Source organism: Marmota monax, unplaced genomic scaffold (genome assembly GCF_021218885.2).
Source record: "Marmota monax isolate L192 unplaced genomic scaffold, Marmota_monax_Labrador192_F-V1.1 WCK01_AAM20220418_F8-fsc00161, whole genome shotgun sequence".
Lineage (NCBI taxonomy): Eukaryota > Metazoa > Chordata > Mammalia > Rodentia > Sciuridae > Marmota > Marmota monax.
This window is the reverse complement of record NW_026693511.1, coordinates 2,348,669-2,420,133: the sequence shown is the minus strand read 5'-3', so window position 1 is coordinate 2,420,133 and position 71,465 is coordinate 2,348,669. Positions and strand designations below refer to the sequence as shown.

The window sequence follows — 71,465 nt, the reverse complement described above, 5'->3', positions numbered from 1 at the left end:
GAAAGCCTTAGTCAATGGACAAACTTCTTGATGAAGGCACAGGGGATTAGTTTCAGGGAAGGCCTGGGAGAAGAATGAGGGGGCAGGAGTAGGGGTGGGAGATAACCCGAGGGATCCAAGACCCCCACATTCTAAGAAGACCCATGTACATCAGGGCTTCAGAAAATGTTGAGGGAAAAATTAATGATATGGTCTTTTTCTTTCCTTTAGAGAACTTGAAGATGGTGGAAGTCCCTTCCAAGTCTCAGATCCATTGGTTCTTATCCAGAATGTGAACTCTTGGAGAGAACATCATCCAGATGCAGGAAAGCAGGCCCCTTTTCTCTCCGCCCTCACCCTATGGTTAACCTGCCCAGTACTTGGCTACAGCCTGCTCCTACCCTGACGTCCCAGGTTGCACTGAGTCCTGTGACCAGCCACAGGTCAGTTCCCAATCTAAGAAGGGTTGGGAGCCACAGAGAGATCCCCAGGTGCTAACCAAAAATCTCTCATGTGCCCAGCAATGTGCTAGTCCTCACAGGAAGCAAGGGCATCCCCGGCACCCACATTCCTGGGCCCTTGGCTCTTAACACACATGGCTCAGAGGTGGGTACCACCTTAGGACAGGTGAGGTAGAAGCCAGGTGACCCACACTAAGCAATACAAGGACAGAATGAGAACCCATGTGCTGCCATTCTCCATCATGCTTGTGTATGAACAGCATCCACACCCCTCACACCTTTTCTTCCCTTGTTAAGATCCAGAAGACATCAACTCAGGGAGTTCTGTCATTAGCACAGGCATCACAGGTGTTTGATAAACACTAAGACACCCTCACACACAACATCCTGGCTTGTAGGGACTAGCCAGGTTCTCCCAAGGAAGGTGAGATCTAGGGCCCTCTGGGGTGGGCAGCCCAAGCATATGCCATGAATCCCTCTCCACACGCCCTTGATCAGAACATCTGATGACATCACCTCATGCCAGCCCCACTGTTACTCACAGAATGACAGCTTAACAGGCAGCTTGACAAGATTTGAAAAATGCCCCAGGCATGACGAAACTTCTTTTTTAGTGGGTCATTTCCTGAAGGAGATTCCAGGGACAACTTAATGCATAGATCGGAGAGTCCTGGCATTGCAGACAGTGGGAACTGAGGAGGCTTGCAGTATGTTTGTTTCCTGGTGTCTATGCTTAGGGGTCTCCAAGGTCAGAGAGGACACCCATGTGTTTGTGGGTGACTTGTGCTCACTACAATGCAATGAGGGGACTTTTTGGACTTTGTCTCCAACTCCTGGAGTTAATCACATTTGCTACCTACTCCCTGACCCAGACTCCCTGAGGTGATCTCTAGCCCATGATGTGGCAGATCACATTTTCCAAAGATGACCACAGCAATATTTCTGCTCTTCTAGGATCCTGCCCGCCCTCCTTGAGAAACACTCTAGTTTCCCTTTCCTTGAAGCTGGGCAGGCCTTTTGATCAACATAATGAATGGTAGAAAGTGATGGGGTAACTTCTGAGTCAAGGCCCCAGAAAGTTACCTGCCTTGTCCACCATGTTGTAAGAAACCTAGAACCAACTGGACAGCACTGTGCCTGTGTTCCAACTGAGAGCTACAGTGAAGACATCAGCTGACCATCAGCTCTAGCCACTAACACATATATAAGAACAAGGAGTCAAGATCATTGTACTGTCATGTGTAACTAATTAAAACAAATTAAAAAATGGAAAAAAAAAGAACAAGGAGGCTGGGCGATTGCCCAGCAATAACTATGAAGCTCCAGAGTGAGTAAGAGCCTGATGGTGATGATGATTCCACTTCTGGGCAAGTTCTGATTGATAAGAGAGCAGCTAAACCACAAAATTACAACTATCTTGTATTTGATAAAGGGGCTAAAAGCATGCAATGGAGGAAGGATAGCATCTTCAACAAATGGTGCTGGGAAAACTGGAAATCCATATGCAACATAATGAAACTGAATCCCTTTCTCTCACCATGCACAAAAGTTAACTCAAAATGGATCGAGGAGCTTGATATCAAATCAGAGACTCTGCATCTGATAGAAGAAAAAGTTGGCTCCGATCTACATATTGTGGGGTCGGGCTCCAAATTCCTCAATAGGACACCCATAGCACAAGAGTTAATAACAAGAATCAACAAATGGGACTTACTCAAACTAAAAAGTTTTTTCTCAGAAAGAGAAACAATAAGAGAGGTAAATAGGGAGCCTACACCCTGGGAACAAATCTTTACTCCTCACACTTCAGATAGAGCCCTAATATCCAGAGTATACAAAGAACTCAAAAAATTAAACAATAAGAAAACAAATAACCCAATCAACAAATGGGCCAAGGACCTGAACAGACACTTCTCAGAGGAGGACATACAGTCAATCAACAAGTACATGAAAAAATGCTCACCATCTCTAGCAGTCAGAGAAATGCAAATCAAAACCACCCTAAGATACCATCTCACTCCAGTAAGATTGGCAGCCATTATGAAGTCAAACAACAACAAGTGCTGGCGACGATGTGGGGGAAAGGGTACACTTGTACATTGCTGGTGGGACTGCAAATTGGTGCGGCCAATTTGGAAAGCAGTATGGAGATTCCTTGGAAAGCTGGGAATGGAACCACCATTTGACCCAGCTATTCCCCTTCTCAGTCTATTCCCTAAAGACCTAAAAAGAGCATACTACAGGGATACTGCTACATCGATGTTCATAGCAGCACAATTCACAATAGCAAGACTGTGGAACCAACCTAGATGCCCTTCAATAGATGAATGGATTAAAAAAATGTGGCATTTATACACAATGGAGTATTACTCTGCACTAAAAAATGACAAAATCATGGAATTTGCAGTGAAATGGATGGCATTAGAGCAGATTATGCTAAGTGAAGCTAGCCAATCCCTAAAAAACAAATGCCAAATGTCTTCTTTGATATAAGGAGAACAACTAAGAACAGAGCAGGGAGGAAGAGCAAGAGAAGAAGATTAACATTAAACAGGGACGAGAGGTGGGAGGGAAAGGGAGAGAGAAGGGAAAATGCATGGAAATGGAAGGAGACCCTCATTATTATACAAAATTACAAATAAGAGGAAGTGAGGGGAAAAGGGGAAAAAAACAAGGAGGAGAAATGAATTACAGTAGATGGGGTAGAGAGAGAAGATGGGAGGAGAGGGGAGGGGAGGGGGGATAGTAGAGGATAGGAAAGGCATCAGAACACATCAGACACTAGTATGGCAGTATGTAAAAAAGTGGATGTGTAACCCATGTGATTCTGCAATCTGTATACGGGGTAAAAATGGGAGTTCATAACCCACTTGAATCAAATGTATGAAATATGATATGTTAAGAACTATGTAATGTTTTGAACAACCAATAATAAAAATTAAAAAAAAAAAAAAACGAGAGAGAGAGCAGCTCCTCAGGAGCTGAGGGACTCAGAGGGCCACCACATTCGCAGCATTAAGAGCCATGTGGCCATGGTCTTCAAGGTCTTCGAAGGAGAAGTGCCACAGGTAGGAAGCATTGTATGGAGATTTCTATTTAATGGGAAATGTTTTCTTAGGTATCAGCCTTCAGAATTAGAAATTTGGTAGTTTTTCCAAGGGTCGTCTCTGAATCCCACCTCTAGATCTGAAGCAAGCAGCATTCTATTGGGTAGAAAAATTGTATGTTCAACCTCCATTCTAAAAACAACAGTAATGGGATAATGTTAAGTGAAGTTAGCCAATCCCCAAAAAACAAATGGTGAATGTTTTGTCTGATATAAGGTGACTGACTCATAGTTGGGTAGGGAAAGGGAGCATGAGAGGAATTGACGAACTCTAGATAGGGCAGAGGGGTGGGAGGGGAAGGGACAGGGCAGGGGGTTGGCAATGATGGAGGAATGTGCTGGACATCATTATCCAAAGTACATGTATGAAGACATGAATTGGTGTGAACATACTTTATACACAGAGATATGAAAAATTGTTCTATATGTGTAATAAGAATTGTGATGCATTCCTCTGTCATATATTTAAAAAATAAAACCATTTTAAAAAAAAACAGCAGTAATGGGGATGTTGTAAGACCAAAATCTGGTTCAAAAGCTGGTGGGTCTTTGGAGTATTAGGCAATATGCTGAAATTCTCTGGGACACATTTCACCAGGTAAGTGGTCTTTGACTCATTTACAATGCATAATTACTCTTAAACCAGTAAAGTCTGCAAAATCCTTTTTATCAAAATAGCACTGATCTGTTATTAGATGAAGGACAGATAAGCCCTCACTGCCCACTGCCCTTACTTCTCTGACTGGCACTGCTATCCCAGTTGGGCTTCCATGGAGCTTCCTCATTAGTGTTGCTGCCACTGATGGGCACAGGAAATCTCACTGAGATGGTGACATGTCAGGGGCAGCAATGTGGTTCCCACCATGCCATGGTCCTTGCAGGAGAGAAAGGCTGCAACTCCCTTTCGTGCTCCATGCCTCCGATGGCCCACACACCTCTATCCCAGCAACTGCTTCAACCAACCTCCTCCAAGGCAGTGAGCAGCTTCTTTAAACCTCTGATTATTAATAAATAAACATCAATTTGTGAAGTCACAAGAATAAGACAAAATAAAAGCACCAAAAACTATCTAAGATACCAAACTCCATAAAGAATGAAAAACAAAACCAAGTTCATCATAACAAATTCCTTTGCAATGTGTTTGCATTTTCTCAGGCTGCCCTAACAAAATACACCAGACTTGTGGCTTAAATAGCAGAAATTTGTCATCTCATGGTTGTGAAGGCTGGAAGTCTGAGATCAAGGTGTCAGCAAAGCCATACTCCCTAAGAAGGTGCTAGAGAAGGATTTGTACCCAGCCTCTCTCTTCGGCTTGTAGAAAATCCACCACTTGTGGGTTTTCTACAAGACACTACAGATGGGGTGGGACCTATCTTGCCTCTGTATGTCTGTCTTGGTACCCAAATTTTCCTTTTACAAAGCCAGCAATCTCATTTTAACTTAATTATCTCTTTAATAACCCTTTCTTGAATGATAGTCACATTCAAAGGTACTGAGGATTAGGATCTTAGCATTTGAATGGGGAGGGGGCTCAATCCAGCCCACAACAATGTAAATAATAATAATTGGGTTTATGTTTATCTTCTTAGTAAGATTCAGGATGCCTCTGTCACAACCCATCCCAACATCATGGGTGACCCAGCAGCCAAGGAGAGGGCAGGAGGGAGCAGAGAACAAACACTTCCTTGGGAGCCCAGAGACCTGCCTTGCTCAATGGACTTGGCTGGACTCTGGGTCCTCTGTTTCTCCAGCAGTACAATGAGGTTTGGATAGAAGGACACCTCAGGAGTTTTCTATCCCTGAATCACTTTAAGTCACTTTGTCACTGGTCATGAATGATAGGGGTTGCTCTCCCTGGCAGCTTAGGGCAGGACACACAAAGGAAGTAAATTCTGCCACCAAGAACAAAAGACTGGATTCCCCATGCAGTCTAGCCCTATTGGAATTGTGCTTGGGGTCTTTGTGGTCAGAGGCCAGCTGAAACAGAGGGCATACCAGTGGAGAAATGACTAGGATTTAATGTAGGAGCAGAGTTGCAGGAGGATATCAGAAACCCACAGGGCATGGTGAGAGGCTGGCACAGAAGAAACTGTGATCCCCATTCTGTCTGAAGATTCAGGGGCAGTGAGCTGCTGGATCTTGAGACCTGGTAGAGTCATGGTTGTTGGTGGTGGGGGGACCCAAGGGAATCTGAGGGCATAAGTTTCTTGTCCTCCCAGTCTGGTTCTCTCAGGCTTTCCAGGTCCAGCGACAGGTATCAATGTGCTCTTCTGCCCCCAAGAGCAGATCTGAAAAGAAAAAGAAAGGAGCACCTGGGAGCAGGCACTATCTCACCTATTGCATTATCCTCCACCTCTACCCCAATATGACCCTCACCACAGAGGAGTGCAGGAGACGCACCACTTGTCAAGTTCTGCAAGACAGCTAACTCTGCAGATGGGGTGGAGCCCATTGACTTCTATGCAAGAGCCCAGCTTGAGCTTCCAGCAAGTGAAGACAGAGAAGCAGCCCTCTGACAGGCTAGGGACAGGGCAGGGATGGGCCAAGAAGGGCATCTGGCTCACATCACCTTGAAGAGAACAGCAGATCCTAGGCGGTGGGTGGTAGAAATGAGCAGTTGCTCAGGTAAACCTTACCAAAGCCAAAATGTTTAAGGTGATGGCTACATTAACTATCCTGATTTGACCATTACACAATATCCTGTAACCCTGTATACATTAAAACATCACACTGTACCTTGGAGATATTTACAATTAGGTGTTAATAAAATAATTTAAAAGTAAAAATATCAATTAATTAATAAATGCATGTAGACTCAATATCAGGAGGTTCCCAGAGCCCAGGTCCTGGCATAGGGCTTCCTGCACAGGCCTCAGGTAGGTCCTAGCCCGGCACCCCCGCCCTCCCTATCTGGCCTTTTCCACAGCTCCCGGAGAGGCCTAGTGAGAGAGATCATAAGCCAGAAAATCAGCGAGTTTCAGAAAGAGGACTGGGAGGGCCCAGACTGGACGCCCCAAAACTCCCAGCAGACTCCGGGCAGCCCATGCACTCCCCTCCACCCCACCCCAGGCAGCAGGCCCAGCTGGCCCCATTTCTCATTCCTATCGATTATGGTGGCAGAGACCACGGCACAGAATGTAAATCAGTGTCCCTGGGGTATTTAACCCGAGGAGGGTTAGTTGAAAGTGGCATCCCTTATAAGTTCTGTATCTGATGTTTTTATATTAATTCCTATAGTAGCTAGATTAATTTTTATCCCACTGACTGTTATCTCTTCTTCATTGACTAGGAGACATTTCTGAGAAGTGCATATCTTGGTGAGTATCAGTCATTTAGTGGGGTGCTTCCCCTGGCTGCAAGGTTTTTATTAAAGAACAAAAATTCCTTGGATCCAAAAATTCAGTCTCTGGAAAATATAATGCTCAGTCTGGCTTGAGTCACTGTCAACGTTGACACCATCTGTTTGTGGCACTACCTGGGAGCCCCAAACCATGAATACCAGGTTCCCTGACCTCTCTCATCCCTTCAGCTTTCCCAAGCCCAGAGCTGGCCATAAACAAAATAGGAGTCAGCCTTTACCAAGTGACTGTGATTGACAGAGGAACCCCAGAGATAAGCACATCATCCCTTGCTCTATGCTAGGTGCCCACCTCACATCTCATTGAGTCAGTGCCCACCTTCTTGAAGACAAGATGGAACTGTCACTGTAGCCATGTTGTAAGCAAAGGAAATGCAATAACCAGAAATTCCCTGAAGCTCAGTACTGTATAAGGCATTGACCTCAGGTGAAATCTTGCCCCAGGCCATAGAAATGACCAGCCTCTTTGCTAATGAGGCAAAGGTACTGAAAAATAGATTCCCAGGGGCCTGGGTCTGTCAAGAGGATTCCAAATAGGAATTGGGAGGAGCCCAGAACTGTCTGCAGATGCAAGTGCCTGCAGTTGGCAAGGCAGGTATGTTTTGGGTCCCAAGTGAATGCCAGGGCTATGGGCATAAATCAGGAGGATTGAGACTGAGAGCCTGAAGGAGCTGCATGGAGGAGAAGCAGGTTGGCACTGCTGGGAGCAGCTGGCCAGGCTGACATAGGGGAGCCTCCACCCTGAGACTCACTGCCTCTTTCCCATCCCACCTTGCTCTAGAGCAGTGGATCCCAAATGTGAGCCTAAAACCAACAGCATCCACATACTCCAGGAACCTGTGACAAGTGCACACATACACCCATACTGTGGGGCTGTGAGAACCACAAGTGATGTGGAGCAAGGGCTCCAGAGGAAGAATACCTGGACTTGCCTCTCAGTGACCGCACCTTCAAAAGGAGGACCCTACCACTACCAGGAGAGTGTGGTGGTCCTGGATGAGTTAGAGGTTCCATACAGTTTGTAGGTTCTCACCCATGCCTCACTGGGCTGGCCTCTGTTTCTAAAGGAGATTATTCAGGCCCCAGAACCACCCTCATTTGGCATTTCTTCCAGGAATCAGACATATATCATTAAACCCCAAACCTTTAGGATTTAGAAATTACTGATAAATAACAAATGCAAATGGATAACCAGGCAACCCACCACAATTCACTGAAGCTGGGTATCAGCCCTGGGAAATAAAGCAGAGATCATTTCCTCTCATCCTGCACACAGGTCATAAGAGCCCCAATGATAATATGTCATTTTATGGACCTGTTTTTAATTTATAGAAAACTGCTTCCAAGACACAAATGTTTAAAAAATAAAAAAACTAAAAAAGTTGTCATGAGTGGTAGCTAGGAAATCAGCTGCATGCAGAGGTTTGGATTCCCAAATGATGAGATGGGAGCGATCCTTTAGATGACACTGGGTATTTCCTCCAAATTTTTCCTATACATTTGTTAGGTGGTCTCCTGATGAGGTTTCTTGGCAAGTCCCAGAGACTGAGGAGGTGAATTTAGGCACCCAAGAGGAGAGAAAGTGAGGAGTTGACACTGGAGGAGAAGCCAGTGTCAATTCCAGCTACTCAGCATCCACAGCCTTGTTTCGCTCGTGAGACATCAATCCTGCACAATCTCTGGAGATCCTCAATTACGAGTGAGGCTTTAGCATGGTGAGGGTCTAAGCCCTGGAGGCTAGGTTGGGAGGGCAAAATATCCATACAAATGGAAAACCTGAGACACACTTTCTCTGGTCAACTCTCTTGGTTCCAGCACTAGAGCTGCCGAAAATGTGACTCTAGGTATGCATAGAACTCACCCAAGCAGAACATGAGTTTCATGGGACCCCTTCCTGCAATCAACATAGTCTCAAATGTTTCTGCTGCCCTGGAAAAGATAATAGAGATACCTGTCCCTTCTTTCTTAATAGCCCTTCTAGGAGCCCCCAGCATTACAAACCCACCTGGGATTCTCCTCTTTCATTCCCACCTGCTTGTTTTCTGACAGCCAGGTCCTGGGTGTGCCCTCTCCTGCCTAGGCTCCACATACCTACACCATGATATCCATGGCCCAGCAAAGACAAGCTTTCAATGGGCCCAGCCTGGCCCAAGGTGACCCAGAGCTGCAGTAAATTTGACCAGGTATGTAGCTTTTTAGTGCTGACTTCATTCAAAGATGAGTTGCAATTTGGGTTGCAATTTGAGGTAGTACTTACCCCCTTACACACAGTCCTGTCAAAGAGGGGGGTTCTGAGAGCAGAGAAGCACATGAGGGGTACACCCAATCTCATGTGTGGCCCCTGGGTTTGGCAGAGGGCAGCTGTGGGACCTGGCAGAGCTCAGGATGGGCAAGTGGGGGCCCATCTCTAAGCCGGAAGGGAGAAGATTCCAGACATGATTGCATCTGACCTTCTCCTTGAGTCTCCTGTCTCTGGCACAGGGCCTGCAGTGAGCTCAGCTCCTTCACACTCCTGGGCTTCATTGTGGGGAACTTTGTAAAGTTTCCAATCCACAGAAAATTACTAACCTCTGGGAGCCTCAGGAGGACCCACATTCTCTACACAGAGCCCTTCTCATCCCTGAGGACCACCTGTCCAGTCTCGTCTCCTGCAACAGTGGTAAGTTGAGAAAGGGAGCTGCTCTGAATAAGCAGGATGCTTCCAAGCTTCCTAATCAGATTACAAGAGTACTTCCACCCCAGCCCCACTGACTTGGAGCTGAGGTCTTTAGAACCTTCCTGAGCATACCTCAGCTGAGCAATCCCAGCTCAGGCCAAATCCCAAGGGAACCTGGAGAAGGCAGCTCCTCCCTCTTGCTGTGATCCAGCTATCCTTATGTTTAAAGGGCCAGAGGGAAAAGAATGTTCCTGAGCTTTTTAGAGAGAATCTCCACAAAACACTTCCTGATGCTTGTCTGACACTAAAAACCTATTAAAGTCATAAACTTCTCCTGCAGAACGCTTCTCAAAAATGTATTTATCTAAAGGGCATCTGTGTTTGGTCTCCAACGCAAACGCTTCAAATGTCGGGCCCCAGGTGATTTATTTGGGGCTCCTTGTTCTCTCTCTACTTGATCTGCTGATTTCAGCTCAAGTCCCTGGCTGCATTGTTCCTTCCACTGATGTTTATAGATGGCTTCTATTCACACTGAGGAGCAGCCCAAAGGGACACAGAGGAGCCTGTGAATGTGCAATGGCAGGAGGGGAGGCTAGAGGAGCGAGGACTGATACTCATGGAAGACACCCACCCCTCCTGTCATCCTGAGCATATGCCTGTGCCTGTCTACCTGGAACACCATTCGTGTGGCAGACATGTGACCAGCAGCTGTCCCCTGCTGCACAAGATGCTAGGCGTTCAGCAGCCAGTGACCCACTGTCCCCACTGCAGAAAAAAAAACAGACCAGAGAATATGGACAACAATGATGAATGTGACACATGGTGACACTGAGGGCTAGGAGGCCACAGTCATTCCAAGGCCACTTGCTGGGGCTCCAGACAAACCCAACACAGTTACACTGGGAGGCACACTAGACCTGGAGCTGTATGTCCACACAGCATATGAGCAGCCGCTGAGAAGAGTGTTAACTTCTGAGTGATAAGGAGTTGGGCAGCAAAGGGACTCTGAAGGAGGCAGTTAGGGGCAGGGGCAGCAGCCAGAAAGTCTGGGAGTCTATGCAATTACAGATTGGGGGAACAGGGGACTTTCAGGAGCAGAGGGCAGAGGTACTGAGAGCCTAACCATAGCGAGTAGGCCCTTGGGCCTCAGGCTGCAGCACAGAGTCCCCTGACAGCCCTTCATCACTGCATCTTAATATGCACGAGCTCATCAGCCCCTTTCCAAAGAGGCCCCAGAGAGCAGGGCCCTGCCCAGGCTAGGCTGTGCTGTGCTCACTCCAGCTGCAGTGGGAAGAGATTACAGGACTGGGGAGGCCAGGGACTGAGCATGGAGAGAAATATAATATTTCCCAGATGGGCGGGTGCCCAGGGTGTACCCCTGAAATGCCACCCTTCTCCTCTGGGCTATGACATTTTCAAGCGACCAGAAAGTCAGATCAATGAAGGAAAACTACTAAAGCACTCTGCTGGTACCTCATGGGCACTCCCAGCACTGGGCTGGGGGCTCTCAGTGGGCTGTTTCTCTATTTTCACTCCACTGGATTCGGGGGTGTTATGCCAGGAGTCCTCCCTTTCCCTCAAGCACCCAGGGAGCTGTTTATCAGAGCCATGCTGCCTGATAAGTATGCTTGCCATGTGTGGCTATTTAATTTTATGTTATTTTAAACTCAACAAAATTAAAAATTCAATTCTTCTGTCATACTAGCCACACTGAGCACTATCCATAGCCAATTTACACCCCCCTGTTCCTGCCCTCCAGTTCATGACAGCTTCCCCGTGTGCAGCAGGGCAGGCAGACACCACTTCAGCACCCTCAGGCCTGCTGTGAAAGACACTCACCATTCCTAGGGTTACAGCCCACCAAGATCCTGAACAAGGACAGCTTGCAGAAGCCATTAGAGGGCATTAAGTCAATGGACTTCCTATTTGTCAGCATTCCAAAAACAGAGCAGTTTTTTTTTTTTAACCCCTAGATAGGCCAGAGTTGGAACTCTGCAGATTACAGAGGCATAAACCCTTTGAGAGACCAAAGGAATGCTGGGACCCCCTGGAAGAGGAGACAGAGGCTTGTCGAGGGTACTCTCTTCTGGGAAGATGAACGATGGCTCCTGCCCCTGCTGGGGCAGTGCAGGGAATTCCAAGGCCCGTTGGCCTTCCCATTTCCTGGTGTTTACAAGGCAACACTTTCCTCCATCTCCATCTTCTTTACCCAAAGTTGGCTCCCCACCACCCACCAAATGCCTAAGCCTGTGTCCTTCCCTAATCTCATATGCACTGAATGTATATTTTGTGTTTTGGTGACTGTCCATGGGAAACACCATGAAAGGAGAATCTTTGTTTCTTTCACTGCAGTGTCTCCATTTCTAAAATTGGCACCTGGAATATAATAAATACCCAATAAATAAATGAAATTTTCAAGAAGATCATATGGGAAGTGTATAGATTGCATGAAATGTGTGTTCGCATATGAGTTTTTGAGCAAAAACAAGTCACAACTTTATTCTAAGTTGATCATTTTAGGTTCCATAACTGGGAAGAAGAAACACTGAGGTCATCAGGAACCTGGACTGGTGGCATGACCCCCTTCTATGTGCCCCCATTGAATGGCTTCTCCCCTTTGACTCAGCATCCTCTTCACAAAACTGGTTCTCTACAGCCCTCCAGCTCAGAACTCTGATTGTGCCTTTCCACAGCACACTGCTATCTGATCACTTCCCCACCCCCACCCCCCACTGAGCTAGAGACCAAATCCAGAAGCATCATCCATCTTACCTGAAGGCTTTGCCATTTTAGCCTGGAAACCTGAGGAGAAGTCATAAATAGATTTTGCGATGGTAAAGGTAAGCTTAATTTTTCATTTATCTCCAGCTAATAACAGATGGGTAGGTCCTCCTTCACTTCTAGAAGCCAAAAGGAAAAGAAAGGGCTTCCTAGTGGCAGGATAATTTGTCAGAAAGTTATGAGTGAGTCAAGCAGGGCTATATAGGAAGTGTATATTGAACAATATGACACACTGGCTTCTAATTGCTGCTGCCTTTCTGATCAATAATACATGTTTTCAAAAAGCCTTCTGTTTGCATTTACACAATGGACTGTAACTACTGCAAAGGATCCATTAAGACCTATTTTAAAAAGTGCATTCGTAAAAAGTTGTCTAAATCTGCATTACAAGGCAGATTATGAAACTGCCTTGGGAGATGTTTTTTCTAAAAGGCATTCAGGCCATATCTGCTGGACTTGCCAACTGACTCCCCGGCTCTCTCATGGTTTGCTTGCAAACCAAGAAGGTTCTTTCCATGGCTCCAGATGATGATGACTTAGGCACTGTCAGGCTTGAGGTCCCATTTCACTCTACGTAGGTCAGCTGTGCCTCTGGGTTGGGACCCTGTGTGAGCAGTCTCCAGGAGCCTGGGTGGTGCAGGCATGAATCAACCTACCACTTCTGACTGTATAATTACAAAGTTAGCTAAGTAACCCCTGCAGCAAAGTGGGCTCTTGGATTCTGAAGCTGTCTCTCCTTCCAGTCCTGAGAAGACCATGGGCTAAATGGGGAGGGCTGGAAGCCTGTGACCAAGCCTTTGGTTTGGGCAGGCCAGGCTTATGTTTGGCATAGAGGTATAAGTTGTTACATGTGCAGGTGGGAAGGCCAGAGGAGAGGAAAGCAGTTTGGGTTTAGAAGCCACCTGATTTTCTGTGCTGCCTTAACAATATACACTGACTTCTGTGGCCTGATGATTTCAGCTTCTATAGCTGGTAGAAATAAATTATAATAAAAGTATGGCTTATATGCCAAGGGGCCCTGTCTGAGGGTTCTGTGCAGATGGAAAGGCTTGATCCTTGGACAACCTGGGAAGAAGGAATTGTACTTTCCCACTGAGGCCCTGAGACCCTATGGCTGGACTAGCCAACTGAGCCCTGCCAAGGTCACAATTCAGAGCCACCTGCAAGTTTCACACCATACTCCTGCCCCAAGCCTACCCCCGCAGTTTCCTAGATATGAGAAAATCCTGGGAGAGGAATGATAAAAAAAAAATTCTCAATGTGCTCACACATGCAGTGTCTATGAGTCCATCCATACATCATTGGATTTTATCCTCAAAACAATACTACTTGGCAATTACCGCATTGTTATTCCCATGTTACAGATGAAGAAACTGCAGCCCAGAAAGTCCTATAGAAGCTGCTGAATGACGTAGCCAGCCTGGTTCTTGTGCTGGGTGAAAGAAATGAAACAATATTCTTTTAGGAGAAGCAGGAAGGAGGAAAGGAAAGAAGGAGAAGGGAAAGTAGAAGAAATTTAAAAGAGTAACCCCAGTACAGAAGGGGTTCATGGAAGGGTAAACCAGGCAAAGAGATAAGGACAGATCAGCTGGATGGAGGTGGACTCTGTCTAGACCCACAGGCCCACTGATGGACAGGAACACCCTGTTGCCTTTGTTCAGGACCCAGAGCCTAAGGCCTCGGGCATCCAACCCATGTCAGGCCCCAGAAAGGGTGCAAGGAAGGTTTTTTTTTTTATAGGCCAGGCTCAGGCCCTGTCTGCAAATGCTCCCCATGGGCACCTGAGACAGGAAGGCTGGTGGAACCTCCACAGAGTCAGTCACACCGGTAAGCCCAAACCTAGTGTACTGTCTGTTTGTTAATGGGGATAGATTATGTGAAAAGGAGGGTGGCTTAGCCAAGGACCCCCTGCTGGGGTAAACTCAAAGCCAAATTACAGGCAATGGCTTTCTTCTTGCTGCTGTCCTTGAAGGGCATCAATAGCAGGGCCAGGAAGGCAAACCATGGGGGAGCAATAGACTTGCCCCCTACCTTGACACCCCATGAGATTGTAGAGTGCAGTGGTAGGCAAAAGTGGGGGACTGGGTTAATCAGCAATTCATTAACAGTGTTCATGGTCAGCCTCAGAGTCTGTGCTTCTAACCACTATGTCACACTGCCTGCAGGAGACTTAGACCCCTGCCTATGCCCACTCTGAGAGGGCTTGGTCAGAAGTTCTAGGAATACCCCTAGCATTCCAGTGCCTCCATGGCTGCGTCAACTCTTGGATTTGTTTCCTCCCCTTTATAAGATCACTAGGGTTGGCATTTTCTGTCACTGTGCTTGGCCTTCTTTATGCCTCTGGAACCCCCTATGCCTACCTGGTCCATGGTCCCATAACATCCTGCTCTGTCTCCCACCCCAGCAGCAGCTCCTCCCCATCAGGGCATCTTTGTCCACACTAAGCCTGACTTCCTGCTCCCTGGCCAGTGCTGTTTGGGAGTCAGGCCTGCGAGCTCCAGATGCACCTCACCTGCTCAAAAGCCATGAATGAACCTCACATTCCCTCTGGCTGTGGGAAGACCATGTGAACTGCCCACCCACTGACTCATCGGAGCCACCAGAGGGGAAATACTAGCTTAGCCCCCATTAGGAAATTGATAAAACTGAGGCTCAGAGAGGTTAAGCAACTTGTGCAAAGTTACCCATTTTAAGGGCAAGTCCAAATAGGTCTGATCACACCAAAGCAAAAATCTGCATCAGAACCTCTTAAGAAACTTTTTTAAAAAAATGTAGATTTGGGGCTGGAGTATATGGCTGGGAGGTGGCCACTTCCTAGAATGTGTGAAGCCCTGAGTTCAATTCCTAACAGCATGCACAAATTTAAAAAAATGGATTTTTATGGAGGCGTATACATAGGAATCTACGTACTTATAAAAGTTGCCCTGTGGGTAGAGCCTAGTACCTACCACATTGTGGTGTGCCTTCGTCTAGCTCCTAGAACAGAGGGTTGGGGCAAGGACGCCAAGGCCAAGTACCAGGGAGGCCTGGGCAAAACAATGGCTATGATCTTCTGAGCATTTACCGTGTGCTAGCATAGGGCTTCACCCTCACATGGACTCCCCCTTTTTATCTTCACTCCTCCCTCTGACAGAGATATGTTTACTAGAGGAAACTGAGACTCAGAGAAAGTTGATTACAAGGCATCAAGAAAGGGAATTGAAGCCTCTTGCAGACCTCTCTTTCCCCCAAGATGAAAGGGAGCAAGAGATGGGGCTTCCTAGATAATCACAGGTTGGGACCTTTGGATTCTACATTAGCACAGCCTCTACCTCCCATCATTGGACCACAGGGCATTGCATCCATTTCTTCTCTGTTAAGCAGCTCCCTCCTGCTGCCCTGAGTTTCTAGACCTTGAATGAATGCCCTAGGTCCAGTGAGGACTGAGTCACCCTCTCCCTAAGGTCTCTAAGATCAGGAGACCCAGAGTTTCCTGTCTGCCCTCTACTGGATGATTCCCTCTCTGGTTAAGGCCCCTGGACAAGCCTGTGGGGAAAGGTATGCCCCAAATGCATATGTGCCCAAGGGCTCATATGGAAGTCTCTCCCCTTCCCAGATCTTTTTAAAGGAGCGGGCAACAGTCCCACTATGATGTCATGTGTTCATTCAGGACCCCCAAGAGTGAGGGTAGGGAGAGGGTGAAGACCTGAGGGAGGCCAGGCAAGTCCTTGAGACAGTCACAGAACCAACTAACCAACCTCTGGGGAGGTGTGGAAGTGAGGCTATAAGCAGGTGGGTCAAGCCACCCACTTCACTCTGCATTCTCCTAGGAGGCAGCCACAGAAAGCCAGTTGTAGAGAGCACCCCAGCACTTTCCTGGTCACAGGCCTCAGTGTACAGCCCTGGTAGCCAATAGCTTCAGAGATGAGAACTGTCGGCATCCTAGAGAACTTCCTGTGTACAACTCTAGCTCCATAAGTCTAAAGGCCTAGAGCCCTAGAGGTATATGGCAAATAGAATAAGGTCCAGTGTCTGCAAGGTAGCTCTCCTGGGCTGGCAGACCTGTGAAGTGGTAGCCCACCCATCAGCAGGCAGACTGTGGATATCTTGGCCCAGCCCCAAGTCAGCCTCTGTCTTGGCAGCTCCTCCTTCTGCCTGCCAGAGTGACTTCACTTTGACTTCATATCTGCAGAGTGATATGCAGATCGCTTATTCAGCCCTGAGCTCAGCCAGGGATGAGGGTGGGGCTCTGCATACAGCAGAAGACAGCTTGTTCAGGGGCACCCTTGGCCCAGGGTTCTGGACTTGCACACCGCAAGGCCCCATTGGCTTCCATTCCTCTATCCCTCTGCACCTAGGTGGAGGCCAGACCTCAAAAAGAAGGTGCAGGTTGGGTGAGAATGATGGACCTTCCCCAGAGGCCCCAAATCCACATACAACCTCACTCCAAGACCTTCCATTTAGGGTACAGAGGCTTCCTCTGTAAATCTATGGGCAACATTTCATTGAGGAGGGGAACTCAATTCTGGGCTCCTGATACCCACTTTCCTACTCTGTCTGTCCTACATCCTCAGAGTTGTTCTATTTAGAGGAGGGCAGGGCACCCACCAAGCATCCCATTAGGCTACCAGTGTCAGATCTCTTTGAAAGGTGTGCCTGAGGCAGTTTCCTGGTCCCATTGGTTAGATCAGACCTAGGGTTCACAAACTAGACCTAGGGGACCCCCACTCTTTCCACCAGAAGATATTGTAAACTAGAAGACTACTCTCCCGCCCTCCTTTCTCTCCCGGTTTCCTCCACTCCTTATGCATCTGGTCCCAGAAGAGGCCAAGCTCGCACCGCGCATCCCTCGTCTGAGAAATGGCGGAGGATGCGCTCCAAGCCCGGAGCCTGCGAGAAGGGCTCTGGCCTAAGCTCTAAGACTGTTTGGGCGCACCGGCAGCCAGTCAGCCAGACCCTGCATTCCCACGTGGCTTCTCTGCCTTCTCTGGGCGGCCAGAAACGGCGAAACTCAAGGACCACAAGCAGGCAGACAGGATGAGAAAGTGGATGTATGTGTGCATGTTCGTGGATCCAGGCGACGGATAGGCGACCCGCACCGCACCCCATTCCGCAAGCACCCGGTTCTCCCAGGCGCCGGGCCAGGGCTGCACAGCACGTCCCATATCCGACTCCTACCGGTGCCCCGCCTGCACCCCGCACTGACCCCAACTATACCCGGAGCCCCGCCCCTAACCCGCACCCTGGCCCCGCCCGGCCCGCTCCCCCCACCACCACCCGCGCGCCGCCCCGCCCCTGCCCGCTGCTTGGGCTCAGCCGGCGACAGCCTTGCCTCAGTCCTGGGAGCGGAGCCCAGAGCGCAGCAGCCGAGAGCGCCCCGGAGTCCGCGCCCAGGGTCCCGCCCCGACGCACCGCGCCCGCAGTGTCCACTGTGCCCGCTGTTTCACGGGCTGGCATGGGGCGGCCGGGTTGAGCGCCGCACCTCACCGCCAAGACCCGCCACTCTCCAGTCGCGGCCCCTGAGCGCACCGGCGATGGCGAAGGCGACGTCCGGCGCCGCGGGGCTGCGGCTGTTGCTGCTGCTGCCGCTGCTAGGCGAAGGTGAGTCCTGGCTGGCGTCCTCGGCGGCTGGGCTGAAGTTAGCGCTGAGCGCTGAGCGGCGGAGGGGACGCTTTCAGAACCGCGTTTGTTGGCGGCGGGCAATGGGCAGCAGGTTGCACGGTGGCTGGTCGGTCGGCCTCAACTGGGAGTGAGGTGGCGATGGCCGGAGGCGGGCAGAGCGCCGCGGGCTCAGTGCTGGGCGGGTCTTGGCGGGGAGAGCGGGACGCGGGCGGGTCGGCGAGGGGTCGGTGTCCAGAGCCCAAGCAGCAGCCGTGCGTCTTAGGCTGGTTTTGCCTCCAGCCGCAGCTACGTCTTGGAGCAAAGCGGACGGACCATTCAGGCATTTTGGGCACAGACAGGAGCTAATGGGTCAGGTAGCCACAAGATGCCTGCGACCTGCGCAGGGAGTTCTATTTCTGCAGAAGATCACTGTCCTGGTTTTCTTTTCGCGCTTCACTTCCGTGCATTCTCCTCCAGCTCTGTTGTCCCAGCTGGCTGAGTGGAGCAGAGGCTCTTTCATAGAAGATTGCTTTTCTCTTGTATTTTTGTTGCCCGCGTCTTTAAAATCCTAAAAGCCTATGGTTTCTGGGTTGTCTTCCCCCTGAGGGCCCTCGGTGGCCCTAGCCCTACCCGGCAACCAACAGACTCCTGTACCGCTGGCCTAGACTTTACCTAGAGGGGCGGTTTTTGAGCTATAGGACGGCTCAGAGCGCTTCCGACCATCTTGTGGTATATGCGCTGTAGGATCCCAGTATTAGGTGTGGCCTTGGAAATGTTGGTCACTGCCCCCACTGCCAACCTCAGACATAATGAACAACAAGGCTGAAGAACTATTGACCGACTGTCTTGGCTGCACATTTTAGAGTCCCTCAAACTCGTCCTAACTTGACCCTCTCCTAGAGTACTTAACATAGGCACCAAGCATCAAGTTTTCCTAGGAGAGGGAAAGAGCCCCGGCTACCCTCCCCCACTCCTTACAAAAGGAGGCTTTGGAAACCGAAGTCCAGTCACCCTGCCTCTATCCTCAGGTCCTTCACAGACTTTATATTCACAGACCTTCCCAAGGTTTCATTTGTGGTTCTGGTTCCTCAGCACAACAGAGACTGGGGCAGAATGGGTGCATGGTAGAAAGAGAAGGCAGGGGAGAAGCCCGTTCCTTTCATTGGGGAAGAATGGAAATGGGGAGTCTGTTTCTAGGTTTGGGACTGTGGGGTCACAGTCAGCAAGGGGGAGGCAGGCAGGAGGCTGTGCACAGGACAAAAGTAAACACAAAAGTTAACACCCGAGTTCTAAAGCTATCCTGTGACTTTGGGTTGCAATTTTGCAATGTGGGTGTGTGGTTAGTTGTGGGAAGCTCATGTGCTGGGCAACCTCCCCATGCCCTTCCAGCCTTAGCTGGGTGTCTACCAAGTCCTTAGGGACCAGGCAGGGGTGGGGTGGGTCTGGCCTGTGGCACTTGTGGGATGGCAGGTAGCCTTCTGTGCCAAGAAACCTGACACTTGAGCTAGGTAATCACAGTCATCCTCCCCAATCCAAGGAACATAAGTCCCTGTCACCTACCACCTCCCCTGGGATGATCAAGAAACCAGGATTAGCAGCACTGGGGGTGGAATGGCAGCCCTGCATCCAAGAGGAGACAATTGGATCCTTTGGAGAGGTCTTCAAGGGCTCTTAATCAGAAGCAGCAGCTGTGGGGCTGTGGAGCTTTGCTCTCTTGGAGCTGCTCTAGGCTGCTACTAGGGAGCCCCCGGGGCTCACTGGGCACACACAGATGGGGAGCAGCTTGGCCTCCATCGCCCTCTTGTGGAAGCAATGGTCTAATGGCCCTGCCGGTTGCTCAGGAAATGGGCTGGGTCTTTAGAGGTGATGGGCCTTCCTTAGCTTACATTCACACTCACTTATGGTCCTCACCAAGTCACACTGCACCCTTTCTAAGGAAGACATGCTCATGAGATTTGTAGACATGTACTCTCACACATTGTGGCCTTGCTCCTTACACCCCCACCCTCAAGCAGGTACCCCTGGAGACCCAGCCCCTCTCTACCTACTCTTATGTACTAGGATCTCATATGTACACCTAAAGACACACACCCCTAAACCCCTCATATACTTGGACACTACCCATCATCCCCAGTTTTCCTGGAACTAGAGTTGAGGAACCTCCCTCTAAAAGTTATTTGAAGTTTTGGGCTTTTCAATGCTCAGCACAGCTACAGCTCCATCCATTGCATGGAAAAGGACATGAGTCCTGGCATCTGGGGCTCCCTCTGCATGTCCCAAGCTAACCCACTTCTGCCCTCCCACAGCTTCTCAGCAAGTGTCTTGCCCCTCATCTTCCTGACTTCTTGGATCCTTCAGAGTGAGCACCCAGGGACACAGCTTTATTTCATTTTTTCCTTTACATCCTCCCCTGTCTTTGGCCAATGAAGACTTGTCCTGCCTTACTGGGTTTATCTGAGCCATGACCTACCTCCCCCATCCCAGCCACTGAGCCCCTCTGGTCTCAAGGAGCTGCCTGCACCCCTCACTCTGGACTAGGCCAGCTGGTGGGTTCATGAGGGCGGAGCCTGAAAGCAGATAGCAAATGGGAAAGTTTATTGAGTCCATTCACTAAATTGCCTTTATTCTGTAGAATTGCTTTAGGGACTAGCTAAGTAAATCACTGTTTCCTTGGTGGTGTGAAGAAAATGGGAAGCATTCACATAATGGGGCGCTAATGGCCTTTTAGCCAGGGGAGGAGAAAACTAATTTAAATTATGGTATCTGTTGAAATGGGAGCCCGGGGTGCCAAAGGGATGGGAGGCCCGGAAGCCACCACTTCCCCTGGGGCCTTCCTTTCTCTGCAGCTTAATAGAGGATCCTCTAGGTCCTCTTGCCTTCACTGGGGAAGGATGATGCCAGCAACAGACTCTCTATTGGGGGCTCACAGCATGCTGGTCCTTGTCATCATACTGCCAGTTTATTAGCTCACTTTATTTTCCTGACACCCTACAAGGGCTTTGGTTTTATTTTCCCATTTCACAGATGAGGAAACTGAGGGTGCCCCAGTCTATGGACTCTGGAGCCCATGGAGAGCACAGAGGGATTCTTCCACCCCTAGTCCTCTACCTTTCAGCAAGCCCTTTCTCAGGCCATTGGTGGTGGGTACCAGGGTGGAGCTGAGGAGGGGTCCTAGGAGAAGAAGTGACTCTGCACCTAATCACCCACTCTTCAGGGCTCTGGGTACCCTGGGGACAGCCTGGCCCAGATCTCAGTGTGACATGTGACACTGTGCTCACACACCTAAGCAGGGCCCCCTCTGGATCTCAGCAGAGTTCTTAAAGGGGTATTGCTTTCTTTGATGTCAGGGTCTGTTTAACTGGGAATCAGTACCAGGCATGGTCCTATAAGAGCCAGCCCAGAGAAAGACAATATGTGCTTTGGGCATGACAGGAAAATATCTATATACTAATGTGGTACAGCCATGTGGCCAGGATACCCAGAATGTGGTCCTTGCACCCCTCATCTGCCTGGGCACCAAGCATCTGATAGAGCTGCTATGCTGAGGAGAGGGATAGAAGGACAAGAGGAGTAGGCTTTAGGGGTGTAGAAGACTGGGGACAGACTGGGAGAAGAAAGCACCCAATTGGTACCCAGGAAGCAAGGGCAGAGTTGAAGAGGCAATCCACCTCTCCCCTCATGTGGCACTTCCTTCCATCCTTGGGCAAGTGGCCATGCTTGCACTGTAGAATTCCCGTTCCTGAGGGGATGGAGGAGGATTCCTCCTGGTGCCGGGGCTGTACTTTCCTTCCCTCCAGGTCCTATCAGTCTGAAGATCTCAGTTTAGGCCTCCTTCTTTTCCATTTCTGCTGTGCTCTCCTCCTCTTTCTCATTTCCACAATTGTTTTCTTGTGCAAGTGACTTAATAGTAACAATAATGTAACAATGATCAGCAGATGAATTCCCCCCAAAGAGGAAGTACACTGTGCTCAGGGCTTTTCTACTGCTGTGGATGCATTTGGGGAGACCAGCAGAAGGGCCCCTTGAGTTGATATGTTGTTGCTTTTCATGAAGAGAAATGTAAAGTAAATAGTGTGTGTGTGTGTGTGTGTGTGTGAGAGAGAGAGAGAGAGAGAGAGAGAGATTTCACATAGAGGTCTACAACAGGCAGCAAGGCAAAGTTGGCATGAGAATGAGGGGTGGAACCACAGGCGAGATGCTGGCATGGGGGACCTTCTTTCTTCCAGGGTCTGCAAGGGCTATTCTCTGTGTTCTGTAGTATGGGGATGCTTCAGTCCCAGGGAATCTGTGGAGTCAGTGTGACTGACTCAGAGGTCAAGTTCACAGGTCTCTCTAGAAGCTATGACTTGGTACTGCTCTCTTAGGCACTGAATCTGGTTGGGCTGGAAGGGATTAAAAGTTTACAGACTTCTCAGAGTCTGCTTCTTCCTTCCCCCGTCCCACAGTAACAACCCTGGGTGTAGATTTTAGGGGCAACAGAGACTGTGCCTCCTAAAGCAAGGCTTCAGTGCCCCTCTGTGAACCGTGGAGAATAAGGCTGTCTCCTGATTGAGGCCCTAGAGTACTGGGGAGTCCCTGTGGACTGAGTCTTCCTCCTTACTTCTACCCAGTCCCCCCACCATCTACCTTCCCTGAGCTCTGAGACCATAAACAGGTTCTGAGCCAGCCTAGGCCTCTTTCAAGCTCTGGCTTCTAACTGCTTGATTGTTATACCCCCTGAAGACTGACAGGTATAAAGCCAGTGAATCCCTGAGCTGTCCACGTGAGACCATGTACAGTGCAGGGAAGGACAAGAGGAGACAGCAAGGTACTTCTGTTCTTCCCCTGATGAAGCTGGTTCTTCCCCCTAGAAGCTGTTCTTCCCCCTAGAAGCCTAGCTGCGGAGTAGATGACACTGATGGGACCTTGAAGGTGGTTGTTCAGGCACCACCTGGACCCTGAGGAAAGCAGGTGGCCAGCCCTGAGCAAACACTTCTATTTGCATTTGCTTCATGGGTGGCTCCACAAAGTACAGCACCATGAGCACTAACACAGAAGAGTCACCGGTGCACCAGGACAGTGAGTGCTCACACGGGGGTCTGGCTGGTATAGACTTTTCTCCTTGACCTCACTGATACCCAGTGGGGCTGGGCCTGGGGCTCTGCAGCCAACAGGCCATTTAGTTCTGGGACCTATTTAAGGGAGATGTCTATGGCCCTGCATCTCAAGTCCTGAGTAACACAAGTTCCTCTCCCAGTTTGGGGTGGTGGCTGCTGCACCTCACTGTGGTCTGGGCCTTAGATCCTCTGTAACATGAAGTGCTAATGTCTGGGTTTTGCAAAGCCCAGGGTGCCCAGGATATATCTAAGAAGTAGGAAGACCCTGGAGCAAGAGGTAGGAGAGACTGGACAAGGTTCAGCAAAACTGATTCCAATTTCCCATGTGTGCCTTTGTGATTCCAGAAAAGTCTTACCTTTGAGTTCCAGAGAGGGGAAGAAAAAAAAATTTTTTTTCTACCTCTGAGCCTTTGGACCCACCCATTCTACAGAGTTTTGAGGCACCAGACCTAAAGGAGACTGTGTCATTTTGCTTTGTTCCACAAGTCAAAATTCCATCACAGGGCCCTTCTTACTGCAGGGGAGGCTGGTGGTACGGAGAACACAGGTTGCATCCCATGCACATTCCTTGGGTGTCTCCATACTTTCAGTCTATTCACAGGCTTTTCCATGTAGGCCTCTCTGAACATTGTTCTGGTCAACACAGGAGGGCTGGTCACAGAAGCTGGAGGTGGGAAGAGGTGGCAGATTATTACAATTTTATTTATTTATTTATTTGGTATGATTCATGTAACTGTTTCTCAATGAACAGTATAGTAACACTTGGCACATTCAGTGTTGTATGGGCATCACCTTTTTTTTTTTGGTTCCAACACATTTCCATCACTCCAAAAGGAACTCTATTACTGTTCCTGTTTTCCTTCCCCCTGCCCTGGCAACCACCAGTCTGCATTCTGTCTGTGGATTTGCCTATTCTGGATATTTCATGTAAACAGACCTTGCACCTGGCATAACTCAGCAATCTTGTTTTCAAAGTTCATCTACTTTGTAGCACATGCCAGGATGTTATTCCTTTTTAAGGGTGAATAATATTCCGTTATATGGATATACCACTTTTATGTATCTGTTCATCTGTTGATGCACATTCGGGCGTTTTCCACCTTTTGACTTTATGAACAATGTTGCTGTGAACATTGATGTACAAGTATTTGAGACGCTGTTTTCAGTTCTAAGAGTGAAATCGCCACCAGGCACAGTGGTGGTGGTTCATGCCTGTAATCTCAGCAGCTCAGGAGGCTGAGGCAGAAGGATCACAAATTCAAAGCCAGCCTCAGTAATTTAGTGAGGCCCTAAGCAACTTAGTGAGACTCTGTCTCAAAAAATACAAAGAGCTGGGGATGTAGCTCAGTGGTTAAGTGTCCCTCCAATCCCCAGTACAAAAAAAAAAAAAAAGTATAATTGCTATGTCCCACCTACATTTTGGTTTTTGAGGAAATATAAACCGTTCTCCACAGTGGCAGGATCATTTTACATTCCTACCACCCATATGCAAAAGTTTACAATTTGTCCACACCCTCACCAACACTTGTTAATTTTTGCTATTCAGTTTGTTTGTTGGTTTGATTGATTGATTGAGTTTAATCCTAACATAAAGTAGGTACAAAGTGGAATCTCTTGGTGGTTTTGGTTTGCACTTCCCTACTTACTAGTGATGTCCAGGATCTTTCCATGTGTTTATTGGTCAGTTGTGTATCTTTGAAGAAGTATCTGTTCAAGTCCTTTGGCCATTTTTTAATTGAGTGGCTTGTAATATGGTTTACTTTGGTCTGGTTTCACCAAGTACGGCATCTCAGTCAGTGCCTGAGCCTCAGGTCCCTCATCATAAGGGGTCACCTGATGTCCTCCTGTGGGCATCGATTCACCATTGCCCCCTGGGAGTGTGAGGTTCTCAGAAGACCTGGACTCTAAGGCCACTTGAAGCACAAAGGTACTGGAAGGAATGGTGTCACAGCTAGTGCAGGAGAAGCCAATGCCCTGGAACCTCCCAATAAAGGACAGAGAAATGGGAAAGTGCCAGGAATCAGCAGCCTCCACCCCCACCCAACAAGGCAGACTACATAGGAGCCCAGGGCTGCCCTCTCTCACTCAGCCTCTATCCAGACTCTAAAAATAACCAGGCAGATCCGATATAAATTGATTACCGTAATTGTAGCTGTGATGTCATGCTCCTAGCCCTGGAGCCCTATTCCAGAGACGGCAGTGCACACAGAGGCAGTGGCCTCCTCTTCTACATCCCTAGTCTGGAGGCCAGCATGGGGATGGGAAGGCCTTGACCAAGGAATGGGAGGAGGCTTTTATGGGCCCCAGCAGTCTGATTTGGTGCAGGGGACTGCAGTTGGTGGAGAACTGGTCTCCCTTGGCAGGTGCTCTGTGTCCAGCCTGCCCTAATGGGGCTTCCAGGAAGAGGTTCTGTCCCCATTCACAGCTGGAGATGTAGTCAGAGAGGCTGAGCACTGAGCTGAGCCACACACAAGTAGTGAAGAATGTGGGCTTGGGCCCACACCACCCCTGTGTTTCTACTCTTCATATCATGTTGAAATCTCTTCTTTGGATCTGGGCTCATGCTGTGTCTTATTGTCAGAGTCCTAGGAGAACACTTGTGGTCCTAATCCTGTTCTGGTGCCATGTCCCTCAACCCCAAGCGGCCCCATCCCCATAGATCAGAGCCTGCCCCAATTTCCCTCACACCCACCATCCTGCCTCTCAGCCTTTGGTCAGGAGGCTTATTCCATGAATGTTCCTGCACAAACTTCACAGGGACTCAAAGAGGGGCAGAACTTGAGCTGAGGGAAGCCTTAACTTTCAGTGCAACACTCTCATTTTGCAGATGGGGAAACTGAGAGTCAGAGAGAGAGATGAGTTGTCACATCTGGGGTATCAGTTAAGGACTTGTAACACAACTCTCTTCATCCCCTTCTCTGCATGACCACTCAGGTCCTGGGGCGGGGTTCCCTTTTATTCCTGAAGTTGAAGCCTTCAAGATCTTCATACCCAGAAGCTTAATCACAGGGCCCAGATGCCGGTGATATGCCCCCAGCACTGGTGTGCCATGGTGCCTCCAGGATCCCAGGTTGTCTAGCCCCCGGCACTGGTAGGGCCAGAACCTGATCTCTCAAAGGTTCCCCAGCTTCCTTTTCTCCATCCTCCTACTAGAGCAGACACTGGGGCCTTCTTTGTGCCTTCCTCTCCAGAGAGACACCTGCTTCTGCTCTAGACACTGAGGTGGCCTCCCTCCTGAAGGCTGTGGCTGCTATTGTTTTAGCCCATGATGAGGAGGACACATCTGAATCATAGGGCTGGCCTTCCAGCCACCTCCTGAGAACTGCAGCAGGGCCCAGTCTTCCAAGTTGGCTGCTGGCACAGGAAGACTCACTTGACCCAGTCACTTTGCAAGGTTCCTCTTATGGATACGGTGCCCCCAAGGACTATCCTTCCCCATTCTCCCCCTCCCCTACTTCCCCAAGGTGCAAGTTTTGTATAACTCTGCTCAAGTTTAAAAGCAGGAGGGCCTGTATACCAAACTTTGAATATCCACCTTCCCAAGCGTTTGGTAACAACAGAACCTAGTGAGGGTGGAGGGAATAACCCCTCCATGCTCAGTTCTCTTCTGTTCAGTGTGGATGGGCATGTGAGACCTCTAGCACTGAATGGGTGCCTGGAAGTTGCTCCCTCCACACAAGTGGCCATTATTTGCCTGACCCTAGTGGGCAGGCACTGCCTAAGCAAACTTCTTCCTGGTCTCACCTTCCTGGGCCTTCACCCCATTTCACTGAAATATTAAAGAGTCAGTTTGTACAAGGAGGTTCTTGAGGCACCTGCATTTTTGAGGAGGCTGAGGGAAGGTTATTTACAATGGCTACTCTGGTGGCATTTTTTGGTCTGGGACCTCAGGCAAGTGACCTGGAGTCCCAGGTCTCAGGACCCTGGCTTTTCTGTGTGTACAGCTGTCACTGAGCAGAAGAGCCTGGGCTAAACTCTAGCTTAAGTGCTAGCTCACTCTGTGTCCTTGGGCAAGGTACTTAACCTTTCTCTGCCTCAGATTACTCCTCTGTGGGACAGGAATCCTAATAGCCCCTACCTCGGACAGTTGGTGGTTTGATGCATGTGACATGTTTAAAACAACCCTGTAGAAATCTTGGTTAACATCGAGCATGACAAAAAGGGTACTGAGGATGAGGTGTAAAAATGCTCAGGACCAACTCTGGCTTGAGGAGCTTTGAGATATGTAGGGTGACTGGTTTGTTTAAATTAGCATGTGGACATGCTCTGAGTCATGGTTTCCTGCTGGGTGCATGGACAACAGCTGCCCAGTTTGGAAGCACCAGGGTCACAGCCGGTGATGTCTTATCCCTGTTTTATTGAGGCTGGTGTACAATGCAGTTGACGGGGGTCAAGGAGCACCACAGAAAGCCCTGGAGCCAAGGGGGTCTGGTGACCTGCCCCGGGTCATTGGCAGGCCACTTGGGTGGTCAGTCCTTTTCTAGTCATTATTTGCCCTAGGAAAGAAATTAATTGTAACCTAATTGGCAGTTCCTTTGCATAGAAACCGGAAGGAGCTGCCAGTGAGGCTGGTGATTAAGTTCGCAGCAGCTGGGAAATCACATTTGGGCAAGAGTGTCCATCATCTCGACAAGGCCACTGCAGCTGGTCTGGGTGGGTGTGGAAGTGTGGGTGGTGGCGGTGGCACATGCTGAGTGCAAGGCTGGGGCCCAAGACCCTCAGAGCAGAAGGTTGGGTCTGTGTGCAGAGGACAGTCCTGAGGTGCCGGCTCCCCCAATGCCCAATAGCTCCCAAACCTTAGCCCTGTCCCAGAACCCTTCCTCAGCTACAGCAGAAGTGAGGAATCCTCATAGCCCCTGCCTCTGACAATTGGTGGTTTGATGCATGTGACCTGTTTAAAACAGCACTATAGAAATCTCAGTTAATATTGAACGTGACAAAAAGAGTGCTAGTATAGGGTGTAAAAATAGACGGGACCAACACTTGCTGATGACCTAGGGGTATAGGAGAGAGGTCCCAGTTGCAGTTCCACTATGAGTGTGAGATATGAATGTGAATTCCGCACTGACATTTCCCAGCACTGAGTAGGAATAGAGATGTCTTCATTCTGTAGAGGGAGCTCAGGTGACATATATGAGAAAGAATTCTACACAGTTTGAGAGATGTGCCTCAGGTATGCAAGGATAGCTGTGGTTCCTCCTCTGTTCAGTTGCTCTTACAGGCCACCAGCCGCCCTGCTGACTGGGGTCGCAGTAGGACAGGTGTTTTGAGAGACACTGCACTGCATTCTGGATCCTCTACTTTACTGCATGTAGAGGACCAGACTGGAGGGATGATGTGGCCAGAGCCTTGAGAGTTGTGTTGTGCATGAAGTCTGAGCAGGTGAACCAGGAGAATTTGGGGCACAAGACTTAGACAGAAGCCTCGGGAATAGGAACATGGAGATCCCCATAGTTCATTTCAGGAAGCCCTGACATCCCATGTGTACTAGGATAGCTGCTTGTTCCTCCCTCTGGGCTGGGCATCTAGGTTTCTCTTACCATGTGTTCAGCCCAGACCAAGATAGCCACTCAAACCTCATGGTGCCTTCAGAGGCACAGGCTTCCTGCTGAGGGTTGTTCACGGAATTTTGAAAAGAACAAATCAAAATCTAGGGCTGAGGATGCACTGATGACTAGTATTGAACAATAGGAAAATAGCTGGCTCAGACAATTATTGAGCACCCAGTACATACACTAAGCTATCTATACATCTGCAGAGAGTAGCATTTTCTTGATGGTTGTGCAGAGGCTTAAACTCAGGACACCAGGATTGAAACAAGCTGTCAGACTTTCCACAAAGGTAGCATTGGCTTGTCAATACAGCTGGGCCAAGAGCCAGAAGCCCAAGCAGTTGGTTCCTATGTACCATCAAGTTACTAAAGCCTGCCTTATGCCTTTCCTTTACACTTTCTCCAGGGCAGGCAGCAGGGAAGTTTCTGAGATTCAACAATAAGCAAGACAGATCCACTGCTGCCCCTGTGTGTTTTTAAAGCACAGCTTTCTTAACACATCTAGCGAGGGCCAAGTCTGGCAAAGTTGCTTTCATTTGGAAGCCCTCAAAGCCGTGAGAGTGGTAGGTAGTGATGGTGGAGGTGGTGATGATGGTGGAGAAGATGGTTATGGGGGAGATGGAGATGATGTTTATGATTATAATGGTGGTGATGGGGATGGTGGACATGGTGATGATGGTGGTGGTAGTGATGGGAATGGAAGTGGTGGGGATGAGGATGGTGACAGGTGCTGTTATCTGAGAACTTCATGTGCATTGACTCAGTTTAGTTCCTGACAGCCCTGTGAGATGGGAACTTTGAGTCTCCTTGGGTGCATAGGAGAAAACTGAGACACAGAACCTGTATCCCTTGTCCAGGCCAGTGCCCCTACCCTGCCACACTTGGTGTTCTCCATCACCCTAAATGGAGTCCTCTCTTGCCTGGCACAAGCTGCTCAACATGCTTCTTCTGCCAGGTTCTCTAAATTCATGACTTTCTGGTCCCAAGCAGCTGGGCTTCTTGTTCCAGCCAGCAATTACCACCTGCAGCTCTTTCCTTCTGAACTGCCCTTACTATCTCCATTGCCTTCAGCCCACTCTTCCTGCCCCTCTGTCCTGGCTGCACACTGTCTCCTCTTCCCTAGGTGCTGTACCCCTTAGGACAGCTGCTTCTCTGGCTTCAATCTGTGGACAGCTCTCCTGCCTGCCTCTCAGTCTTTTTTAGAATGGGCAGTTTAGGTCTGCCCAAGCCCCTGAGAAATAATATTTTAAAACCGATAACAGAGACAGTAGTGCCACATGGAATCAGCAAAGCAGGGAAGCACCTTCCACATCAGGCACACTAGACATGCCCCAGCCTCCACAGGCACACGCATGCTTCCTACACTCTCAGGTAAACATGGCCCCCAAGGCCTAGGTCCCCTCAGGACTCCTAGAGCTGGTATTTCCCTCTCAGGCCCTCCTCAGCCACTGCTCGAGCACAGTACAGCCATCTCATGTGACTGGCAGACAGATGGTACATCACAGAGGTGTCCAGTGCTCCTGCAAAGCAGTGTCTTCTTTCTTCTCTGCAGGGCTATCAGGGGACTTGGTGTGACTCTCCTCAGGGTTCATCCCCAGGATGCAACACCTCTGGCTCCTCAGATTGTTCCCACCCAGGGTTTCTACCTGTTCAGATGGAGCAAATGCATTGACTGAGCATCAACATGTGTGACAATGCAGGCTGTTCTGACCCTTGGTCCATATTACCTCTGCATCCTGTGATCAGTGGAACAACAGGAAGTATACTTACAGACCCCAGAGTCCACTTTCCTGATAGTCCTGTTGAGGGCTATGGGCATCCCATTGTCAGCAGCCTTACATTCTAACATGTTCATCTCTGAAACCTAGGAGTATTCACTAGGGAAGGGGCCATCTATCTATTCCTCACCAGCAAGCTCTCTGCCCTGCGTAGGGACTGTGTGTGTTCAGGAGCCCTGGTCATTTGAGTCCATTTCTTGACCGAGTGGAGGCTTCCAGGATGGCTATTCCCTTGGCTACTCAAGGAAGTGCTCAGGACCCATTTGCTGTCACTTCTCCCCAGGTGGGTGGGCAGTATGGGGAATGGATATTAGTTCTTTCTATATGGCACTCCTAACTATCCTGGGGACCATTCTCTAGAGATATTAGATGCTTAAAGGATGTTTCTGCCACACACCAGGGCCAAGAGCATTGTATGGGGAAGGGCACCCCCAGCTACATGAATATTCCACACAGTTGGGGAGGCACCAGGAACATGGCCAGTCCCACCTGCTCTCATTGCAGAGACTCAGACAGCTCTCTGAACTCTCTGGCTTTGGTTCTTTCACCCTCAGAATTGTGCTAGTGAGAGACCCCAGGAGGATGGAGTGATGACTGAGAAAGAACAGGTCTATCCCAGGAAAAGAACTGGGGGACACCTGTCTGCTTCATACAAATGCCCTGAGAGTTAAAGGAGTGGAGGCCATCCAGGTTAGGGCTTGCAGTGAAGGTTGGAACTAGAACAAGGGCTCACCTGGGGCAGCAGGTGGGACTTGGATAGGTGGGGAGAACAGGAGGGAGCTGCACCCTGGACCCATGACAAAGGCTGGGCAGAGCCAGTGCTGAGGCCTGGAGTCAAGGAGCAGATAATGAGAATGTGTAGGCTGCACATCCAGGCTGTGGTTGTGCGGGAGTGACAGGGTGCACTGCACATCTCTAAGCAGGCCAGTGCCCCCAAAAGGCACAGGAAGACACCTGGGAAAACAGATGTGTGTGGTAGCTGCCTCACACAGGTGGGAAGCCAAGAAGTCACTGAATCTCCAGGGTCAGAGGCCATGAGAGCTATCCCCCAGGTGCAGGGAAGACAGGGAATTGGGGAAATGGAGCAGGATATAGTTAATCCAGCATAAGAAGCCAATGCCTCGTGGTTGTTAGTAATGCTTCTGGGGTTGGCACCTTGCATGTGTAGATAGAGGCTTGGAAGGGGAAGGATTCCGCATTAGAAGATATTCAAGACTGACCTGAGTCTAGGCTGCCTTCTATGTGGGACCTTGGGTGGGTCCCTGCCTTCCCCAAGGCTGAATGTGCTGAGTCTTGTCCTGGGGCCCCAGATACCCACCTAAGGCATTTGGATCACAGCACACCATGAGCCATGGGCTCTTTCCCCATCAAAAAGTAAAATCTAGTCAGGCACAGTGGCACACACCTGTGATCCCAGCACTTGGGGGGCTGAAGCAGGAGGTATTTTATCACTGTGATGGTATAAGACAAAACCCCAGGCCACTTTATCATTGTGTTCCTTCTCATTATATTTAGTTCTTCCTTTTGATTTTAAAATAAATTTCAACCCAAATAACTTTTGTGGGCCCTGGGCACTATACACATGCCACCTGCTAGGGCAGATAGTGCCATCAGGAGCACACAAGCAGTTGTACCATGGCTGCCTGTCAGGAACTGAGGCTACCTCCTCTGTAGGCTTCCTGGCCCCTCAGTCCCACCAAGGATTGGTGCAGGTGAGCAGGCCAGTGTGTGCCCTCAGGTCTCCCCTAGTCCTGCATGCCATGGTCTTGTGAGTGACCAGCAGCCAAGGTAGGAACTGCCGTGGAATCCAGTGTGCCAAGGTCTTTACTTGTCCTGTGGCAGGCAGCCCATGAGTCAAGGGTGAGATGCCAGATGAGCTGAGATTATTGCTTTTGCTTGACCTCAGTCCTGGCAAACGTTGTAGCTGTGGGCACTTCTTTAAAACTGGGCTCCCCCAGCAAGACACCAAAAACACAGGCAACAACTATAACAACCACAAATGGATTGGACTACATTAAAAGTAAAATTTTCTGTGAAGCAAGGACATAATCAATATGTATTTCATATAACCCATGGAATGGGAGAAAATATTTGCAAGTCATATATCTAATACAGATTAATATCCAGAATCTAAAAGCACTACTATAACTCAACAACAACAGAAACCCAATTCAAAAATGTGTTAAAACATTTCTCAAGCAGAGATTTACAAATGGCCAATAGGATCATGAAAAGATTTTCAATATTACTAATCATTAGGAAAATGCAAATCAAAATCACCATGTGATACCACTTACCACCCATTGGGATGTCTACTATCAAAGAAATAACAAACAACAGATGCTGGCAAGGATGTGGAGCAATTGGAACACTTGTACACTGATGGTGAGAATGTAAAATGGCACAGCCACTGTGGAAAACAGTATGGACGTTTCTCAAATAGACCTAGTAATTCCTCTTGAGTATATACTCCAAATAATTGAAAGCAGAGTCTTGAAGATATATATTTATACTTATGTTCACAGCATCATTATTCATAATAGCCAAAAGGCAGAAGCAATTACACATTTATTGATGGACAAATGAATTAACAAAACATAGTATTTGCCAAGGCATATTATTCAACCTTAAAAAGGGGAGTAAATTCTGATACAGGCCATAGCTCAGATGAACCTTGAAAACATTACGCCAGGTGAAATAAGCTAATCACAACAAAATAAATACTGTGTGATTCCTCTCAGATGAAGTTCTTAGAGTGGTCAGAGTCATTAAGACAGAAAATTGAATGGTGGTTTCAGGGGTTGGGAGAGGAAGGAAGAAGGAGTTGATATTTAATGGGGACAGAGTTTGAGTTTACAAGATGAAAGTAGTTCTGTGGATGGATGTTGGTTATGATTTCACAGTTATGAATGTACCTAATGCCACTGAAATGTTCACTTAGAAATGGTTTAGCTGGTCAATTTTTTGTTATGTGTATTTTACACATAACAATTTAAAATAATTTTAAAAAACAGATTCTTATTACTCCCTCCTCCAGAATTGTCATTTGCAGTAGAGTATCCCATAATCTATGCTTTCTTCCTAAAAGCAAAATTAGATGACAGTCTTGTGCAAAAGCAGCCTGCAGCTGCACAGAGCACCGTGACCACAGGGCCTCTGCAGCCCGCTGCAGGTGCCCCACCTGTGCATGCGTGCTGTGGTGGACAGCTACCAGCTGGCCATGCTCCTTGGTTACCAGTAAATCATTTCCTGAGCTGAAGGTGAGTGGTTTTATTCTCAGCCTGAGGTTTGTTTGCGCAGAGCTGGCTGCTGGCCTCATCAAGGCCACTAGTGAACTGGAAGACACTGCACGTAAGCTCAGGAGGGCCATCTGCACAGTGCTATCCTGCTGCTGATTGTCTATCAGGCTCCCCGCACCAGTGAGACCACCCAGAGGGTCTGATTTCACCCACCTCCCTGGCCCAGCCCCTGCTGTTCCTTTTCAGATTCTGACTATTTCCTAACCATGCCCAGCCCTTTCATACTCATGTCCATGGACCCACTTCTTTATTAGTTTATTTGTGGATTCATTTATTGGCTCACTCATTCATTTGTACACTTAGTTCAGAGAGAAGATGGGAGGGGAGGGGAGGGGGGATAGTAGAGGATAGGAAAGGTAGCAGAATACAACAGTTACTAATAGGGCATTATGTAAAAATGTGGATGTGTAACCGATGTGATTCTGCAATCTGTATTTGGGGTAAAATTGGGAGTTCATAACCAACTTGAATCTAATGTATGAAATATGATATTTCAAGAGCTTTGTAATGTTTTGAACAACCAATAAAAAATAAATTAATTAATTAAAAAAAAGAAGTTGATGAATGTGGCTGAAAGGTGAGCTCTTACGTCATAGTAGGGTGAGTTGGGGACAGATGTGGCCCAGCTTCAGGACCTTGGTGAGGTGTTGTATTCTGCATACAATGGGCGGAAAATGCAGAGCACTACATAGAGGGTGCCATGGTCTTACTGTCCCTGGCTGATCTGTTGCAAGTGGCCTGAGGGGTCGAAAGTGGGCCCAGGGAGCCGCACATGACCTTAGAGGATGGAGCACGATGAGTTGGGCTGGAGGAGGCCCTGGGGATTCAGTGAGCTAGTGAAAGGGGTGAAAGAGGAAAGGTTCTGGGTGACTCAGGTATGTGGCCTGAATGACTAGGTAGGATGGTACCATGATGGGGGTGCAGCAGAATGAGGGGAGCAGGTTTAGTTGGGAGGGTCAGATCATTCTCCAAGCCAGACTGAGATATAGGAGTTGATGGATAATGGCTATGACAAAATCAGGGACAAAATCAGGGCTGAGGGTGGAAATGTCATGGTCATCAGCATAAAGAGTAAAGGATGGCTGCTCTTTACTGGGAAAGAATATAGACAGAGAACAGATAGCTTCCAATATCTAGAGGTTAGGCCCTTGTGCTAGTCCTTTTTTGTTACTATAACAGGATACCTGAAGCAGGTTTCTTTATGTAGAAAAAAGGTTTGCTTTGGCTCACAATTCTGGAGGTGATAGGTCGAGCAACTACATCTAGCAACACCCTTCTTGCTGGCAGAGTCCCAAAGTGAGGCAGGGCATCACATGACAAAAGACAGGGAACATGTGTACATGTGTACGTATGTGTTCATCTGGTCTGCCTCCTCTTATAAAGTCACTAAAATTCAAGCATGGCAGGTTCACCCTAATACCTTCATCTAATCCCAGTCATTTCTAAACACCATAGTCAAATCAAGTGTCCATCCTGTTAATACATCACAATGGGGATTAAATTCAACATGTGAAGCCTTGGGGGACAGATACAAATCACATATAAACCATAGCAGCTGAGGAGGAGGAGGAGGAGGCGGCCAGCAAAGGGGGTGAGCAGGCATGGATGGAATCAGAATGATGCTGGTGAACACCAAAGACAGAGGAGGTCCTCAGAGCAGCCATAGAGGAGGGAGTGAATACCAGGGGGTAGGGGCAGCTGCCAGAGTGAGCACAGAGTGCTCAACAGAGCCAAAGAAGCAGAAAGTCCAAGAGCCCTGCCTTCAGAGGATTAAGAAAATGACCAACCACACAGAATTCTCTACCCGGAAAAATAAATACATTGCCAAGATTAAAATAAAACTGTTTTTTTTTTTTTAAAAAAAAAGGCAAGCCACAGGCTCCTATAACAATGAGTGGGATGGGGCAGGAATGCTTTTTTGGGGAACAGGGATCAAACTCAGGGGCACTCAGTGCCTGAATCACATCCCCAGCACTATTTTGTATTTTTATGTAGAGACAGGGTCTCACTGATTTGCTCAGTGCCTTATTTTTGCTGAGGCTGGCTTTGAACTTTGGCCATCCTCTTGCCTCAGCCTCCTGAGCCACTGGGATTATAGGAACGCTTTTAAATGCCAGTTCAGTTGAGCAGAGGCCTCAAGGCTGGTGATTGCTCATTCAATGTAGACAGTCTGTAAAAATGTATTCTTTTGTGTCAAATATTTGACTACAGTAAAGAAAAAACAGAATGGGAAGTAGGAGGGGAGCAGTGAGGTAGATGGGTCACATCCTGAGAGGATGACTGTCCAGCTCTAGGCTGAGGGACCCCCCACAGGGACATCTGGTCTGCACTAGGGAGAGTCACCTCCTCATACCCTGGCCCCTGAGGAGGAGCCACAGAGGTCTGTTTCCCATTCTCAGGAAGATGATTGCATTAGGAAATCGTCTGTTAAGAAAATTCTGCTGGGTCATAATAAAACTGTCATCTGCATCGTCTGCCACTTGTCAAGGGTGGGAGCAGGGCTGGTGCCTGAGAGGGATTCTGCAGGAAGGGTCTGCCCTGCCCAAGCAATGGAGTGGCTTCTCATTTCACCAAGTGCTTGAACTGTACCATTCTTGCAATTTTTTTCCCTTCCTTTGAAGTTCTGAATTCCAATGTTTATGTGGCCATCCTGAAGAGATGTTTAATTGTCTGGAGCTGCATTTGTGTTTATGCACAGGATGGCATAAACTGTATTTCCTCCGGTCAACTTACTATGTTTGTGCCAGTGTCCTGTGAATAGCAGAGGTGGAATGAGGGCCCTAGGGCATCTACAGGGAGGGCCTGCCCAGGTCTGCCCTGGAAGGGTCAAAGGGTTGCATGATTACCACAGATGATGGTGGTGAGGTCCAAGGAGCTTCAGGTGAGCCACATGTGGCTTTCAGCGGGCACTTGGGGCAGCCAGAACTCTGTGCAGAGTTAGTAACGGTCAGCCCCTGCCTCAGGCAGCCCAGTAGGCATGACTGGAGCATACAGTGCTGGGGCCATGCTTAGTGTGTCTGCATTGAGTGTACGAAAGAATGTATGCGAGAGTAGGTGAGCAGCAGCATGAAAATATCTGTATTTGTATGGGATGGTGAGGGTACAACAGTGTGCAAGACTGTGACTATGAGAATATGTGTGACTGTGTGTGTGCTTATATATAAAAATAATGTGCTGGGGCAGCGGTGCACGCCTATAATCCCAGCAGCTCGGGAGGCTGAGACAGGAGGATCGTGAGTTCAAAGCCAGCCTCAGCAAAAGTGAGACCTGTATCTAAATAAAATCAAAAAGGGTTGGAAATGTGGGTTAGTAGTTGAGAGGTCCTGAGTTCAAACCCCAGTATCAAAAAAAAAAAAAAAAAAGAATGTGAGAAAGTATGATGCAATGCCTATGTATGAAAGAATGAGTCTAAGACAATGATGTATGTGTCAGTCTGGGTCCAACCAGAGATAAACCCATGTGGGCAGGCATTGAAACTGCAGCAGTTTAGCTAAAAGTTCCTAACTTTTGTGAAAGAGTAACCAGAGGCATGGCAGAGCCCTCTGATGTACCCTTGAAGAGGAAGAACACCCTCCCCAGCAGTAGTCAGAGCCCGCTGAAGGAGCTGGGTCACAGGATCAGGGCTGGCCATTGTGAGGGCATAGAGCAGAGACTGTGACTAACACACGGGAAGATCATTTGGGGGATTTTTGGAAGCTTGTTGCTGGGCTTGGGCATGGGCTGCACAGAGACCAAGGGACTGCAAACTTTGGGCATACAGCTAGAGTGGAGCATCCTGGATATATCCATACCCCTTCCCTTCAGACGGCCAGGCAGCAGAATTCAGAGGGCCAGAAGACACATGCATTGTGATAACCAGCAGAGTAGAATGCTCAGGATCCAGCAATGGACCTGAAAATGTACCTACATGGACAAAGTGTATGACAAGGCTTGTGTAAGAGCGCGTGTACATGTATGGGAGGACGGAGCTCAGGACTGGTTCCATATGCATCCAAATATGAATAAACTCAAAATCTCAGGCAAGTGTGGAGTATTGGAAATGGTCTTGCCAGGATGAAAACAGGTACAGAATCAAAACAAAAATCACAGCTGGGTGACTGTGTGTCATGGTTTGGATGTGAGGTGTCCCTCAAAAGCTCATATGTGAGACAATGCAGGAAGGTTCAGAGGAAACAGGAGTCATAATCCAGTGAATTAATCACCTGATAGGGATTAACTGAGTGGTAACTGAAGTGGTAGAGTGTGGCTGGAGGAGGTAGGGAGTTGGGGCATGGCTTTGGGGTATATATTTGTATCTGACAAATGGAGACCACTCTCTCTGCTTCCTGATAATCCTGTGAACTGCTTTCCTCTACCACACTCTTCTGCCATTGTATTCTGCCTCACTTCAAGCCCTGGGGAATGGCCTTCTGTGGACTAATACCTCTGAAGCTGTGAGCCCTCAAATAAACTTTTCCTCCTCTACAGTTGTTCTGAGTGGGCCCTTTAGTCACAGCAATGAAAAAGCTGACTAAAACATGTGTGTACCAGATGAAGTCATCCATGCTGGCTAGCAGGCACTGTGTTGGGTTTACCTGTGAAGGTAATTTTTAAGGAGGCACTGCCCCAAGGTGACATCACTATACCCCATTGAATAGTGAAACTGAGTCCTTACTGAGGTGGGGCACTGTGGAAGCAAATGGTATCTTGGGCAGATGTGCCTCCATCTTCATTTCGGTCTGCCTTTTGCAAAGAGGGAGCTGTGCCCAATAGGTGTGAATCGACAGTGAGAGGTTGGTAATAATACACTGTAAGAAGTGAGGGCCTATATGCACCTGCACTGGCTGTTCCTCCTGTCCTCAGCACATTCTATCTGGTTCATAGTTAAATTAAGGTCCCTCTTCTCTGCAGAAGCCACCCATCCCTATGATGCAAAACACCAACCACACTTTGCATCTACATATTTTACTTGGCTGCATCATTTGTGGGGCCCCTTTTTCTAGAATCATGCAGAATTTCAAGATAGTGGTAGCAGAGCATTAAACCCAGCATGAACCTTCCAAGAGTAGGTCCACTGAATTGTCCAGGCTGTACCCCTGAGACTGGCCCTGCACCCACCTCCTCAGTTCTTCCCCTGGACCATGTGTTTCTAACTAGAAGTGTCTTTGACAAGAAAGAACATTATAATGCCGAGCCCTGCCACAGGGACCGCCTGGGAGGCATTTTAAATGCATTTAAGACTCTTTCTGTTCACAATCATTGCCCGACCCACAAATCCCTTCTGGCAGTAGCAACACTGGGCCCCACATGATCCTGAGGGCCCAGGTCTGCAAAGCAAGGGCCAGGCCAGCCCGTTCTCCCTGAACCTGTGGAATTTTTTTTTTTTTGGTGGGGGGTGGAGTGGGCCTATCCCACCTCCCAGCCTCTACCACTGAAGGTAGGAGTGCATCATGAATCACTGGGAGACTCCCAGATGGAATTTGCCCTTATGGCAGGAGGGGTGTACTGAGCAGGGCTTCCCCCTGGCATGTGCCCAGCTGCTCTCCTGTAGCCTCCAGGCATCACAGAGCTGTATGTCATCAGCTGTCCTTTCCCAGGACCTGCCCTGAAGCTGAGAGTCACCTGCCTCATTGTCAGGGAGCAGGTAGGAACCTGTGGTTCTCTTGGGACCCAGCCCACTGAGCTGTCTGCCTGTGCTTCCAGCTATTAGATGCCACTAGGGGAGGCTTTGACCTCCTAGGCCACTGGGAAAGGAGAATAGCATTGGGTGTGTGTGGGAAGCTCTGCTGTGGCCCCTCAGGAGACTCTGGTGGTTGGGGCCAGCGAGTAGTGGTCCAGCTGTGGCACTCCCTCTCCAGTATTCCACAATGTGATTTTTTCTGGGACCTCCTTAGTTTCCCCTACCCCTGGCAGTGTGAAATTCTTGGTAGCTACAGGGAGAGGATATATAAAGAATTACAATATAAGCCCTGCTTCCCAGAGGTCATGGCCCTCCCTCTTCCCATACCCACCTCTTCTATGGAGGGGCTTTCCATGAATGACCTTCCCTTCCATTCTTGGGCTACAATCTATCAATCCATCAGTGCGGGGCAGTGGAGCATGGCAGCCCTACCATGGGACGGGCAGGACCAGAACAATATTACATTTTATGTCCTTCCAGGACCAGATGAAGGCTTGCTTCAGGTTGGCTTTCCCATCTTTGTTGTCGTTGAGGTTCTCTTTGAGAAGCATTCCGCAGTGCAAGAAGCCTTCTCGTTTTCTTACCACTTTGGAGCCCCACGTGGTCTTGCCTATTGCGTTTGCCTCCCTCCTGTTGCGCTTCATTGCTTTCCCAAATCCCAGAGGAGAACCCATGCAGCTGCCTAATAGACATCTTCTGCTGGTGCCTGGAAGAGGGGCTGCTGTGAGGAAAGTGGGACCTAGGTGGGAATTAACTGATTGAAAAGATAAGTCAGTCACGCGGGAGTATAGGGTTTCTGGTATCTGCTTTGTGTGTTGATATTTTTGTGCATTGTAGAGTTATTTGAGTTTATCAATGTGTTTTAAACATTTTAGCCTGTTTACTCATCTTTTTAAAAATTTGTACTTTTTTGATTGTGGAAAAACAAACATAACATAAAATTGACCATCTTAAACTTACATTTTAAGGGTACAGTTCATTAGCAATAAGAACATCCACAGTGTTCATGGTGTTGTGTAACCATCACCACCATCCAGCCACAGAACTTTTCCATCATCCCAAAGTGAAACTCGGAATACCCATTAAATAATAATTCGACATCCCATCCCCAGCCCCTCGCAACCCTCTTTCTACCTTGGGTTCTTATGAGTGTGACTACTTTAGGTTTCCTAGTAAGTGAAATCATACAATATTTGTCTCTCTGTGACTGGCTTATTTCATTTAGCATAATGTCCTTGAAGTTCATCGTGTGTCAGAAAATCCTTTCTTTTTATCTTTGCTGCCTGTACCTCAGATAGGGTAATAATTTCCAGGATATATAAAGAATTTTAGCTCCCCCACCCCCAAAATCAAATAATCCAGTCAATAAATGGGCAAAGGAACTGAACAGACACTTCTCAAAAGAAGAAATAGGAATGGTCAACAAATATATGAAAAATATTCTCTAGCAATTAGAGAAATGCAAATTAAAACTACACTGAGATTTCATCTCACTCCAGTCAGAATGGCAATTATCAATAATACAAGTAACAATACATTTTGGTGAGGATGTGGGGGAAAGTACACACATATTGTTAGTGGGTCAGCAAATTGGTACAACTACTCTGGAAAGTGATATAGAGATTCCTCAAAAAACTAGGAATGGAACCAGCTAGTTTGACCCAGCTATCCTCCTCTTTTGTATATATCCAAAGGATTTTAAATCAGCGTATTACAGTTATACAGCCACATCATGTTTACAGCAACTCAATTAACAATAGCTATGTTCCCATGAACAGATGAATGGATAAAGAAAATGTACTGTATATACATAATGGAGTATTACTCAGCCATTAAGAAGAATGACTTTATGACATTTGTTAGTAAATGATGGTCCTGGAAATTGTCATCCTAAGTGAAATAAGCCAGTCCCCCAAAGCCAAAAGTTGAATATTTTCACTAATAACATGGAAGCTAACCCACAATAAAGAGGGTAAGGAAAGAATGGGAATTCAATCAATAGGCAAAGGTGAATGAAGAGAAAGAAGAGGAGATAGGAAAAGGAAAGACAGTGGAATGAATCTGTCATAATTTTCCTGTATACACCACAGTGAATCCCACCATTGTGTACATCCACAAGAATGGAGGTCCTAATTAGAATAAGATATATCTAATGCTTGTATAATTATATCAAAATGGATTCTACTGTCATAAATAACATAAGGTAAAAAATAAATAAAAGAATTTCCTTCCCTTTTTTTAGGAGGTGTGATACCAGGAATTAAACTCAGGGGTACTCATCCTTCTGAGCCCCATCCCCAGCCATATTTTGTATTTTATTTAGAGATAGGGTCTCACTGAATTGTTTAGCACCTTGCCATTGCTGAGGCTGGCTTTTAACTTGAGATCCTCCTGCTTCAGCCTCCTGAGCCACTGGTATTATAGGTATGCACCATCATGCCCAGCAAATTTCCTTCCTTTTTAAGGTAGAATAATATTCCATTGTATATACCATATATAGCACGTTTTGTTTATTTATTCATCCATTGATGAGCATTGGGGTTGCTTCCACCTTTTGGCTATTATGAATAGTGCTGCTATGAGCATGGGTGTGCAGAAGTCTCTTTGAGACCTAACTTTCAGTTCTTTTGAGTCTATTCCCAGAAGTGGAATTGCTGGGTCTGATGGTAATTCTGTGTTTAATGTTTTCAGGAACCACCACACTATTTCCTACAGTTTGCTGTTCCATTTCATTCTCATCAATGGCGAGAAAATTCTTACTATTAAATAAAACACTCTTATTATGAAAATCATTGGACATACCCCAAATTGCAGCACAGTTCATGAAGCTCCTTTGTAGACTCATCCAGTCACAGCCAAGGTCAATATTCCAGCTTCCTCATTGCAGCTGCACCTCTGCCAATAACCACACTGGGGTTTTATCAGTTTTTTAAGGCAAAATTTGCAGAGGTCGAAATGCACAGATATTAGCTGCACAATGTTGACAGATGGATATGGCCACATGACCTACCTCCTTATCATTTACATTTCCCAGAAAGTCCCCTCCTGTCATTCCCAGGCAGTCAACCCTATCCCAACCCAACAGACAACCAGTCTAATAAATTACCTAGAATCAGACCTTGTGTCTTCATTCTGTCTGACTTCTTCAGCATGGCATGATTTCCACGAGATCCATCCAGACTGTTATACCAGTAGTTCATCCCTTTATATCGATATCATCCCTTTATATCATGGTATAGCACTGAGGCTCTTTCTAGCTCTCAGCTATTCTGAATAATCCTGCATTTACAATTATGTCATTTGATGGATGGATGTTTTTTGTTTCTATTGGAAAATGGAATAGAGATCTGGGTCATATAGTAGGAATGTGTTTAAAGGTTGACTACTTCGTTAGGAAGTTCTTTCTTTGTTTCGGGCAGTTGTTGCCTGTCCTGCTTGTCTGTCAGCATCTCATACCCTTGAAAATGCTAGCTCTGTGTGGTTTATTCAGAAGCCACTGTGAATGCGCCACTTGTGTGTGACTCAGGTGTTATGACACTTGGGTAATTAAATAATGATACTGAAGCAGTTTTATACTTCCTCCCCTTTGTCCCTCCTTTTCCTTTTTTCTGTTTTAACGTAGTGTAATTTTAGTCAGTGTTTAGGTACACAAATAATTCTGTGTTCACATTCTTTGGACTAAAAGTTAGAAATTCCTGCTAAGCCAAGCTATGGAACCAAACCTAGGTGCCCTACAACAGATGAATGGATAAAGAAAATGTAGTATATATACATAAGAGTATTACTCAGCCATAAAGAAGAATAAAACTATGGCATTTTCCAGTAAATGGATGGATGTGAAATAAGCTAAATAAGCCAGTCCCCAAAATACCAAAGGCAGAATGTACTTTCTGGTATGTGGATGCTAACCCACAACAAGGGAGGGGAAAATTAGAAGTTCTTCAGACTAGACAAGGGGGAATGAAGGGAAGGGAGAGGGATGGGAATAGAAAAGACAATAGAAGGAATTGGACATATCTTTCCTATCCTTATATATGAGTACACAACCAATGTAACTCTACATCATATACAGCCACAATAATGGGATCCGATTTGGAACAAGTTATGCTTGTTGTGTATATGTATGTCAACGTATACCCTACTGTCATGTATATCTAGAAGGAACAAATTTTAAAAAGACCATTATTAAAATATCTGATCATTTAAGAAGTATTAATTTCATGACTTGCAAAAAGAAATTATTTATGATCCTTCAAGATATCAGGTAAATATGTATTAGTAGAGTTAAACTATAGAAACTCATATTACTTTACATGTTTTTATACATTATTAAAAAAGACTTTAAAATAAATTCTGAATATACAAAAAAAAAAGAAATTCCTGCTAAGATCAGAGTTTTAAATTAATGATGTTTTATTTTTAACCCATGAAGAAACCATTGTTTCCACCCTCCCTCACACACTTCCTTGCTTCTTGTAGCTCCCCTGGGCCTCTACTTCTCTAGAGATGCTTACTGGGAGAGGTTGTATGTGGACCAGCCAGCTGGCACGCCCCTGCTCTATGTCCATGCCCTCCGAGATGCCCCTGGAGAGGTGCCCAGCTTTCACCTGGGCCAGCACCTCTATGGCTTCCATCGCCCACGGCTGCATGAGAATAACTGGATCCGTGTCCAGGAGGACACTGGCCTTCTCTACCTCAACCAGAGCCTGGATCACACTTCCTGGGAGAAGCTCAGCATTCGCAGTAAGAGAGCACACCCCACCTCTGCTTCATCCTCAAGCCACCCTTCCCAGGGCTTTTGTGGATAAGGGTATTAAGGGGCAAGGTGAGGCTGGTTGCCAGGCAAGGGACTCCCATAAGTTTGGGGCACTGATGATCCTTTGACCTGCAGAAGTTACAAGCTTAGAGACCACTGGGAATGATTTGGGTACTCTCTCCAGGACTCAGAAGCCTTTTTCAGTGAGGTTAACCGTGAGCTTATGAAAGAAGGATTCAGAAGGGTTGGGGAAAAAATCCCAAGGATTTGATTTAGCTGATGACCTGGAACTTGCTGGAGAAGAAGCAGTTCCCAGAAAACCTATCTTCCCACTGACAGCAGACTCCCCTTATACCTGGTGGGGACTCAGTCCTGGCCAAGGTATCCAAGGAGGGAAGCAGAGCAAAAGGAAGACCTGGCAGGCTGCACAGACCAGGAGTCACAGTTGCAGCCAAGGCCACATGTGACCATGGCCCCAGGTGAGGTGGAGATACATCACAATGCTTTGTGGTATGAAATGTTGATTACATACCCAGTAGCTCCCCCTTCCTAATATCGCCCTGATGCATGGCCTCACTCAACCTTACAATGGCCCTGAGCCCCTGTCCATAGGTGAGAGGCAGGTCATATGTCACAAATACAGAACAAGTGACACTGCCTAGCATTGGAAGAATGACTGACCAGTACTCCATGGCAGTCAAGGTCACACAATCCCTTGGTGTGGAGTAGGGGAGGGATGGGCAGTTCTCTTCCAGGGCAGTTCCTGGAGGAGGGGGCTATGATATGGGCCTTGTTTCCATGTACACTTAGTTGCCGCCATCTTCCTCTTGAGCCCCCAGTAGGAATCTTGACGAACTCTCTAGAGATCCCTAGTGGGGATCAGGGTGGAATTTGTTATGGGCCTGTGTTTCTTCAGAGCCCTGAGCCATGCACTGCCTAATTGAGCTAAGATCCAGACCTTGTTGAAGTTACTGTGGTTCCTCGGTGGTAGAACCTGATAGAAATTCCCCTCTAGGTGCTGGGGAAGTCTAATCACAGGATATGTCAAAAACAAAATCACCTGGGGAAGTTTGTGGTGTGTGGGGAGTGCTGCTAGTCACCATATACTGTAGGAGCCAACCCTGAGAAGCTGTCCACCTGCCGGAGGTCCGGGAACATTAAACCTAGTGCTCCGAGGCTCCCTGAGGAGGGTCATTTGAAATGAGAGCTGAATTGCAAGAGGGTTGGGCTTGGGGGGCACTGGTGCTCCAGGCCCTAGGATCTAGCCAGCAAGATGGGGAGGTGGCGACTGGGGCTGGGAGCCCAGCAGAGTCCTGTGGACCACAGCTCTTGCCCCTTTCCATTCCCCATGACTTTTTGTCTCCCTACAGATGGTGGCTTCCCCCTGCTCACCATCTTCCTCCAGGTCTTCCTGTCATCCACACCCCTGCGTGAAAGTGAGTGCCAGTGGCCGGGTTGTGCCCGCGTGTACTTCTCCTTCTACAACACCTCCTTCCCAGCTTGCAGCTCCCTCAAACCCAGAGAGCTGTGCTTCCCTGAGACGGGCCTCTCCTTCCGCATCCGGGAAAATAGGCCCCCTGGCACCTTCCATCAGTTCCGCCTGCTGCCGGTGCAATTCTTTTGCCCTAACATCAGTGTGGCCTACAGGCTTCTGGAAGGTGAGTGCCTGCCTCATGGCGCTGCAAGCCAGATGCAGTGCTGTGAGCACTTAGCATAAGCCATCTGGTTTACTGTCCACCACTATTTAACATTCCAGAAATATCTCTTGGATGTCTGCTGTGGGCCGGATACTGTTCTAGGAGCTAAGGAAGCAGCAGTGAATAAACAGGCTGGCATTCTACCTGCTAGGAACTTCCCTTTATACGAGAGATAGAACCTGTGAACATACCAAAGAAATCAGATGGTTTCTAGAAAAAAATGAGGTGGGAGGAAAAGCAAGGAGACAGGGAGTGGGGAGTGGTGGAGACCACTATCTTTAATTAGGTGGTTGGGGCAAGGGCCCCTGAGCAAAAGTGAGTCCGTGCCAGGTGGGACAGATCTTGCCCCTTGGAGGGTACCACAGTGGGACCCTGTGTCATCCATGTGGAGTGCAGAAGAGCAGAGGTTGATGGGAACAGGGTAGGTCCAGGTCTGGGAGCAACTTTCAGATCTGTGCACCCTGAGGGACACAGGGAGTCTCTGTAGAGCCTGTGGCAGTGCCAGGCATGGAGCAGCCTTATCCCATCTGCTGGGGAGAAAACTGAGGCAGGGAGGCAGAATGACCCATCTAAAGTTACAAGGCAAGAGGTATAGAGCTGGAATGCAAATCACAAGTAGGGAAATATTTGTGCATTAACATCAAATCATATGCCAAATGTTCACTGTGTTTGTTTTCAAGTGGTAGAACTATTGGCTCTATTTCTCATTTTCTGAAATGAGCAAATATTATTTCTGTAATTTAAAAGTTGCTAAATATTTTTTAAAAATGAGCCATGGCCTGGAGCTGGCTCTCTGGACCTGCAGGCTCCCCACACAAACCTACTCCAGATGGAAGCTGGGGGTAAGATGGTGTGAGTGCATCCCAGGCCTTTCCTGTCTAATCAGGGAAAAGGATTCTCACACTGCTTCCTCTCCATCAGCCTGAGTGAAAGCCAGAAAAAAACAAAACCACACATCGCTGCAAATCTGGGCTTGTGACACAGGGCTCCCTGCCCCTATGGAACCAGGAAGGTGGCATACACAGCCCTCCCACGAACCAACTCCTCTTACTACCAGCATGCCTATGAGTTCTGGCAATGACTGCAATGCCCCACCCACCCACCCATTCAGCTGCTCTGGGTGGGACCCTGAGGAAAGCAGTTCACCCTGTGCTCAGCCAGGTGGTCACTTGGGCTTCCCGTCTGCTTGGTGTACAGGTGAGAGTCTGCCCTTCCGCTGTGCTCCGGACAGCCTAGAGGTGAGCACGCGCTGGGCCCTGGATCGTGAGCAGCAGGAGAAATATGATCTGGTAGCCCAGTGCACCGTGCGCATTGGAAAGCATGAGGAGGAGGTGATGGTGCCCTTCCCTGTGACCGTGTATGATGAGGACGACTCGGCCCCCACCTTCCCTGGAGGTGTGGACACCGCCAGTGCAGTGGTCAAATTCAAGCGGAAGGAGGTGTTTGTCTTGCACCTGCATGTCTGTCATTCCCATTCTTTCTGTTTGTTGTCTGTATCTCCATCCAAAGTTTATCCCTTGGTCTTTTAGCCATCCAACCATGTGACTGTCCTTTCATTTGTCCCTCTGTCAGGCTGTCTGCCTACCAGCAGCCCGCTGGGTCCCAACTTGAGAGCCAGGGTACCCTTTGTGCCCAGCTGGAGTCTGACCAGGTGGACCAAACAGAGTGTGTCTGGGGCACACTTTTGATCACCTGTGCCTCTGCACCCCAGCAGGGCTTCTTGCCAGGCGAGGATACACTTCCAAGAAGGCCTTCCCCATGCCCGTGCATAGGTAACCACCCTTGCACAGGAGGGCCTTTAAGGCATAAGGGAAGGAGCTGGGTATTGGAAAGACTGGATTGAAGATCCTGCTGAGATCTTTCTGCATTGCCCAGGCGGATCCCTGCCCCACCCTTTTCTGTCCTGGGGTGATGGAGCGCTACTGCCACCTGCTGGGTCTCAGACCATAATGCAGTCAGTCCTATCCGCAGGCGCAATGGAATGGAGAAGCCGGAACCACCTTTGCCTTGTGTTGCCTTTTCCTGCTTCTCTGGGCACTGCAGGTGCAGGTTTGGGGGGGATGGGTTGGGGCTGAGAGGAAAGTTCATCATGTGGTAAAGAACACGTGATCTTGGCAGGGCAACCTTGGGATGACCACAGGGAGCTTGGTGAACGAGCTCCAAGGTGCTCTGTGGATTTATACACAGCCCTTTCCAACCTGGTGTACAGAAGATTCTTGGGGGAGAGCACTTGGGGGTACACGTAAGTTTGGGTACCATTCTGCCGTCTGTCACTGTAATGTTGAGCTGACCCTTGTTGTGGGGGCAGGCATCTTTCTTAGGGCAGAGTGAGGGTGCTCCTGCACTTTGGGGACCTGGAAGAGAACTGTTAGCACAGCACTTGGGCACCTGATCTGAGCCTCCTTACAGGAAGTGCCTCACACCTGTTGTACAGTTGAGGCAAAGTCACCCAAGGAAAGTGACTAGGCCAGCTGGCAAGTGGTCCCATGATGACTAAAACCCAGGTTGGTCAGTCTACAGGGTTGGCTCTGACAGCGCTCATCTGGTCCATTTGTGGGCTGTGCCACGTCATATGTCCTCCCAAGGACACCTACTCTGACTGATGCTCTCTTTACTCCACAGGGCACCGTGGTAGCCACCCTCCGTGTCTTTGATGCGGATGTGGTGCCAGCATCTGGGGAACTTGTAAGGCGGTACACAAACACGCTGCTCCCTGGGGACCCCTGGGCTCAGCAGATCTTCCGCGTGGAGCATTCGCCCAACGAGACCTTAGTCCAGGCCAACGGCAGCTTCGTGCGGGCAACTGTGCATGACTATAGTAAGGATGGCTGGTGGCACATAGCTCTTCCCAGGGCCTCAGGGCTGGCTGAGCTTACCTCCCTTGAGACCACACAACACACGCACATACCCCATATACTCACCACACAATACCCCATACACATAACACATACTATGCATATGTAGTATACATACCACACACACTACTATGCATTGCATACATATACCATGCACTCACCAAAACATACACATAGCACAAATATACCACACACATCTCCACATCACTCACACTTTACATATAAACACAGCATACATCCTATCTACACACACTACACAATGCCCTGTACACAGACACCTTTTATACAAAGCACATATGTATAAGCACTGCATAAATACACATAAACCACTCACCCCATACACATTAACACAAAAAATATGTACCAAAATACATAACACCCTGTACATACATGAAACAATTAGGACACATATACATACTCCACACACACACACACACACATACACAACACACATTTTACGCATACACAAATTCTCATCCATGCACACACAGGCCACCATAGCAAAGAAAGTTTGGGCTTCCATCTCAGTAGTATAGCCAACATTTAAATATTGGTTTTAACTGAGGGCTGACCATCAGACATGTTGTTTGGGACCATGCATGAAAGTAGCTGTTTGCACACATGTGTTCAGGGCTGCATGTCTGGGAGGAGGTGTGCTGTGCCATGGTGTTAGGGATCCATCCCAAACCAAAGCAGCTTGATTGTCATCATCATGTTCCCTACTCACAGAGCTGGTTCTCAACCGGAGCATCTCCATCTCAGAGAACCGATCCCTGCAGCTCACTGTGCTGGTCAATGATTCAGACTTCCAGGGTCCAGGGACAGGTGTTCTCCTCCTCCACTTCAATGTGTCAGTGCTACCTGTCATCCTACGCCTGCCCAGCACCTATTCCTTCTCTGTAAACAAGGGGGCCCGCCATTATGCCCAGGTGAGCCCGTGGCCCACTGTCTGCCAAGGTGTTGGGAAACCCCAGTGGTGGGGTTCTTTATTTAGCAGATCAAAGGTAAGGTTTGGGGTGGGTGACTCCCCTTCCCTAAGCTACCCAGTGAGAGTTACTCAGGTGGAACCACAGACACAAGGCAAGGGAGGCAGTGGTCTGGGTACTCAGAAAAGGTCTAGGAGCAAGCAGGGTTGGGAGCTCCTTAAACCCCTCTATTTTTGCCCTTTTCCTCTTTATATCTTTAAAACATTTTTGTGCTAATATAAGAGCAATGTAAGTATGAATGCTGACTTGGAAAAGATGTCCCTAGTGGATTGTTAGGTTAAAAAAAGTGGTTTGTAGGAATGACTATATTTGTGCAAAACCAAATTTTTCTTGAAAATTTGCAAGCATGCAGAATGTGGTTAACAGTGATGCCCTTCTGGGGTGAGGAGGAGGGGAATGGTTCTGCTTTTTACTTTCTATAAGAGCATTTGCTGGAAACATTTCTCTGTATTTATATTTGCCATTGGAAAATAATAAAGAGAAGTAGAAAGATAAAAGTAATAAATATTTGTTAAAGAAGATGAGGAGAGGGAACAAATAATCCTTTCCCTTCATATGCACCAGTGTGTGGAGCATTTTGATCCTGCTCTTCCTTGAATGTTTTTCTTAAGCATTTTTTTAGTTTACTTGCAATTTCAGCATGCATAACTTAACATATTTTCTCCTAATGGAGCAACATGTGATTATGTCTTTTTTAGAATGTCAAGTTTAGGGCTCTTTCCTTTTGTACCAGTAGTTTCCCAGTTCCAACAAGTGATTCTGTTCCCCATCAGCTCCTGGCAGCCACTTGGGTCCAGCATACAAGGAACCTCTCCCTTGGATATATCCAAGCTCCCTGCCTGGTTGTTACCTGAAGAACTTTCATGGAGGAGGGGTTAGAGATAGGGGCAACAAGGCAGAGGGGCCTAGGGATCTCAGAGAGGGGCTGAGAGAGAGCAGGCATTGCTGGAGATGGTTCAATTATATCTGTCAGACTTAGGAGACAACAGGGCCTCAGTCTCAGTTCAATATCAGATTCAATGTGATTCCTCATCCCCTCCTCAGTTTTTAAAAGTAAATTGAGGTCAGGGATCTTTTGGACAGCTTTGAGGATCTTATGAGAAGATGGAAGTGAACTTGCTCTGCAGGGGAAAGCAAGGTGGCCCAGGAGGCAGGTTTTGTGGTGGTATCCAGTGGAGGCTTGGAGGCACTGGTTTCTGCTCTGACCTAAGTGCTGACCTCTAGGGCTGGTTCTGCACCCATAAGCAGGGCCCTGCCCCATTCCACCACTTCTGAAGCTCTTGGCTTTAAGTTGCTACCACCATAACTCTTAACTGAAGTAGCCAAAAGGTAAAAGTTTATCTGTCCAGCTCCAGAGCCTGGTTTCCTGGGAAAGAGGCCCCTTGGTCTCATGTGGGACAAGCAGTCACACTGCATTTGTCATGTCAAGAGTCATGTCGTATCCAAATGCAGTACTGTGACTGTGACTAGCAGTTGGGTAACTGAGGTAGGGTGCGTTATCTTCACCTCTGGCTCCAGGACCAGGGGCAGCCAGTTACTTGGTGCACTGAGCAGACCTGGGCAGGGCAGAGTTGTGGCAGGTGGCTGGGTCTGCAGATTCTGTGGGAGTGGAAGACTTATCATTGAGGAGGGCATGAATACTCCAAGGCTAAGCTGGAAACCATTTGGGGGCTCAAGCTGCCCAGAAGCCTTTCTTGCTATTTTCAGGCCAATCCAGCTGCTTGGCTAAGGTGTTCCCTGTGCCCCTCACCTAGATTGGGAAAGTCTGTGTGGAAAACTGCCAGGAATTCAGCGGCATCCATGTCCAGTACAAGCTACAGCCATCCAGCGCCAACTGTAGTATCCTGGGGGTGGTCACCTCAGCTGAGGACACCTCAGGGACACTGTTCGTAAACGATACGGAGACCCTGCAGCGGCCCGAGTGTGCCGAACTCCAGTACACCGTGGTGGCCAATGACCGGCAGGCCCGCAAGCAGGCCCAGGCCCCGCTGCTCCTCACAGTGGAGGGGACATGTGAGTGCCACACGCCATGGAGGGATGGCAGAGCCTACTTCCCTCACCTGCTGATGGCTTCCCTGAGCCATCAATGAGAATAGCAGTGCATACTGCACAACTTAACTGGAAGGACGATGTGGGGGTAGTGTGAACCAACTTAACCCAGAGGAACTGTGTGGTGAATGGTCACCACTCCTCACCACAGTCAACACATTCTGTATGTGCTCTTTAGGGCTGCCAGGTAAAAGACAGGATCCTGCTTAAACTTAAGTTTCAGGTAAATAACTAGCAACTTATTTGTACAGGTTAAGTGTTTCTAATCTGAGATGCTCCAGAATCTAAAACTTTCTGATCCCCAACATGATGTCACAAGTGGAAAATTCCACATTTAACCCTGTGGCAAGTTGCAGTCAAATGCAGGTATACCAAAAATATTATCTAAACCTACTTTCATGCTATGTGTTTAAAGTGCACAGAAGTATAAGTGAATTTCTTACCCCCCAATATACTCATTATGATATGAAAATATCATAATGATAAAGATCTGGAAAAAAAAAAAGCATTTCTGGTCTCTCATATGTTAGATAAAGGACACAGCCTTTTGGATATGTTCTGTGCAACAGCCATTGTGAGGTTTCTTGATAGTCAAACCTTCAAGTATATCCCACAGAAGAGGTATTCATCCTTTATCTGAAACTCAGGTGTAACTGGGCATCCTGTGTGGTGTTTGCTCTGCCTGGTTTTCCTCACATCCCCCTGTCTTTACTCCCCGCTCCCCCCAAGTAGCTGCCTACATTTGTGATCCTCATGTCCCATCCCCCATCCTGTTCCCAGTGCTCTCAGGTCACCCCAAACTTCCTGGTCTTGTGCTGCTCTCTCCGTGGATACAGGCTGCATGCTGGGCCCAGGCTGGCCCACTGTGACCAGCTTGTCTGCTCCCCACAGATGTGGCTGAGAAGGAAGGCTGCCCCCTATCCTGTGCAGTCAACAAGAGGCGGTCTGAGTGTGAGGAGTGTGGTGGCCTGGGCTCTCCAACAGGCAGGTGTGAGTGGAGGCAAGGTGATGGCAAAGGTAGGTCCCAGGAACCTTAAGGAGACTGGTGCTGGTGGCTACCAGGAGTTAGGGTTGTTGGAATATACAGGGTCCTGCAGGCCCTGCTGGCTTCTACAGTGACCCAACAACCTTGTCCCTTGTATGGCTTCACAATGCCAGGATAGAGGGGAGGGTACGGTCATGAGGGCCTTTGCCATCCTAGAACCCTGGGTTGGATTCCCTCCAGGCTTGGTTGTGCAAAGAACAGAATGGCTCTTCCAGGAGGTCTCAGGCTGGAGAATATAACACCAAGCAGGAGGGACCATTGTTTGCCTCACTGAGTATGCCTGTGACTACAAAGGTCCTACTCATAGTGTCACCTAAGGGGGTTCTGGCCTCATCTGGCCTTCCTGATCTCCATCCCAGGACTGCCCAACCCTTCCAGCCCTTAGAATCCTTGCCTCCCTCACTCCTCGGGGATACTTCCATTGGTGTTAAGGTTTATGTAGTATTTCTCTGCATAAGCTTCAGTTTGCCTCTTCCTAGAGGGGCAGGGTCAGCTTAGGAGGCTGTGGGGAAGTCTGATAGGAGTGGGGCTCTTCCACATGGGGTGACATCCTACCATGTTTCGTGTCATAGGGATCACCAGGAACTTCTCCACCTGTTCCCCCAACACCAAGACTTGCCCTGATGGTCACTGTGATGCCCTGGAGAATCGGAATATCAACATCTGCCCCCAAGACTGCCTCAGTAAGCTGCCCACTCATCTCCAGTGGTGGTATTTAATCAGTGTGCATGGGGACAGCTAGCAGTAGAGAGACTTGAATCTCCCCTGCACACAAAGTGGCTATATCCATTGGTTTGCTACAGCAAGCTGCATTGTGGATGTAACTCAATGGTAGAGTGCCTGCTTAGCATGTATGAAGCCCTGGGTTCAATCCCCAGCATAGAAAAAAAGATAAAAGTGTGCTCTGTTAGTTTCACTAAGCATGATTCATCAAGCCAAGCCTCTTTCTAACATTTCGTTTAAACAAAACTTGGGATCCTGGTGACTCCCAGTGTCACACTGGCTGACTCACAGGGCTACAGCCCTCACATCCTGCTGGCTGCTCAGGGCCAACTTTTCCTTTTGGATACCTAAGTACCCATTTTCTGCTTCTGAAAAGTAACCATGTGTAGTGTTTTCTGGGACTCAGCAAGGACCCTGGGCAATCTGGGTTCCTCTCCTATCCCCCATGGCCAGAGAATCATCTTGGGAGCATTGTGTCTAAGACCCCTGCCCAGGTGAGCAGGGCTTCTGAAGTTACTACCGTTGCTGGGTCTGACAACACCGTTGCTTGCTGACATCCAGTGGGGATGGGTGCTTGCTTCCTTAGGACACTACTTTCATAATCTGGGGACCCAGAGGTGGCAGGCTACCCTAGAGGCTGAATGGACTGTGTGTGTATCCTCAGGGGGCAGCATTGTTGGGGGACATGAGCCAGGGGAGCGCCGGGGTATTAAAGCTGGCTATGGCATCTGCAACTGCTTCCCTGAGAAGAAGAAGTGCTTCTGTGAGCCAGAGGACAGCCTGGGTGAGTAAGGGATTGGGGCCCCTACTCAGAGCCCTCCCCCTCCCTGAGCCCTAAGGAGGGTTTCCAGTGGCACTTGTGAGTTTCCAAAAATGAGGAGATTACAGGGAGGCTAGTTGAACCTCACAAGTCTCCTCCACCCGCTGGGTCTCAGTTTCCTCATTGAAACAACCCTGGAGAAGGCTTAGGGACCCCTGCAAAGTTCTTCTGGTCCTAAATTTTCTAATGAAGGATGGGGCAAAAAAGCTGTTCTTCCTCCAAATAATTTGTTATCTACCTAGATTGTCTCTATGTAGGGCTCTTGCTGGGCCCTGACATTGTGCTTGGGACCAACCCTCCTAGCCAGACCATCTAGTCACACCTTCAGAAGCTGCAGATGTGGTAGGAGGTGGAGGCTGCAATGACTATACTGGGGGAAACTTTGATGTCAGTATAGTATTTCCTGGTATCTGAGTTATTACAGGGCCCTAGGTCCCAAGCCTTAAATCCTTTTTTCCTCTCCTTCTGCTTTTTTTTTTGTGAAAAAAAAAGTACCAAAGATATTTGAAGCAGAGGAAAACTTGTTGCTCACATGCCTTTGCTATGACCTCAGCAGGTTTCTCAACCTCTCTGACTATTTTACCCTCCTCTCTGGGAGGGTACTAGCAGGTTACCCTCCTACTAGGGTAGGGGTCACATACACAGCAGCACCTGAATTCAGTGGGTTCCATTGGCCAGCTCACAGGAAACTTATCATTGTGCCCCTGCTGCAGGCCCATTGTGTGATGAGTTGTGTCGCACAGTGATCGCAGCAGCTGTCCTCTTCTCCTTCATCGTCTCAGTCCTGCTCTCTACCTTCTGCATCCACCGCTACCACAAGCATGCCCACAAACCATCCATTGCCTCTGCTGAGATGACCTTCTGTCGGCCTGCCCAGGCCTTCCCGGTCAGCTACTCCTCATCTGGTGCCCGCCGGCCCTCACTGGACTCCGTGGAGAACCAGGTCTCTGTGGATGCCTTCAAGATCCCGGTGAGGGTCCCCAAGAGATCTGGGAGCAATGGGAAAGTGTAAAGGAGAGAGACACATGGGATTTCCTTACTAATCTGTATCTCACAGCTTGGGGCTCTGCAAACAGCCCATAGGTGACCCCATGCATCCTTGCCCACACACCTCGCATCACCACCAGGAGGCCCCCTGCCTGCCCTGAGTTGCTTTCCAGTGAAGGAGACTGGCTGTGAGACAGGTGATCCTGTGGGTATAGTCTGATGGGTACTAACTTAGACAGACTGGGATGTCAGTTGTGAGGAGCCCAGGGAGGGTAGAGTGGGCCCCACCTAGTAGGGGAGGTATGAACAGAAGCCCTAAGGTGGAGGCCAAGTAATGAAGTTCCCACAAGCCTTCTTAGAGGCTGGAGCCCCTATGGGTAGGAGTCAGGCACAGGAGGCCTGTGTTCTGCCATAATTTCCATTCTGTTGGAAAGCCTGGGGCAGCAGTAGTCATAGGTGTGGGCCTGATGAGGTGTTATCTCATCCAGGCCAGATGTGTTGGAGGGCCAGGGCTTAGCCAGGGTGTAGCCAGAGGAGAGCATGTCTGCTGGCGTGGAGGAAGAAGGCACTGAGGGTGGGGAGGACTATGGCAGCCAGAGCCCACAGGCATCAGAGCCCACTTCTGCTGGAATCCCACCCCCCCCTAAATCCTGACCAAACCTCCCCTGGTCCTGCCATGCAGTCTCTGCCCTTTTCTTCCAGGTGGGCCTGCCCCTTCGGCATCCTGCTGGCAGGTATTCTAGGAGCTAGAAGCCAATCTGGGTTTGGGGAGTAGCCCAGGAAAGTGCTCTGAGGGCCTGGAATATGCGAACAGAGTGAACCAAGAAGCTTGGGCAGCAAGCATTATGAAGTATACAACTTTGCAGGATACAAAGTACCCAGTACCCAGTGGCCCTTGTGCCCAAGCAGGTCCCATTTCAGGCTAGAAGACAGTTGGGATTACTAGGAGTGGCTTTGCCTGGGGCCTCAGCCCTGGGGCATGTTTGGCAACACCCAGTCCTTGATCAGAGTCAGGACCACAGATGTGGTTCCTGCTCTCTCCCTCTGGACCCTCCTAGACTGTAATTCCCATCTCCAGCAGCATCTTGGCCCTTCAGCAGGGCTCTGGATGAGCCATCAGAATCCTCCACAAACTCAGTGTGGGGTTAGGCTGCACAGAAAGGCTGTGCTGGCTGGGTACTGGATTTGTCTATGGGTTCTTGGGGAATGTAAGATAAGACCAAGATAGCCCAGGAGCTCTATGCTGTTGAGAGGAGGCCACCTGCACATGCCTATGCAGATATCAGAGAGGGTGACTCCGGAACTAAAGTAATAGATTCTACTGAACCATCTTTGTGGATGGGGGAACCTAGCAGAGCCATTATGAGCTTCAAAGAGACTTGTACAAGGAGTGACACATGCCTGGTGCCAGCACAGTGGAAAAGGGTTCCTGACAGGCTTTATCCCCATCACAATTCAAGTACCTGGGGCACAGCTGGATCTGGGAAGGTGTCCAGAGAAATCATAATTGGGACTTGGTTGGGAGGGCATAGAGGATGGCATTCCAGACACAGATTAAGTGGGGGATGTGGTGATCCCATGTATGCAAGATGGGCCTATGAGAGGAGCATCTGCTTCCATGCTTCAGGTTAGAGGTTTCCCAAGGAGCTCAGTGGCACCTTTTTGTTGTTGTTGTTGGGACAACCACACAGGGAAGTTGCCCTGGATGTTTCCATTATAGTTGAGGGTTCTGGGCTAGCAGGTGGCCTCAGCCATGGATGCCCATTTGGTCCTCTGGGAACCTCAGGGGGATCAGGAAGAACAGAGCCTGAGCTGCAGTCGGCATAAGTATTCATGGGTGCCAGGCAGTCTCAGGACTAACTTGAGAAACAGGGACTTGAGTCCTGAGTGGTTCAGGCATATTCAGTAGACTGGCATTGAGTTCAGACCCCTACTTGAGGAAACCCACCATGGAAGGGCACTCAGAACCTGGCCATGGGCTTCTTTTTTAATGGAGCACATATCATTAATCCTAGTTTAGATGATGACCAGTTCTTCACATGCTTGCCCTTTTCCATGGCGGGGGCGGGGGGGGGGGGCGCTCCTTGATGGCCTTGCCTTCATCCTTTCCTGTTCCTTCACACATTTCTCTCCTTTTCTTCTGTCCCACCCTCAACCTCAATGTAGGAGGATCCAAAGTGGGAATTCCCTCGGAAGAACTTGGTTCTTGGAAAAACCCTGGGAGAAGGCGAATTTGGAAAAGTAGTCAAGGCAACGGCATTCCGTCTGAAGGGCAGAGCAGGGTACACCACTGTGGCTGTGAAGATGCTGAAAGGTACTCATCTAGGCACCTGCATAGGCACATACTGGAGTCACCAGGGTGTGTGGGGCCCTTCCCATTGCTGTTAAGGAGCAGCCACAATCTGGGCATCTCCCACAGACATATGCTAGCTGGGTACATGGCCAGTGGTCCTAGGGAAGCAGAGTAAGGATTTCTTCTTAGAAGGTGCTAAGGATGCTATTTCTGCACTGTTGTCCATGAAGAGCCTGGGGTTTAAAAAACTAACTCATTTTATCCTATCATCCCAGATATAGAGCACCTATAAAAATTTAAATATAATATATAATTATATAAAAATAATATAATTATGTTATAATGGTTATAGTATCAAGTAATATCATATGTGTACGCTCTAGATTATGATTTACAACCTATTTTAATGCACCTATATGTCAGTTTCATTGAAATATTTGCAGAATTGAAAACTTAGGACTCAATGGGTCAAAAAGCTCCTTGTTTTTCAGCTGACAGTTGCCCCTACCCAAATCCAGCACATTCATTTCTCTCAGCTAAGTGTCTGCTAGAGTCATGGTGAAGAGATCCCTTATAAGGATTGGCCCAAAATCCCAGCAACCCCTATAGACTTATGACCAGTCATTCCTTGAGTTTGGTTCTTGATGGGCATGTCCACCTTCCTGCACAATACAGGCAGGACTCTGGGCAGAGGCTGTGGCTGCACTGGGTGGACTACATAGCATAAGGTGTTTCTAAATAGTTCCCTAGACCCTCACACTAGGTTCAAACCCAGATCCTGTGAAAGAGCACAGTTAGATCCTTGTAGTCTTAGTGCAGCCCAGCACAGTCCTAACCCACCCAAATCTAGTCCAAGGAGAGGAGTTCTAAAGTCCTATCTTTCAGCTCTTCCTCCTCTCCAGACAAATGTGGGACAGAGAAAGTAGTGTGACATATTTTAGCCATAGCTTCTGACTCTACCAGTTCCTCCACTCCTAGGTACCTGATCGTAGCCTGAGCATAGCTCTGGTCACCCCTGGAATGTATGTGCTTAGCAGGCCTTTCTGTAAAATCTGGTCATCTGCACAGTGTGCCAAGTACAGTTAAGCTGTCACAGGGGAGTGTGGCAAGCATTCAGAAGGCCCAGGCCAGATGTCCTGATATGCAGCGAAAAGCTAACCTGCCTTACTCAGGTGTGTCCACATTGGTTTTCTGTGGCAACTAGCCCAGTGTGAGCTCCAAAAACACATGTGTGTTCAGGCACATTGGAAATCCCAATATTCCTGTAGGGCTCCAGGCCCATGTCTCAGACAGGAGAGGAAGCCTAGCCTCACCTTTCTGGTGTTTAGGAACATTGAGAGTCCTCTTTCCAGAAGGATTAAGGAAGAGGGTTTTCTGCAAGCCACTGTCTTCTAAAGACTATAACTATAGGGACATGATGCCACTTACACAGCCCAGCCCTGACAAACTTTCTGCAGAAAGGTCTAGCTTACATGGGAGCTTTCTCCCTGGGTTCTTATTGCCTGGGGCACATGAAGTCCCTATTGGCTGTGGGGAGCCTTGAGCATCTGGGTGCTACTCTGTGAGGGAGATGATAATTTGTTCCCCACTGGCCACACAAGGAGCTTCCAGGAGGACCCATGTGCAACATGCTGTTTGTGCTACATTTCAGAGAATGCCTCCCCAAGTGAGCTGCGGGACCTGCTGTCTGAATTCAACCTCCTAAAGCAGGTCAACCACCCACATGTCATCAAGCTCTATGGGGCCTGCAGCCAGGATGGTAAGGCTCAATAAGCAACTGCTGGGCATAGGACAGGAACTCCAGGTGGTTCCATTCTCCCTCTTCTCCCCTTTTCTGTCCTCTCCTTCCCTGTCCCATTTGCCCTTTGGAATCTTGGGCTTCTGGCTCCATCTCTAGCCTGGAGCTTGGGTCTGGCTATGTCCACTGACTTAGCAGGCACTTTCTGTCAAAAGGGCTCCCACCTGTAGCACTTCCTGGGCCTGCTGGGGCTGCTCAGAGATCTCCAATATGACATCCCAGTTGTCAGCACCTGTTCCAAGCTGAGCACCCAGGGCAGGGAGCTCTAGAATGGACAGTTCATGCTGGAAACCTACAGGATACTAGGTGTGCCATGACCTCCTGGTAAACTCTAATAGTAGCCCTGCATAGCAGGAACGTTAGCACTGTCTCAGAGAAGGACACAGTATACCACCCCATCTGCTGGTTTTCCAAGCCAACTGTGCTGCCCTGGGGTTCTAGCAGAGGTCATGTGAAGAGAACAGGGAACAACAGGTAAAAGGCAGCAGGAACCCAGCTCAGTATCATCACAGCTCAGGGGTGGGCCTAGGACAGGACTGCAGCCCTGGGAGCCACTGAGGGCAGGTGGGAATAGGGAGATGACCTGGGAGTAGAGCCACGTACAGCCAAGGCAGAGCTATCAGACTTGCACAAGACTGCCTCAACCAGTGCTCCCTAGCTGGTGTTGTACAGGACCAAAGATTTAGAAAGGCATAAAATCTTAGTATCAGGGAGGGGTTTCTCCTAGGGCAGGGATGAGCACAGTGGACATCTGTCTCAGGAAGCTTGAAGAAGCTCTCACAGTATTTTGAGGGGGGGTGGTGGTGCCTACACTGGCATCCTGAAGCCAATGGAAAGTGAGTCAAGAGTGAATTGGGTCTTCCAGGTCCTCACAACCCACAGAGCCTCAACTGCTCACTGCCTAGAACAGTACTATGCCTGAACCCACTTGCTGATAGTGGCCTACAGCCTTTCCCTATGCCTGCACTCCCAGAAGCCCAGAGCTGGCATAGCTTTACATGCCCACAGGTGCCTCTCTCTGCCCCCAGGGCCACTCCTTCTCATTGTGGAATATGCCAAGTATGGCTCCCTGCGGGGTTTCCTCCGAGACAGCCGCAAAGTGGGGCCCGGCTACATGGGCAGTGGAGGCAGCCGCAATTCCAGCTCTTTGGACCACCCGGATGAGCGGGCACTGACCATGGGTGACCTCATCTCCTTCGCCTGGCAGATCTCAAGGGGCATGCAATATCTGGCTGAGATGAAGGTGTGTGCCATCTACACTGTTGCTCTAGCCCACCAGGATCTCTACAGATCCTGGCCTGGGGGTTCCTGATGTTTTTTTCCTCACAGCTTGTCCATCGGGACTTGGCAGCCAGAAATATCCTGGTTGCTGAGGGCCGGAAGATGAAGATTTCAGATTTTGGGCTGTCTCGAGATGTTTATGAAGAGGATTCTTACGTGAAGAGAAGCAAGGTAATTGTTTGTCCTATCTAGCAACCCTGGATTAGGGGTAGGGTTAGCTGCGGAGGGAGACATGTGGTACTGCTGGGTGTCACAGAGTGGGATGTGCCCATAGAACATCTAGAAAAGATGAAACAGACTTTTAGATTACTGAACTTTTTCTAGACTTCAATCCCAAATCTTCCCTCAGAGACCCCATTCAGGCTCTTACTGTGTCTGATCCTTCTCTTCCTGAGGTCCCTTCATGACTTTTGTAGCCATTAATCGTCACTTTCTAAAGTTAACTAATTAATTCTGTAAAAATAACAATCCCCCTCTCCAAAGTTATCCCTCTTGATTCTACAGAATAAAAGGCTACCATCTACCATCTGTATAACTTTATCTCTTTGCTTAAAGAAAGGTGAAATGAAATAAACAGAAGCTTGGCAATCATTGTATGCAGAAAGGAATGGAATGCTTCACAAGGAGGGTCTCCCATAGAGGCCTGGGACCTTTGGGCTGGGTGAGCTTGGAAGTACAGGGAGTTCCTGAAAGATGGAGTCCAGTTTAGGGTTCTTGGGAACTTCCTCCAAGCCTACAAAAAAATGTGGGACATCTGATTTCCCAGCATTGTCCTGTTCCTTTGGCAGTTACCTCGACCCTCTTAGTTTTGTTTCTTACTCCCAAATCTTTCCAGTGATGGCCCAGGTGAGGCAAGTTCAAGGGTCCCATTGACTAGGCATTTAGAGAGAACCCCACTCAAAGAAGAAGAAAAAAAGCACACAAAATGCAACTTTTTACGGTTCAGTTTTACTCTACAGGGTCAGAAGCAGTTTGTGTTGCCACTTATTGTGAGGACCATGTTTGTCTTCTGAGGTTTCCATTGTGACAGCATATCTCAGAACTGCTAAAGGGAAGTGGAAGGGGCTGCTCCCCGCACCAGGGATAGTGTGACAGCCTTCCTGTTGACACATGGATACTTCTGGAGGCCTTGTGTCCTCTATGGAGTGGATTGGACAAGGCATCACCCACAAGAGTCATTGCAGCCATCTGAGAGCACAGGCTGCCAGGACTCTGCAGTCAGCATGGTTGAGAACACGGTCATGCTTCATTAAGTACATAAGTCCTAAAGAATATGTTCAAGAAAAAGAAATTATAGCAAATGTTGGGTTAAAATCCAAGGCATGCATTTTTAAAATTAATTTGTTCTCAAGACTTATAGATGGTACATACCTATAGTTCCAGCTACTCAGAAGGATCACTTAAGCCCACAGGTTCAAGACCAGCCTGGGCAATATAGCAAGAGCCCATCTCAAAAAAAAAAAAAAAGAAAAAGAAAAAAGAAAGAAAGAAAGAAAAGAAAGAAAGAAAGAAAGAAAGAAAAAGACTTACCCATTGAAAAACTATTCCTCAAGTTGCATTGTAAAAGATTGGTTTCCTGTCATGGGAGATGTGAGAGAGACTTGTTCAGAGATGCCAAAAGGGCCCTGGGAAGAGGGAAAATTCAGCCTCAAGAGCCATGAACAGATTTCTTCCCTTAAATCTTCTTCAGAAGAGCCTTTAGAGTTGGTTGCTACCAGAAGTCCCCAAGATAGAGCTGGGATATAGCTCAGTGGTAAAGCACTTGCCTAATATCTGCAAGGCCCTGGGTTCTATTCCCAGCAGGGAGAAAGAAAAGGGGGGGGGGGAGAAGAAGTCCCTAAGACAGGGTTAGTTTTTCAAGCACATGTGCCTTGAGAACATCAGGACATATCTTGCTGGAGAATTCTTGGCCCTCTGTTTGCCCCATCCAGGACTTCCCAAAGCCCTCACATTGTTGCTTCCTTGGGTTTTTTCCTTAGCAGAGATGTGGTGCATGACAAATCACCCTATGTGGCTGTGGGCAGCTGCCTAATTCCTGCCCCCATCTCGCAAAGCTCAGGAAATTCAGGCTGGACCTCCAGCTCCTTTGAGGCTGTGCTGTGCATTGTTAATCCTATACTTAGGTCTTGGTACTCAGGACTCCCTCCAGAGCTGTAACTCAAGGGACATGACTGACCTCTTCTTCCACCCTTGGTTTCTAAAGCTTCAGAGTAACATTATTGCCTTTCTTCCACCTCCTCTTTAGGGCCGGATTCCTGTCAAATGGATGGCAATTGAGTCCCTTTTTGATCATATCTACACCACCCAAAGTGATGTGTAAGTGTGGATATTGCCATTCTGGGGTGGGGGTTACAGAGGCCACAACGCCCATCTGCTCAATTTGGCCAGGGAACAGGCTGGCTGCAATACCAGCCATCTACAATGACCCCTGAGCTGAGGGATTTTAACATATTCATTCAACAATTGGTCAGGCCCAGGTACCAGTTATGAAAACCAGTGGAATGGGAGCAGTTGGTCAAAAACCTTTCTCCCTCCATTCACCTTTTCCACACCTCCCTCCTCATCTCTGGCCAAATGTGGCCAAACAGTTCCCCTCCTGTGGATCTGTGGCAAGGTCAATTCAGGCAGAATACCCTGAGCTGTTCCCCCACCCATAAGAGGGACTTGGGGGGAGCTTCCACTTGGAGATCTCTTTACATGAGTTTTTGGGCTGGTGTATCTCAAACTGCTCAAAGGTAGGAGCTAAAATTTGTTCTTTCAGGTTGGATGAAACATGATTGATTCTAAAAACATAACATGCTTGCTTCTAAAGTGTTCTGCAATCCATAAATATGCAGATCTTGAATAACATGGCTGTGAAAATGCCATTCTTAAGCAGTTTTAAACAATAGATTCCTGATTATGTAAGTTGAATTGAAAAATTCAAAGACAAATACAATGGGAAGATTAAAGTTACTTGGACCAAACTACCCTAGTCACTCCTGCTGGCATCACAGGCTTGGCCATCCAGCATCTTTGGTGGTGTAGGTGTATATACTTTTTATAAGTGGGCTCATGTGATGTATGCTATTTTGTGATATTTTTATTCCCACTTCATAGTAAGTTTTCACTAACAGTTTAATATTTTTCTATAACATTTTTCTCCTCTAAGACTTTATGAAAATTTCCTGACACACAGAAATGGTGAAAGGAATGTCGCCCTTGTAGCTCTTCCATGGCAATGGCTTGTGTGAGGATGTCAGCATCCCTGGGGTTGGGTGCCAAGCAGGCAGTCCTTTCCCACTTCCATGCTGCATCCATCTGTGCAGCTAGACCCAGGCTGAAATCTGTGCACATTGGGCCATTCTGGCACTGGGGTTGATGGGGTCAGCAGCTGCTGGGGGAATGTACGTCTGGGTTCTAACAAGGATGCCCAGATGAAGACACTCACTGGTCACTTGCTCACCACAGGTGGTCCTTCGGGGTCCTACTGTGGGAGATCGTGACCCTGGGGGGAAACCCCTACCCTGGGATTCCTCCTGAGCGGCTCTTCAACCTTCTGAAGACAGGCCACCGGATGGAGAGGCCAGACAACTGCAGTGAAGAGATGTGAGCAGGGTTTACAGCTGTCCTCTGACACGAGCACACTGGGCTTTGGATGGGAGGAGACACCATCACCCATTTCCTCTCCACTCCTGAACAGCCCTGGGCCATCAACCCTAGGAAATCTGGGTAGTGGGAGTGACAGGACGAGGTTAGAGAGGCAGCCTTGGTTGTGGGGCAGATACGGGAACCCCTGGCCCCACTGGGAGCTAATGGGCTTTTGGGAACTTTTAAGAATGAATAGGAGCAGGGACCACTATAGTGTGAGCTTAAAGCATCCTGCAGGTTGCTTGAGGAGGAGCATGTGTTGGAGAGTCCCAGGTGGAGGCAGAGTCAGGCAGGGGCTGCCCTAGGGCACTAGAATCATGATTCTTTGTACCAGTTCCAAGAATCCTGGTGGAAAACAGATGAGAGAGGACCATCCAGTGGCAAAGATGAGTTGGTCCACTCCTGTCACAGTCTGCCCAACTTGGGGCAAGGTGAACCATGCCAGGGCTAGGAGGTACTCCCTCCCTGAATGCCCTGGCTTTCAGTCAGCCTCCCAAGTACATACCCGTATCATAGCTTCAGAGCCCTGTGGCTATGTGCAGTTTTCTGGGAAAGCAGGAAAGGTGCAAGACAAAGATGTGTTTGATTGCCAAAAGTTTTGTTCCTTTCCACACCTAAATCCCTTAGTTGGTTTATTCTTCATAAGAGTTTTAAGGATTAGCACTTCCTACTCAGCTACCATAGTAGATGCAACATCTGGTTCACTATCTGTCAGTGTCTTTGTAAGATATGCTAGACCACAGTGCCTGGTGCCCTAAGCCCCTGAGTTCTCAGTGAGGCTCAAAGATATTAACAATGCATAAACATTGGTGAGGTCTGGGTACAGAGCCCCCCAGAGGTATCATGCTGGATGTGGTGGCCCTGCTGGGTGGTCCTGGTGAGACCTGGCCTTGCTGGGTCATCACTACCTGTCTACTCTTCCCTTCAGGTACCGTCTGATGCTGCAGTGCTGGAAGCAAGAACCGGACAAGAGGCCAGTGTTTGCTGACATCAGCAAAGACTTGGAGAAGATGATGGTCAAGAGCAGAGTGAGTCTCAGAGCTGTTTCCCTCAGGCAGAGGTGGAGGGGATTCCAGCCTCACCCCTAGAGCACTGGATTTAGGCTCTCTGAGTTCCCAGGGTAAGACCACACTAGTGCTGGCCAGAGGGAGAGAGTCATGCTGTGTATCAAAGGTAGACAGCAGATTGAGCCTGCTTCTCAAGCCAGGCCCCTTGAGCATCTTTTCATCTTGAAAAATACATGATTCTTAGCTTGTCACTTAGGAAGAGCTCCCCAGAGACAGGCATACAAGGAGAATATTCCAAACCGTCCTTTGCTGTAATGAAATAAGAGAAAGTAGAATTGAAGCAGGCATCCTATATGCCTACACCCTGAGGTGTCTGGCTCTGGGGGTGGGCAGTAACTAGGGAATGGTGGGGACTGTGACACACAGGACCACTCCAGCCAGCCTTTCTAAAGGACCCCTTGCTGTCACCATGTGTGGTCTACAGAAATAGGCTTTCAATCTTTTGAATTTTAAAAGGTTTATGTTCAAGGTGGGTATAGTGGTGCACATCTGTACTCCTATCTCCTTGGGAGCCTGAGTCAAGAGTATCACAAGTTTGAGGTCAAACTGGACAACTTAGCAAAATCTTGTCTTAAGATAAAAAGGGCACAGGACATATAAGACCCTGGCTTCAATCCCAGCACTGCACCAAAAGAGAAAAAAAGGAAAAGGTTTATGTTACATCTGCCAGTTTTTATTGTTAACAACTCATTTAAATTTCCCAAAGCCCAGTGTGGGCCAAAGGAAACTTGCCTGGGGGTCCAGCATCAGCCTGCACGTCTTCAGTTTATAATTCTGTAAGTAAATGAGAAAGTCACCAAAATTTTGGGTCGATATTTATTGAGTGACTATTATGTACTATATTCTATCTTATCTGCAAATAAGCAAGACTAGGCCAGCCTACTCTTACACTGCTTACATAGAAGTTTCATCTTCACACTGGTAGATTTACTGAAAGTCATTTTCAAATTTAGTAGGGTACACAACCTAGGCCTGCCCTAACAAAACTTAACATTGTTATTACTTGGGCAAATCTCTGATTTCTGTGAGTACAGGATTGTCCTAAACAGAGGTAGTTGCTGATACCAAAAGAGCTGGCCTTCCTAGAACAGTGCTAAGAAACATATAGGAAAATGCTGGAACCCTCTGCACTTGTTTAAGTAGGACAGTATAAGTAACTGGGGCACATTGTGCTTGGGAGCTGAAGCCTGTAGTAGCATCCCATGTAAAACCAATATCAGTGACATATGTCAGATTTCTAAGCCTTGATATGATATTCTAGATGGCAGAGGCCCCTGGAGGGAAGCTGAAAAGCATCCATCAGATTGAAGCTGCTTCTTGGTATGTGTTGCTTCAGCCTGAGTAATGTGGCCACAGTGAGCTGTCCCAGGGCCTCTCCCAGTTTATAACTAAACTGGTTCCCCAACCCTCCACTCAGAGGTAGGCTGGACATGGCTGGATGTGGCAGACCAGGCTGTATGGCACCTGCTGCCCTATAGGCCCTGGAGGTACAGTGCTGAGAGAACACATTTGTTTCTAGGAAATGACTTTCCATGGGGAGAGAGGCAGAATAGATAACACCCAGGTCCAGGAAAGATAGGAGCCTAGGGCTCAGTGCCTGCCTCCTGGGTGAGGGGCTTAGGTCTTAAAGAAAGGTCGAGTGCAGAGGGAGTTGCAGACAATGCCTCTGCCCTGGCATCCAGAGTACTGGGGTGTTTCCAGAAGTGGCCCAGGGTGGGGGTGACAGGCCATTTTTCTCTTCCAGGACTACTTGGACCTTGCTGCATCCACCCCATCCGATTCATTGCTTTATGATGATGGCCTCTCAGAAGAGGAGACACCCCTGGTGGACTGTAATAATGCTCCCCTCTCTCGCACCCTCCCTTCCACATGGATTGAAAACAAACTCTATGGTAGAATTTCACATGCATTTACTAGATTCTAGCAACGTTGTTCCCTTCTGCACTATCTTTACTCTCTGTAATGCTTTTTAAGAGTGTTTCCGATCTGAATGAAACCAAAGTCCACTCTGAACCTTTTTCTTTGTAAATGTCTGACTTTGCATCCAGTTTATATTCAGGCATTTTTGCAACTATGTCTTTCTAAAAGGATGTGAAAATAAGTGTCATTACCATACTGCCCAGCAACTTAATATGATAGAGAAGAAACACTTCAGGGCAGAATTCTCAGGGGACATTGAGAAAATGATGAATAAGTGACTTCCAGGGTGGGAAGCAAGACACAGTACTTCTGATTTAGTTACTTGGATAAATTTACCTGATCTGGGGGAAGATTTAAATTAGAAGTGAGCAGATGGCATCCCCGGCCTGCACAGCCAAGGGACCCCCAGGTTCCTCCTGGGCTGGTGAGTGCCTCCATGAGGCTTCCCAAGTCCCCACTCCCAGCCATGTGTCCACCATCAAGGGCAGTGAACAGCTGGAGCCAAGCAGGCCCTGGGCAGGCATACCAGACTGCTGTTTTCACATCCTTCGCATTCCCCCTTCCCCATCACAACCGTTGTCACTTACAAAGCCAGTGCTAAACACTGGAGCCACTGCTTTTGAAAGAATGTAGTCTGTGGTGCTGTGGCCTTGCGATGGACAGTAAATATGGTTCTTGCCAAAACTCCTTCTATTGTCTTGGATTAAATACTTGAAATTTTTTTCTGCTTTCTAACTTCATCATTGACCATTTTGAAATCTTGGAGTTTCAAGCATTTCTCAAGTTGAGATTGTTCCTCCTGCATGCTACCGAACTCATGGAGTCCTCACTGGCTTTGGGTCTGGCACTACATACATGCCATGTGTGCTGACAATACTGTGGGGTGGCCTGCGTGCACCCTCCATGGGGAAACTCTTCTCCTCCATTATAGGCTGGGATGACAGATGAATAGGCCCCTTTGCTTTACAGAATGTTTTTATGGAATGTTCCCACTGCAGTAAGCCATTTAATGTAGCAATGTGCTGATGCTTTATGCTGCTTCAGGAAAAAAGTTAAGCAGTTCAACAAATATGCATCAGATTTGAGAGTCTGAATCTCATAAAAGTCAAAATTGATAGTGTCTATTAAATTACATTTACCAAGAGAGCACGTGATATTTCCCCTAAGTAGAACAGTGTTTTGGAAACCTGGAACTCAAAACTGTTACTGTAATTGGCACAGAAAACACGAGTTTGGTTTGAACATCAAAGGGAGTTTTGCCAAGGCCTTACTGTCTGCACATGAAGTTTGGGTTCTTCAGTGCAGAACAAATTATCTGTTTTCATTTTTAGGCATGTCAGACCCGAACTGGCCTGGAGAGAGTCCTGTACCACTCACGAGAGCCGATGGCACTAACACTGGGTTTCCAAGATATGCAAATGATAGTGTATATGCTAACTGGATGGTTTCACCCTCAGCGGCAAAATTAATGGACACGTTTGATAGTTAACATTTCTTTGTGAAAGGTAACGGAATCAGGAGGGGAAGAAATATGCTGACAATGGAAAGCCCACCGGCCCCTTTTTGTGTACATCACACTGGCCAAGCTAAGGTCAGTTTCTAGGTGGCAGACTCATTTTCAGTAGTATATTGTAACTGATTTCCAAAGTGGTTTTACTTCCAATAGTTGGGGATTTCCCCTCCTAACAGACATGCCCCACTGGAAGAATGTTCTGAGTCTTAGTGGTTAAATATTCCTTTCTCTTTGGCACCAGGCAGTGCCTCTGTTGGTCTGTGTCCATCATTAACCACCATGTACTCTGTGTTCATATGTGTGGGTCTGCCACTTGCTACCTTGTATAAGAAATTGTACCCGAACTGTTTGATTTTTCTGGTTGCCCAAACAATGCAACAAGGTTTAAACATGAAGCACACACACCAAAAAAGGCAGTCTTAAAAAACTGGCCAAAATGACCTTTGTTCAAAATGAAAGGCAGGTGGAGCCTGGGTGGTGGCATCAAAGCTCCACCAGGGATGTAGGGGAAAGGGGAACCTCAGGACAGGCCTCGGCTCAACATTTGAAATCCTGAGAATGGTTTTTAAAAATCATGTAGCCTTTTTTTAGGAAGATATTTAGTTTTTATCATGATTAAAATGATTCTTAGATTTAGCACAATGGAGAAATTTGATGCCGTCTTTGCTGTGTACATGGCGGCTTGAGGAAAAGGGCTCACCAGACATATTTGTCCCCACTGGGCTTACTACACTGTCCTCACTGGGCGACCACTATTCATGGACCAGAACGGGATGAAGAAAGAGAGCATGGAGTGAGTGGAGTGTCCTCAGTCCCAGGATTGCTGACAGCAGAGGTCTTTTGCTGTGAATACCGCCATCCTGCAGTGCACCCCACTGTCAAAAATCAGCACCTCATCTTCTGCATTAGGAGTAGGTGGAGCTTGTGCACATTTTATTTGGTATCTTATCCACCCACTCCTAAAGGTACAGTGTGTTAAAAGTAGCATTGACAGGAAACCAAGGACTGCTACACCTCTGTTACAATTCTGATGTGAAGACAATGTTTTGGCTCTTATAGAGTTCATGTGAAAAGGCACATGGATGGGCTCTTCCTGTGTTTGTCATTTAATGCTGCTATAACAAGACATTTTGGTTTCTTCAGTTCTGACCATGACTCATACATAAGCTTCTTGTCATTCTCCACCACTAGTTTGTGGTCACAGACACTCAGCACTCCTCTAGATTTGTGGGGGTGGCTCTTGGGAAGTCCCAGCAGCTCTTTTGGCTGTCCCAGCACTGTCACTTCACAGGAAAGGGTCGCATTACCAAAACACTGCCTGGTCTTCAGACTTAAAGCACTGTGATAGGACTTTTAAATAGTCTCGGTAAAATACTGTATTTTGTAGGCATTTCACAAACACAGTAAAATTATGGCACTTTGTGGCCAAGAAGGCTTGGATAAGTATGTGATAGAGCCTTATGGTATTTGTGAGTACACATGTGTACTCACACATCTAGAGTTGGAAAATGCTTATTTGGACATGTAACATGGCTTTAATTTGGGCCATTTTTCAGATAGACTGTGAGAACTTCCTTTACAAATATCTGTAGTAGTGGCAAACTTTTGGTTTTCTGATGTGCTTAGTGATAGTTTTAGTAAATGCAGAAATAAGTATAAACTCTCAAATTATTAAAAATAAAAATGCCTACATAGTAAGTGTGAATTGTTACAGCAGGTTTGTTCTCATGGGATAAGAACTGTGAGTCCAAACAGATGATGGGGAATTAACATTTGACTAATAACCAGTTGTCTGTCTATTCCTGAATTATAAAAGTACCCCTACTTGTTAGTCCTATCAGATGGGATTTTCATATACATATATACAGAAGTTACTAAGTATTAAGTATTACCAAGTATTAAGTAGCAATCTGTCAGCTATTAAAATTTGTAAAATCCATTTATGAAAAGTTATTAAACCATACCATGTTAACTTGCTTTTGTAATCAAGGTGACTAAGGAAATAATTTCAGTTGTGTAAATAAAATTATGTATCATAAGATGTGTAAAGTTCTTTTCTCTTTTTAACTTCATAGTTGGAAACATCAGATCTTTGATTCTGAAGTTTCCATACAAGTATTAAAATGTCACAAGAGAATGCATTATGGTAGCTACTGGGGACTGGATAGTGATCAAGGACCATGGGCCCTTGGTGACTTTACTGGCTCATCTTGCACAATATGCATTAAAACCTGGCACATGGATAATAACTGCCAAAGCTCAGCTAATTCCACCGTTCAAGGAATTCCTTCCTTCAGGCTACTTTCCCTAAGATAAAGAAGAAGCAAAGCTGAGTTTAGGAATTCCAATTCTCTAACAATTCCTTGCAGCTCATTTCTTGAAACTGGAGTTGAGTTGTATCAAAGAGAAAATATTATTGAGTATTAAGTAGCAATCTATCAGCTATTAAAATTTATAAAATTTACATAGTCATGCATGAAGATCCATTAGAAAAGAAAAATTGCTGTCCTGAACCACTATGGTACTTAACACACTTACTGCTTCTGTTTATGTCTTCTTGGTGTGTATTGGAATTCCTTGAGATATTCCTCCAGTCTGATCAGTTAACAAACATGACTTGTTAGCAACAGAAATCTGACTCTGTGATCACATTGTTCATTGAACTCCAAGTGCCTACATAATTTCCACTGCACACGTGTGTGTACACACAGGCCTGTGCGGGTATCACCCAGCTGCTGCCC

General features: G+C 47.9%; 1 protein-coding gene across 2 annotated transcripts; it reads left to right on the top strand.

The window, feature by feature from the left end:
- The first annotated feature begins 17,657 nt into the window (after positions 1 to 17,657).
- Positions 17,658 to 70,763, top strand: Ret (ret proto-oncogene). Of its 2 annotated transcripts, XM_046458442.2 has the most exons (20): positions 17,659 to 17,921; positions 43,784 to 44,047; positions 45,431 to 45,718; positions 46,955 to 47,196; positions 48,380 to 48,575; positions 49,342 to 49,541; positions 51,353 to 51,611; positions 52,539 to 52,664; positions 53,265 to 53,375; positions 54,080 to 54,199; positions 54,949 to 55,205; positions 57,389 to 57,536; positions 59,167 to 59,274; positions 60,342 to 60,556; positions 60,643 to 60,765; positions 62,840 to 62,910; positions 64,045 to 64,182; positions 65,153 to 65,252; positions 67,036 to 67,183; positions 68,543 to 70,763. In XM_046458442.2, exons 1-20 carry the CDS (start codon positions 17,855 to 17,857, stop codon positions 68,698 to 68,700), a joined length of 3,339 nt encoding a protein of 1,112 aa, XP_046314398.1. In that variant the 5' UTR covers positions 17,659 to 17,854; the 3' UTR covers positions 68,701 to 70,763. The 2 variants fall into 2 exon arrangements, with proteins under 2 accessions (XP_046314399.1, XP_046314398.1); XM_046458443.2 differs by lacking the exons at positions 49,342 to 49,541; positions 51,353 to 51,611 and having other exon boundaries at positions 17,658 to 17,921.
- The last annotated feature ends 702 nt before the right edge of the window (positions 70,764 to 71,465 follow it).

Coding starts and splice junctions, on each gene's coding strand:
- Ret (XM_046458442.2), top strand. CDS start 17,855: ATGGCGAAGGCGACGTCCGGCGCCGCGGGGCTGCGGCTGTTGCTGCTG. Junction 51,612..52,538: donor CCTCACAGTGGAGGGGACAT/GTGAGTGCCACA, acceptor TGCTCCCCACAG/ATGTGGCTGAGAAGGAAGGC. Junction 60,766..62,839: donor CTTACGTGAAGAGAAGCAAG/GTAATTGTTTGT, acceptor CCTCCTCTTTAG/GGCCGGATTCCTGTCAAATG.